At 53.8% G+C, this 69575-nt stretch overlaps 2 protein-coding genes and 1 non-coding gene across 4 annotated transcripts; all 3 read left to right on the top strand.

Moving 5' to 3' along the window:
* The first annotated feature begins 27987 nt into the window (after window positions 1–27987).
* LOC130256107 (cystathionine gamma-lyase-like) lies at window positions 27988–38391 on the top strand. Of its 2 annotated transcripts, XR_008841059.1 has the most exons (13): window positions 27988–28211; window positions 29121–29250; window positions 29557–29652; window positions 30161–30270; window positions 31318–31461; window positions 31976–32033; window positions 32326–32403; window positions 32997–33149; window positions 33356–33477; window positions 34192–34244; window positions 34383–34521; window positions 34916–35084; window positions 38055–38391. XR_008841059.1 is itself a non-coding variant. In XM_056497426.1 (12 exons), the coding sequence occupies exons 1-12, from the start codon at window positions 28014–28016 to the stop codon at window positions 34922–34924; spliced, it is 1290 nt and encodes a 429-aa protein (XP_056353401.1). In that variant the 5' UTR covers window positions 27995–28013; the 3' UTR covers window positions 34925–35949. The 2 variants fall into 2 exon arrangements, 1 of the variants encoding a protein (XP_056353401.1); XM_056497426.1 differs by lacking the exon at window positions 38055–38391 and having other exon boundaries at window positions 27995–28211; window positions 34916–35949.
* Window positions 38392–40897: 2506 nt separating this feature from the next.
* LOC130256108 (cystathionine gamma-lyase-like) lies at window positions 40898–48920 on the top strand. The gene is made up of 12 exons (XM_056497427.1): window positions 40898–41148; window positions 41581–41710; window positions 42017–42112; window positions 43756–43865; window positions 45314–45448; window positions 45964–46021; window positions 46434–46511; window positions 46931–47083; window positions 47256–47377; window positions 47497–47549; window positions 47688–47826; window positions 48505–48920. The coding sequence occupies exons 1-12, from the start codon at window positions 40948–40950 to the stop codon at window positions 48511–48513; spliced, it is 1284 nt and encodes a 427-aa protein (XP_056353402.1). The 5' UTR covers window positions 40898–40947; the 3' UTR covers window positions 48514–48920.
* Window positions 48921–62585: 13665 nt separating this feature from the next.
* TRNAL-AAG (transfer RNA leucine (anticodon AAG)) lies at window positions 62586–62667 on the top strand. The gene has a single exon. It is a non-coding gene; the product is annotated as a tRNA-Leu (tRNA).
* Window positions 62668–69575: the final 6908 nt, after the last annotated feature.

Below are 69575 nucleotides of genomic sequence, written 5' to 3'. Positions count from 1 at the left end.
AAACAGGAGATGTGCCACATGGTTATTCCCTTTAACAGTAATTTTCCAGCCAAAATATAAAAATTAGGTTTAAAAGGTATTTCTCTTGTTGAAAGGCAAGAAGGACAAACCTGAGCCAGCCTGGTACAGAGAGAAAAAGACATTTCCATGTTCCTAATGCAAGTTTTCTGTTCTTTTCAATTTTTTTTCTATTAAAACAGGTCAGAATTTCAATGGAGATTTTTTTAAAAAGAAAAAGCACATCGTTCACATTAGAGCTGTTGTTTCAGGTTGATCCCAAACCTGATCCAGGGAGCTCAGTGGCTGTTCCTGGTGTGCCTGGACACTCCCACATGTGGGAATGCCACAAACTCAGGGAATGACAGAGCACAGCACCCGTGGCAGTGTGGAACAGGCAGCAGCTCCCTCCTGCCCACATCACTTTTATTTCATTCAGATGGGCAGGAGCAATGCCCCAGGCCTGTGCTGGGACCTCATTTCCCTCCTTCCCTGATTACAAATAAATCCCTTTTTGAAAAGACTGGTGGGTCTGGTTTTGCTCTTGGTTTTTAATCATCCTTTTAATCCCCTGAGTGCCTTGCTTGGGGCTGGGGATGGACAGGGAGGACACAAAGCCAAGGCACGGAGGAGACAAATCCAGGTCCTACATCTGGATAAAGGACAGAGCCCCTGGATACAAACAACCCCAATTTTCCATTGGATTTCCACTGTGGAACACCAAGGACTCAGCTCCACCCTCTCTGTGCCAGCCCTGGGTGAGGGGCAGGAAATCCAGGGCTGGGGAGCTCCTGCCCTCAGCTCTGTGAGAAACCAGCTTCAGTTCCCTGGTGGGTTTTACAAGGTTTGATGGCTCTGAGCAAAGGATAAATGCACCTCAAACAAAAGGTGTTTTTACCAAGAAGAAAGATTTTCACAAACAAAAATGCCAATGTTGCAAGTAGACAAAAGATCTCCGAATTTTCCACTGCAGGAAAAGTGAAAAACAGTTTCTAGCTTGAGCTGTAACCCACTCACCTTTTGGTGATTGTAACAGTGCCAGGCCCAGGCACCCCTTCCCTGCTCGTGGGGCTGAGGATGAGGCTCACAGCTCTGCCAAACCCCATTCCCTGTGAGCCCCAGTGAAATTATCCAGGAGGATAAAAAAGGTAAAATCCTGAGTTTCTCTACAGGGGAATTTTCAAAGTGAAGCTGCTTCCCTTCAGATTCCTTTTGTGTGGAAAATTTTGCAGAGATTTTTTTTTAATTTTTTTTTTTTAAATTTTTTTTTTGCCATCCAAACAAAATGTTGTCCCAGATTTCAGACCAGTTTCCTTGTGGGAAGTCCCAGAGAGAGTGGCCATGCTCAAACAGAGCCTGGCTGCAGCAGGTGGGGTCTCCTCTGGCCAGGATGCTCCAGGAGAACCCCAGGAGAGCAGATATGGATCCCCCAGTGCTGGATCCAGGGAAGGAACCACGTTTTCCCTGAGGAACTCTCATTGTCCCACCTTGGGAAGCAAATTCAGGCCCCTCTGTGATAATTCCCCACATTTGGGTACAGCTGGGGCTTGGTGCCCCTTCCCCACTGCCAAGTGTCCCAGCAGAACCCTGGGGGTGCCACTTCCACTTTTCTCATGGACAACCTGAGCAAAGCAGCCCAGCTGACCCTGGCCTGAGGCACTGGCTGATTTTATTCCCAGCCCAGCAGATGGAAATTGGGAAAAATCCTAAAGTCTGAAATAAGGGCAGTGGCTCCTGCAAACCCCACATCTCCCCAGGGCTGGTCCCAGATTTGGGAATGCAGAGGACACAGCAGCAGCCTGGCACTGATTATCACCCTCCATGCTTAAATCATCAGCTCTGCCCATTTGGCTTCCAGAGAAGTTGTTGATTTCGTGGGAACTGGGGGTGCTCAGCACATTCCAAACATAAATCCCAGATTGTTTTGCACCAAAGAGGGATGAGTGAGGTCTGTGGGGGCCTGAGCAGCTCCTCCTGTTCTGCAGCAGGTGATAAACATTGCTAATTAAAATAGTTTATAATTGTCTCTGAAAGGTTAGAAATGCTGGAGCACAAAATTTGGACTTTTCCTGACTAAATTGTACTTTTCTCCCCCGGCTCCCCGGGCCGTCTCCATGGCTACCAGGAGATTGCTGGGCTGCCTGTGCCAGCTAATTGATTTCCAGGAAGGAATGATTAATAAAAAACAACAGAGTCTCCCTCTTTGGCAGGGCACTTCTCCCAGCAGCCCCTTCCTTTTCCTCTGGGAGAGCCATAAATCCCACCCCCATAAACACCTGGGGTCCTGCAGGGTAAAAGGGGTGGGAATCCTCCACTGGGGATGGCCCTGCACTGGAGAAGGGAATTGTGGCTGATATAAAGAGATTGGATCCCAGCCTGTGCTCTTCCCATTAATCTGTCACACTTGCCTTGCCATGGATTAAATTGCATTCCTGGAAAGCAGAGCCCTGGTGTCAGAGCAGCCCAGGGAGAAAATGAATCTCTGCTTCCTCCCAGAGCCTGGAGCCAGCCAGGCCAGGAGGGAGAGCTGCACCCTCCCCCTGGCAGCCCTGAACCCTGAAATTCCTGAATCCTGATATCCCTGAATCCTGAAATTCCTGAATCCTGATATCCCTGAATCCTGAAATTCCTGCATCCTGCCATCCCTGATTCCTGCAATTCCTGCATCCTGCCATCCCTGAAACCTGCAGTTCCTCAATCCTGCCATCCCTGAAACCTGCAATTCCTGAATCCTGACATCCTTGAAACCTGAAATTCCTGCATCCTGCCATCCCTGAAACCTGCAATTCCTGAATCCTGCAGTTCCTGCATCCTGCCGTCCCTGAAACCTGCAGTTCCTGAATCCTGATATCCCTGAATCCTGCAATTCCTGCATCCTGCCATCCCTGATTCCTGCAGTTCCTCAATCCTGGCATCCCTGAGCCCTGCAATTCCTGCATGCTGACATCCCTGAATCCTGCAGTTCCTGCATCCTTACACCCCTGAATCCTGAAATTCCTGAATCCTGATATCCCTGAATCCTGAAATTCCTGCATCCTGCCATCCCTGAAACCTGCAATTCCTGAATCCTGCAGTTCCTGCATCCTGCCATCCCTGATTCCTGCAATTCCTGCATCCTGACATCCCTGAACCCTGAAATTCCTGAATCCTGCAGTTCCTGCATCCTGGCATCCCTGAAACCTGAAATTCCTGCATGCTGACATCCCTGATTCCTGCAATTCCTGAATCCTGACATCCCTGAATCCTGCAATTCTTGAATCCTGCCATCCCTGATTCCTGCAGTTCCTGCATCCTGCCATCCCTGAAACCTGAAATTCCTGAATCCTGACATCCCTGAATCCTGAAATTCCTGCATGCTGACATCCCTGAATCCTGCAGTTCCTGAATCCTGACATCCCTGAAACCTGCAGTTCCTGCATGCTGACATCCCTGAGCTCTGCAATTCCTCAATCCTGCCATCCCTGAATCCTGCAGTTCCTGCACACTGCAATCCCTGAGCCCTGCAATCCCTGAGCCCTGCAATCCCTGAGCCCTGCCATCCCTGAGCCCGGCCATTCCAGGAGGGGTTTGGAATCTCCAGGAGGGGTTTGGAATCTCCAGGGAATGCCCTGCAGCGATCCCAGAGGGAACTGGGCTCCCCCTCCAGCCCTGGCATTGCCACCGTTCCCTGTCCTGGCTCTGGCACCCCCAGGGCTCATCCCTGCCCGAGGGCTCCGGGCAGAGCCAGGCCAGCCCCGAAGGGCGGTGAGGGAGCAGCTCATCCCCTCCTCAGACCGTACACCCTGCTCAGCCCTGCCTCCTTTTCTGTGATTCCAGCACCCAGTCCCGGATTTCCCCGGGAATGCTGCGGGAGCAGCCCCTGCCGGGCTCCTGCAGGGCCCCGTGCAGTGACTCCCTCCAAAGCTCTGGGTGAAACAAGTTAAACATCAAAAAGTGCTTTTGGGCTCCTCGCCAGGCTCCTCTGGGGTTCCTGCCGCGGGATGGAGATCAATCCGGGTAAAAGATGAAGGAGCTGAGCCTCACCAAACCTCAGCAGGATTGGGGCCACACCCCAGCTCTCCTGCAGTTATTGAACAGTCGGGGGAGAGATTAAAAATTATTCCAAACCAGCAGAATTTTTAAGTTCTCCCTCCTCCCCTACCTGTACTGGCTGGGAGGATTTTTTTCTTTAATCATGGATTTTTGAAGAAGTTGGCAAGCAGGATAAATAATGTGTAGGAACAGAACCAAAGCACATTTGGGCTGGTTTGGGTGAGGAGCAAAGGCTGCAGCTCCTGGAGACCTCAGCCAGAGCAGTGCAGTCATGGAATCTCCTGATTCTGTCATTCCTTAAACCTTGTGGGACATTAATATTTCCCATGTCTTTAAAAATACAGCTTAGAAATAGCAGCAATGCAAAAAATCTGGAGGATCTCACAGCAAGAGATGAATTTCCTGACAAAATTGAGTATTCCTGGATGAAATGGGTGATTTCCAGCAGCCCCTGGGCAGAAAGGGCCTGTGGGGAGGGATCTGGACTTCCAGGAGGTTTGAAAATTATTAATAAAGAACTAATTAATAAAGAGCTTCTGGAGTGCTGGATTGTGGCAGAGCATTCCCAGAGCAATCCCTGCTGCTCATGTATTAAATGGATAAATCACTTTTTCCTAAAAAAGTCTTTTTAGATCTGCTCCAAAAAATAAAATTTTACCCTGAATTAATAAAGATTTACAGCAACTTCTTTTCCACAGCATTTTTATGCACAACTCCACCTGTGAGCTGCAAAAGCAATTCCAAAAACAATTCCATGTTTATACAGGGGGAGAACAGCAAATTCCTGGTAAACCCACGGAGCAGCCAGGCTGGGATAAGTGCAGCACTCAGGTACTGAAACAAACCTAAATATTTGGGGAATTTAGGAACTGGAACTTGGCTTTTATTTCCTTTCCACCCACCACAAAAGGGAAATAAAGAGGAAAAATTGGAATGTGTTTGCTATTACACTTCAGCCTCTCATGGATCATTTTGCTGTCGAATTCCCTGGAAAAAGAATTCCCTGGAAAAAGAATTCCCCAAAAAGGAGATTCCAAAAGGTGACTCCAAAAGTTGAGTGTGTTGTGCCTGCCAGAGAATTTGGGCGTTTACTCCTTTAAAACCTGGAGGTGTCCCACTGCCTTTTCACCTCCAAAATACCACCCCAGGTCGGAATAATTCCCATTTTTCCCGGCAGGCTGGAGCTCTCCCAGCAGCCGGTCCCGCTCTCAGCTCTGCGTCCCAAAGACATCCCTGGCTCGGGGAAAACACCAAAAATTCGGAATTGGTGTGTCCCGGAGTGAGGCAGAGATGGGCAGACCCCTCCCAAAATCCCGTCCCCACCGCGGGATGGGCGCAGCTCGTCACATCCCCGCGTTCCGACAGTTCCCACACGGAGCGAACCCGGCATCATCCCTGCTCCGAGGTGGCGATGGGATGGCAGCAGCTCTGGAAAGCGGGGCTGAGAACCCGCGGTTGGCATGGCAACCGCTGCTCCCACCCTGGGGCACTGGGATAAAATCCCGGGGATAAAATCCTGTGGATAAAATCCTTGGATAAAATCCTGGGATACCGGCTTGGCTGAGCCGCCAAACCCGCAGCTGCTCCAGGTGTGCTCTGGGTGCCTCTTGCCGGAATTTTGAAGCACTTTTCCCCAGTTCCGGCTGGTTTTGGTGCCCTGAGCCCCGCGAGGACTCGGCCCAGGGGATGCCCCATCCCGGCGGTCCCAGGATTCGCCCTGGAAGGGAGAGCGGGATGTTCCAGGCACGACCCGCAGCTCAGGGCAGCGATGTGCGTTCAAACTGTGCAGCCAGGCACTGATTAGATCTGAACGACATCCTCAGGGTGGATTTAATCCCCAAATCTGCTCGTCTGGCAGCCGGGAAGGTGCTGCCTCGGCGGGGGGGTCAGGGCAGAGGCAGCTCTGCTGTCTCCAGTTCACTTCTTTATCTGCTCATCACCCCAACCTTCCCCTGCTCCGCTCTCAGCCCCTCCTCTGGGCTTCCCATGGATTTCCCCAGAGCTTGGAGGGTTCAGGGGCTGCCCCCAGAGCTCTGATAACCCCCGATCACCGCTGGGATTCATCCGCAGCACGGAAGGATTTTCTTTACATCTTCCTGATGGCAGCACAGGGGAGCCAGAGCCGCTCCAGGAGGAGGAGGAGGAGGAGGAGGAGGAGGAGGAGCAGCAGCTCCGCCCTGCAGCCACCCTGCCCTCGGGATGGGGGCAGAGGAGCTCCCAAAGCCCTGCCAGACCCCAGCACCGCACAAACCGGGATTTGTACCGGCACAGCCAAGCGGGTTTGCGTTAATTGGATTTTCTGCCGCTCCGGGGATGCCGGGGGGCCCTCCCAGTCTCTGTGTGACACGGGGAAACAAAGCAGCTCCACGCTTCCATCTCAGTAACGAGAACAGAGCTCCGAGCAGCGATTCCCCTCCCCGGAACACGGGATAATGGGATGTTAAACACGAGGGATAAATGGGATGTTAAACACGAGGGATAAATGGGATGTTAAACACGAGGGATAAATGGGATGTTAAACACGAGGGGTCTCTGCACGGCCCCAGGTGCGGACAGCGCAGCTCCAGCCCGGCCCTGCCCCTCATCCCGCAGATAACCAGAGGATGCTCCAGACGGCGCTGCTGGTGGCTGGCGCTAACTCGGTGAACAGAACCGGCCACCATCAGTGAATAAAACATCAGCGAGGGTGAGGAGAGCTCCGGGATCCCGGCTCCATCCTGTGTCCCATCCCCAGCCCGGAGCACTGGGTGTCACCTCCAGGAATTCCTCGGGCACTGGGATGGGATCCAAACCTCCCTGGGCAGCTCCTGACCACCTTTTCCATGGAGAAATTCCTCCACTGCTGCCTCTCAGCTGTGCTGGCATTATTTTCCTTTAAAACTACAAAAAAACCTCCCTAATTTTAATATATTCGAGGAGAGCTGTGACTGAGCTCCCAGAGCTCCCACGTGCGAGGGTGTCTGTTCAAGTGAGACAAAGTTTTGCAGTTCCAAACCCAAAATTCCTTCCCACAGCCCTCGAGCAGTGGCCACATCCCTGCAGCACTGCAGAGTTCCATTGTCCATCTGGCATTAAATCACTTCCAGGCATTACATCTTCCCGTTTTATCCTCACACCCCTTGAAAGGCAGCATCAAAAGGAGCCAAATTTGTTTCAGGCTCGTTATGGACAAGCTCCAAGTGTGCTGAGGTTGGTGTTGCCGTGCTGGAGGTGGCAGTTTCTCAGCCCTGGAACGGCAAATGAGGAGCATAACCTTGCTGAGGAGGTTTTTTGGGCAGGTTTTAAATAGCCTGGCAGCAGAGCAGCTCCTGAATACCAATGCACAGCCCTGCACCTCCTCAGGGCTCAGCACAGCCTCAGGGCCCAGCTAAAATCACATCCCAGCCCAATGCCACAGCCCACTTAAATTCACCCAGATTAATCAAATTCTTTGCCTGTTTTCTATTTCAAAAATTAAAAAAGCTGTGGTTGCCTAAAATAACCCCAGAAAAGGCAGCTGTGCAGCAGCCTCTCATTTTCCCATTTTCCTTGGTATCATCATGGAATCCCAGAGTGGTTTGGGTTAGAAAGGAGCTTAAAATTCATTTATTCCAGCCCTGCCACGGGCAGGGACACCTGGCACTGTCCCAGGCTGCTCCAAACATTTCCTTGGGATCCAGGATAAATCTGGGAGCACATCCACCCCAGGGAGCAATTCCTGCCCAGGATGGAGATGAATGCTCAGGTTTGGTGGGTGTGGGACAGAGGGACAGCCCTACCCTGGGCAATGACAGTTCAGTCCTTTGGTCTGGGGATTTATTTGAAAGATTTCTCTTTATTTCCTGATTTTGGTGTGAGCATGAGGAGATGGAGCCCCCCTGGGGCCAGGGCCCTGAGCCTGCAGGGAAAGGCACCAAATCCCAAAATCCAGCTGGGGAGCTGAGCCTGCACTGCCAGGGTGCAAATCCCTCAGGCTCAGGTGGGGTGCAGAGGGATCCCCTCCTCTCGTGGTAATTAATGACATTAATGGCTCTGTTTGGCTACACCCCATGGCTGCTCCTGAAAGAAATGGAAATTTCCATTCTAAGGAAATTATTATTATTATATTTTAATATATTTTATATATATTTTTATTTATATATATATTTATATATGTTAATATATTATATTATATATTATATATATATTATATTAATATATTATATATATATTATATTGTTCCAGGTGCCACATGGGTTTAAAAACCACAATTTCTCCTCTCCCTGCAAAGCCCAGCAGCCTCACACCCAACACCCCCACTCTGCTCTCTGCTAATCAAATAAAAACACTCAGCTTGAACAGGGAAAAATAAAATGACATTTTTTTCACCTGCTGCCTGTCCCCCAGCCAGATAAACCCTCCAGATCTCCTCCTTGGGAGACAAGCAAAATAATAACAATAATCCAAAGCAACAATTCCATTCTTGCCATTTAATCAGCTCAGGTTTGCCCTCAGAGCCTCCCCAGACAAGCTCTGGGGGTTTTTAATGGATGATTAGGATGTCAAAGCCGTGTATTTTTAATTAAAGCAGCGAGTTTGACATCCTGGGTGATCCACTACCCACACATCTGACTAATACACTGCCTCAGACCAGCTGAGGAGATAAAACTGGCAAAAATCATGAAAGCAGCTTTTTTTTTTTTTTTTTTTTTTTTTTAATTTTTTTTGTTTAAATCCAAGCTTTATCCAGAGCTGGGCAGTAAAACCCACGGCTGGTGGGTCACACAAACTGTACAATAAAGGTTTTTTACCAGGAAAATCCGGTGTTTGCTCTCCCAGTGCTGCCCAGTGTGAAGCACAGCTGGGAACTGGGAACTGATGGAGTGGAACAGAAACTTCTCAGAACAGAGACCCCAGAGTGCAGAACAGCTCTGGAGAATTAAAGTGCATGAAACCACCCAGACACAGGGAGGGCACAATGTTGTGAGTCAGGGATAGGAAGGACAGGTCTAAGTTTAAGTAAAAATAAGTTTTAAGTGCCTTAAAAAAGTAAAAAGCCTGAGAAAGTAAAGACAAGTCTCAGTGAGAGTGAAGAAACTGAGCTCTAGGTATAACAAAAGCAATTAACAATAAATTAATAATAACAAATAAATAATAAGAAATAATAGTAGTAATTAATAAATAGATAATATTAGTAATAAAATAATAATAAAAATTAATTAAAATTAAGTAAATAAAAATTAATTAATTAAAATTAATAAATAAATAATAGAAATTAAATAAATAGTAAAAATCAAGAAATAGATTAAAAATTAATAAATAATTAATAAAAATTAAATAAGTAATAGAAATAAACAATAAAAATTAAATAAGTAATAGAAATAAACAATAAAAATAAATAAATAACAAAAATGAATAGAAATATATAATAATAAATAAATAATAACAATAAATAAATACATAAATAATGAAAATAAATAGAAATAACTCATAATAAGAAATAATAATAAATAAATAATAATAAATAATAAATAATAAATAATAAATAATACATATATATAAATAATTGAAATAAATGAATAATAGCAAATAAATAATAAAATAAGATATAAATAATAAAAATAAAGAAATAAACAAATAATAGAAATGAAATAAATAATAAAAATAAATAAGTAATGAAAAATAGAAATAAATAATAATTATAAACAATAATTAATAAATAATAGTAAATAATAAATAATATAAATAATTAATAATAATGAGATAATAATAATAAATAAATCAATAATAATAACTCAATAATAAGAAATAAATAAATGTAAGAGCATTTCCTACACTCTTCAGACAGACCAGCAGGAAGTGTTTGTGTGGATGGGCAGAGCCTCGTGTGTGTAAGAATTAACAGGACTCTGAACCAGAGCCAGAATTCAAACAGGGTCAGGAGAAACGCCTCAGGTTGTTTTTTAGCTCCCTGGGTGATTTGGAAGTAAAAATCCCTGTGCTGGAGTGAGAGGTTTCTCTCTGCACACCAGGCTGCAGCTTCTGATTTAATTCAGGACTTTATCCCAGAAAGTTTTAACACAAACTTCACAGCTTGGGTTTTGTCCCAAAAAATAAACAACTTTCCAGCAGCAGCAACTGCTCTGGCCTCTGTGAAACCCCAAACCCTTGAGAAGCTCAACAGCAGCACCTGCCTCAGGAAGGAAAACCAAAATTCCAAAATTCCAAAATTCCAAAATTCCATGGCTGAGGCAGCACACCCAGCTGCATCCCAAAATTCCTCTGTGGGTCAGGGATTCCCTCTGAGCATCCCAAACTTTGCAAAAATCCCCATCCCAAATTCTGGCAGGGGCAGAATCCTGAGCCTGGATTCCCCCTGAGCATCCCCAAAATCTGGCAAGGGCAGAATCCTGAGCCTGGCAAGGGCAGAATCCTGAGCCTGGCAAGGGCAGAATCCTGAGCCTGGATTCCCCCTGAGCATCCCCAAAATCTGGCAAGGGCAGAATCCTGAGCCTGGCAAGGGCAGAATCCTGAGCCTGGATTCCCCCTGAGCATCCCCAAAATCTGGCAAGGGCAGAATCCTGAGCCTGGATTCCCCCTGAGCATCCCCAAATTCTGCAAAAATCCCCATCCAAAAATCTGACAAAGGCAGAATCCTGAGCCTGGATTCCCCCTGAGCATCCCCAAAAACTGGCAAGGGCAGAATCCTGAGCCTGGATTCCCCCTGAGCATCCCAAACTCTGCAAAAATCCCAATCCCAAAATCTGGCAGGGGCAGAATCCTGAGCCTGGATTCACTCTGAGCATCCCCAAAACTGGCAAGGGCAGAATCCTGAGCCTGGATTCACTCTGAGCATCCCCAAATCCTGGCAAGGGCAGAATCCTGAGCCTGGATTCCCTCTGAGCATCCCCAAATTCTGGCAAGGGCAGAATCCTGAGCCTGGATTCACTCTGAGCATCCCCAAAACTGGCCAAGCGCCCAAGGAAAGCTCTGCCCTGAGCAGGGAGGAATTCCAGGGATGCAAGGAAAGGGAGCCACAATCAGGAGACGAAAAATCATGGATAAGTTAATGGAAATTTCCTCCATTAGGTAGAAAAATCCACTTTGTTTCATCAGCAGAATATTTTCAATCTGGGAAAAATAAATAAAAATCAGAGGCCAGGATGACAATGAAGTTTTGAGAAGAAGGTGGAACACCAGGACATCATTTATGGATCCCTGGGCTGTCCCAGTTTGAATTAATTAATTAATTAATTCCCACTCAGCTGCCACAGGGTTGAAGGTCTGAAAAGTCTGAGGGGTGAAATATTTATTGGTCACCCCAGGAAAAACCATCCCACAGATAAGGGGAGACAAAGGGTTCTGCAATTTCCACAGAATTGCCCAAGGGTCACATTTCCAGCAGTGCTGTCAGTGCCACATGGGGGATGCCCATGGGGATGGGATTTATCTTCTGGAGGGGTTTTAGTTGAGATTTGGGGTGGAAAATTCCCTCCTGGGAGGATTGCAGTGCCCATCCCAGCAGAGTTCTCACTGCAGCAAGAACAGGAACTCTGGATTAGCTCATCCTGCTGAAGACAATTCCTTTGTTATTAATGTCCACAATTACTTCTGGTTCTTTCTCATGACTGATAAATTGTCTAATGAGATTTTTACTTGTGATTAAATCAAGGAAAAAGGAGATTTGGGCAAGAGAGGAGCTGATTTTTCTGCTGAAAAGCATTTTAGGTCCCTGAGCTGCTGGAACCCCTCTGGAGCCAGGAGAGCTGGGGGTGCTCACCTGGAGAGCAGAAGGATCCAGGGAGATCCAGGAAGGACCCAGCAATTTGTCTGACCAGGAATGGGGAATTCCCAAATATCCAAAGGCAACAACCACCTGGGATTTGTCTGACCAGGAATGGGGAATTCCCAAATATCTGAAGACAACAACTTCCTGGGATTTGTCTGACCAGGAATGGGGAATTCCCAATATCCAAAAGCAACAAGTGCCTGGGATTTGTCTGACCAGGAATGGGGAATTCCCAAATATCCAAAGACAACAACTACCTGGGATTTGTCTGACCAGGAATGGGGAATTCCCAATATCCAAAAGCAACAAGTGCCTGGGATTTGTCTGACCAGGAATGGGGAATTCCCAAATATCCAAAGGCAACAACTACCTGGGATTTGTCTGACCAGGAATGGAGAATTCCCAAATATCTGAAGAAAACAACTACCTGGGATTTGTCTGACCAGGAATGGGAAATTCCCAAATATCTGAAGAAAACAAGTGCCTGGGATTTGTCTGACCAGGAATGAGGAATTCCCAAATATCTGAAGACAACAACTACCTGGGATGCATCACTCAGGAAAACAAGGGGAAAGAACTGGAATGAATTAAGTTCAAGAGGAGTTGCCAAGAATTTCAAACCCCCTTTTGCCTGAATTTTGTTTCTTTATGTGGGCTTGAGAGACTGTCTGGGATGGCTTTGCTTGATTTGTTCCTTCTTTTATCCTTAAAATATCAGGAACGCCAATATTAGCCTGGTGTTCAACACAAGGCTTGGATTCTTTTTGAGCCAAGCCTTAAGGAGAGATGTTGGATTTTTAGCAAAGCCTCCCTTCCTCTGAAATGTTAATCAGCATCTGGAGTGGAGAAATTAGGGAAAAAAAGGCAAAAAGCAGCAAACCTTGGTAGTTCCCTCTCAACTTCCCTTTCAAGTGCAGAGTTTCTCTGCCTTTCTTCTTGAAACTTTATCTGCACACACTTTCTCAGGTTTTTGTGGATCAGACACCTCAGGAGTTCCCAATAAATACAGTTCAGCCCCTGAAAGTCTCTTTTCAGGTATCAGTACCTCCCCCATGATCTGCTCTCATTTAAGGAGATATTTCTGAGATATTTAGAAGTTAAATAAGCCAGAGAACACAATTCTCGATTTTCCCCTCCCCTCTGGAGTTTTGCAGGGAAAGTTTTCTTCTGGAAAGCTCAAAATGGAGCCCTGTCCCTCTATTCAAGGTCTTTTAAGGATAAACTGTCCAATTAAGAAATGCCACCTAAATTATTTTTACTTTTAGCCCAATAACCAACCACCCGTGGCCTGCAATGCAAACTTCTCTATTTAATTACAAAATATCACCCAAACCCATGAAGAAGAAGGTGAAGGACAAACCTCCACCCTAAAACCTCCATCTTGCTATATATATATATATATATATCTGTGTGTGTGTGTGTATATTACTATATATATTAGAATGTAGAATAGATATTTTAATATTATATTCTAATATAATATTATATAGAATATTAGAATATATTTAAAATATATTACTATATTTTAAAACCTTGAACTCTGCATTTTCCACCCTGTGATATTACACACTTCTGTTCAAACTACACACCCACAATCCCAGGTTTATCACTCGATTTTGGGAACCTTCTCTACTGCCCCAGTTAAATGTAGAGTTCTCTGGGGGTCAGTTCCTGTCAGCACAGAAAGTCTAAAATTCTCTGTGAGCAGGGTTCCAACACATCAGGACAGGATTTTTTTTCCAGAGGTGAGGCAGCTCTGGCATAACTAATCCCAGTTTTTCCAGCTGGTCCCAGCTGACAGGGGAGATGGCAAAGGGAGTGGGATGGAGCAGCAGAGCCGGTCCAGCCCTTCCCAGGGACCCAGACCATTCCCAGAGGGAGCACAGCTCACCCCACTGGGATCTGGGTCTGATTTTGTGTCACAGCACCCCCGGGCTGTGGGATGGGATAGCAGGATGGGATTGGAATGGGACAAGCCCTGAGGTCCCTTCCCACCCAAAGCATTCCAGGATTCCACGATCTCAGGGCCCTGCCATAAATTCACCATTCCCTGCTGGATGCACATCCCCAAATCCCTTTCCCTGGGGTTTCTCTGGATGCACAGCCTGGATCCCAAGCTCCCAGCACTGCCGAGGCCACCCCAAACCCAAACCCAAACCCCCCCTTGCAGAGAGGCAGAGCCTGCTGAGCTCTGGGTCACTCCTCCCTGGCAGGACTGGTGGCCAGGCCTGGGTTCAGTGTGAGATCATTGGCCATGTGCTGGTGCTCAGTGAATATTCCATTGCTGCTGCCTCCTGTGTGGGCTGCCTGTTCTCCTGGAGTGCTCCAGCACCATGGAAACCTTGGGAGAGATTTTCCTTTAATTGCTTGAATGGTTGACAGACAACAGCCCAGCACCATGGAATTAAACCCCCATGGCTGAGGAATTCTCAAGAGCTGCTGCTGGTGGTTTAATTTTATTTTTAAACCTGGCAACATCTGCTCACGTCCAGGAGAATTTGGAAAGGCTTTAAAGTGGTCAGGCAACAAATCTGTGTGACCAGAGCTACAACTCACACAGGTCAACCCTTGGAACTCAGGGACAATTTCAGCCAGGAAAGAAAATAAAAATAAATAAATTTTTGAAAAGTGATCAAAAACTAATGGAATGCTCCTTTTCATTTTAATTTGTACTTTCATGGCAAGTTTAATTCCACAAATAACCATCCCTTGGCTTTAGGACGAAAAGAGGCTGAGCCCCATTATCCAAAGCCAGGCAGCTCTCCCTAAATCAAATTTTGTGTGTCTCAGGTTAGAATTGTGCTGTGTCTGTAGGACAGAGCCCTGGCACCCCCTGAGCACCATTACAGGATGAAGGAGGTTTTTGTGAGCAGGGTTTGTGCTGCATGAGTCACCACCCAGGCTCCTTGGGATGCAGATTATCCCCGTTCCCAAGACAGCAGGAGCACATCAGGAATTTCACTCAACTGCACCAAGTTTTTGCCATTTGATAAAAGCAGAATTTTCAGTCTTACATCCCCAAAGCTGTGGCTGAGGCTTAGCCCCAAATTAAACATCAGTTTAAATTTATTTCAGACCCATTTGCTGTTAAGGGCCCTGTGCTCCTCTAAAGGTTTTTTTTTTTTTTGGCAATTTAAACATCACAAGCTCCAAATGTTTGTCAAAATAACTCCCTGATCATTTTAAAGAGCACAGATGACAAAGGTGGGAGAGCTGGGAGATCACTTGGTCATGGGCCTGTTTTTGTCTCAGTCTCTGCCAGAACTCTCAAGGAGCCCTTGTTTAAGAAAGCAAATTATATTAATTGCATTTATCATTATTATCATTAATGTGCCATTGGAAACTGCCAGTGACATTTGTTTTGGTTTGTTTTTAATATGTTCAAACGAGCTGGATTTGAGCCCAATGCCAAGTTTGAACTGAGGTATTGCTGAAAATCCTGAAAAATTCCAGTTCTGGGCAGAGACTAAATTCTCTGTGCCCATTGTAAAATCCACAGCAGTAAAACCTGGATTTTCTAAACCCAGGTCTGAGCTCCAAGCTGCCCTTGAGCACCCCCAGGGGCACAGGGAGTCCATCCCTGGGGCTCCATTTCCCCTCCAGGAGCACAGAGAATCCTGATCCCAAAGCTCCAGGAACTGAGCTGCCCAAATTTCTTCCATGAAGGAAAGTTCAGAGCATTGCCCAGCGTTTCACTGGTGCTGAGATCAAGACTGAGAGATGATAAACTGAGCCCTGGAGTGTTGAACAGCCCAGGCAGCCTCATCCAGCTGGGATTCACAGCTGGGATTTCAGGAGAACTTCCTCAGCTCCTTTGCACAGCCCCATTCTGCAAACACCACAGAACCCTGGGATCCCTGAGGCTGGAAAAGCTCCCCCAGCCCATGGAGTCCCTGCTGTGCCCAGCCCAGAGCACTGAGTGTCACCTCCAGGAGTTCCTGGGACACCCCCAGGGATGGGGATCCAACCCTCCCTGAGCTCCCTTTCCATGGGGAAATTCCACCCTGAGCCTCCCCTGTCCCTGTTCCCAGATCCCAAATCCCCCCAGTGTCCCCTCCTGGCAGGGATTGTGCAGAGCCAGAAATTCCCCCTGAGCCTCCTTTTCTCCAGCCTGAGCCCCTTCCCATCTCCTCAGGGATTCTCCAGCCCCTTCCCATCCCCTCAGGGATTCTCCAGCCCCTTCCCATCCCCTCAGGGATTCTCCAGCCCCATTCTCCATCTCCTCAGGGATTCTCCAGCCCCTTCCCATCCCCTCAGGGATTCTCCATCCCTTCCCAGCTCCATTCCCTGCCCTTTCCCAGCTCCAGCCCCTCTCTCCCATCATGGTCTGGCCCCATCCAGGTGCCCTCAGCCTCCTGCCCACCTGGGCACCCCCGGGCTGGTGTCCAGCTGCTGCCACCAGCATCCCCAGGGATTTCCCAGCTTCCCAGCCCCTCTGTCCCAGCCTGGAGCATTCCAGGGGTTGTTGTCACCCAAGTGCAGGACCCAGCCCTTGGCCCTGCTGATCCCACCTGTGCAGGTGCCCTGCAGAGCTTCCTGCACCCCCAGCAGATGCACAGTCCCACCCAAAGCAGGGCCAGCCCCTGCTGGGGGGTGAGCAGCCCGTGGACACCCTGACAGGGTTCACTCCCCAGACCCTCAGCCCTTGCCCTGGGCTCTGCTGAGCTGGGCACTTTCCCTGAGCCCAGCCCCGTTCCCAGCACAGCATTACCGCACCCTCCTGGCACTGCTCGCCCTGAGAACGGAGCCAGGCTAAAATTAGAGGTGTTGTGAGTGTGGTATCGGGGAAAAACCACAAAATTGGCTGAAAAGAATGGATCTGAGCTAATTCTGGCTGGGCTGCTCGTGTTTCCTGTCAGGGAGGTTGCTCAGCACCGAGCACTGCTCTGCTGCAGGAGACATTTGGTGTGTCAGTGCTCTCCCCATCAGTGCAGCAGGGCTGGGCTCACCCCGAGGCTGCAGCCCGAGGAAAGGCTGTGCTGAGCAGGGTTAACCCCAGCTCGGGCTGCGGTGAGAGCTGGAGCTCCCGGGCAGCGGGGACACCACCTCCATCCTCACAGCCCGGGCAGCGGGGACACCACACCACCTCCATCCTCACAGCCTGTGCTCCCACCAGCGTGGGCAGGAGGTGTCACTGCTCATGAATATTCACCAAAACAGGAGCTGAGGCACAGCCCGGCCACGGATCTGTCACCGGGCTGCAGCTGTGCAGGTATGGGGAGAGAGGAACTGCAGGCACAGAGCTGAGGGAGAGCGGCCAGGGATGGGCACACAGGAGCTGCGACAGCAAAGAGGGACACACAGAGTTATTGGGGACAGCAAAGAGGGGCCAAACAGGGACACACAGTTATTGGGGACAGCAAACATGGACACACAGTTATTGGGGACATTAAAAATGGACACACAGGTATTTGGGACAGCAAACATGGACACACAGTTATTGGGGACAGCAAACATGGACACAGTTATTGGGGACAGGAAGCACACACACAGTTATTGGGGACAGCAAACATGGACACACAGTTATTGGGGACAGCAAACATGGACACACAGTTATTGGGGACATTAAAAATGGACACACAGTTATTTGGGAAAGCAAACATGGACACACAGTTATTGGGGACAGCAAACATGGACACACAGTTATTGGGAACAGGAAACAGGGACACACAGTTATTTGGGACATTAAAAATGGACACAGGTATTTGGGACAGCAAACATGGACACACAGTTATTTGGGACAGCAAACATGGACACACAGTTATTTGGGACATTAAAAATGAACACACAGTTATTGGGAACCCCAAACACACACACAGTTATTGGGGACCCCAAACACAGTTATTGGGAACCCCAAACACAGTTATTGGGGACACCAAACACAGTTATTGGGAACCCCAAACACAGTTATTGGGAACCCCAAACCTGGACACACAGTTATTGGGAACCCCAAACACAGACACACAGTTATTGGGGACCCCAAACACAGTTATTGGGAACCCCAAACACACACACAGTTATTGGGAACCCCAAACACACACACAGTTATTGGGAACCCCAAACACACACACAGTTATTGGGAACCCCAAACACAGTTATTGGGAACCCCAAACACACACACAGTTATTGGGAACCCCAAACCTGGACACACAGTTATTGGGAACCCCAAACACACACACAGTTATTGGGAACCCCAAACACAAACACACAGTTATTTGGAACCCCAAACCTGGACACACAGTTATTTGGAACCCCAAACCTGGACACACAGTTATTTGGAACCCCAAACACACACACAGTTATTGGGGACACCAACCAGAGCCCGTCCTGTGCTGTCCCCTGGGCCAGCTCCCAGCCCCACCACAGCACCTGGCTGATTTCTCCTCCTCCCAAGGCTCTCCCATTATTCCAACATTCTGTCCCAATTTCCCACACAGAGCCAAGCCCTTCTCCTCCTTAGCAGCTGCCACTGCAATTCCCTCCTGTTCTCAGTTAATGGTCAGCCAAGTCTCTCAGTTTATCAGAAATCTCTTCTGCTGAAATGAAGAACTTTTTAAAAGTCTATTTAAATCAAATAACCTCCTCTTGCATGAAGGTCATTTTTAACAACAAGCTCTAACAATTTTAGAACAGCATCTCCTCCTTTCCAGACAGGGAATATTTATTTTAAAAATCTGTTGGCTAAAAACTGAATAGTTGAAATTGATAGGAAGGAGACCAGCTGATAATAGTGTACAGTGACCTAGAAAAAATTCAAATTACTGCCATTTCTGTCCAGAGCTTACAAGCAAATGAAGTACAACAACTTGACAAAGCTGGAGTGCACACATGAATTCAAACCCACTCAATGGCCCTGGAGGTGGCTGGGGCTGCAGAGCTGCCCTGCCAGGTGGCTGATGGAGAAGAGCTGGCACAGCCTGCTCTGCCCCCAAACACTCAACTTCCCCTGAACTGCCCTTTCCAAAATGCATTTGGAAATTAAATTCCACAGATTTCACAGCTCCAAGTGCACGAGGCTCCACTGCAGCTACACAAGAACCAGGAAGGTTGTGGAATCTTGGAATGTGTCCAGAGGGGCCTTAAACCCCCCCCAGTGCCACCCCTGCCATGGCAGGGACACCTCCCCTGCCCAGGGTGTCCCAGCCCCATGTCCAGCCTGGATTTGGGCACTGCAGGGATCAGGGGCAGCCACAGCTGCTCTGGAATTCCAGCCCAGCCAGGAATTCCCAATTCCAATATCCCACCCATCCCTGCCCTCTGGGAATCCATTCCCTGTGTCCTGTCCCCCATCCCTTGTCCCCTCTCCAGCTCTCCTGGATCCCTCCAGGCCCTGCCAGGGGCTCTGAGCTCTCCCTGGACCCTTCTCCTCTCCAGTGTCCCCCCAGCTCTCCCAGTTTGGCTCCATCCCTCTGATCCTGGTGTCTCCTCTGGAGCTGCTCCAACAGCTCCACGTCCTTCCTGAGCTGGGGGCAGAATCATCAGGCAATGTAATTAAATGTAATTAAAATGTGCCTGATTTCCTCCCCTGGGACCACGGGGTGAGGAAGAGGAGGCAGCAAACCCCTCTTCATCTCCTGCTGGGGCACCAGGAGGGCACAGGGGCGGCTCTGCCTGCTCTGCTGAGCTCCCTTCCCAAGCAGGACAGAGCACAGACCTTTCCAAGGTCAGGTTTAACCAACAAAAGTGGCACCTGCCCTAAAACTAACCCAGGGCAGACTGAGAGGGCTGGAGGAGCCCACCCACACCCCCCATCCTGTTTGCTCCCCTCTGAGCCAAGCTGGGTTCTCTTCTGGTTTGAGGTCTTTAGGTTCAGTTCTGGTTTGGTTTTTGTTTAGTTCCTACTCAAGCTCCTGCTCTAACCCCAGCCTGTTTCAAGGATGCTTCAATTACCTTTTCCCACAGCCTTTGGCTACTTCCCAGACTTCCAGGAAGGATTTCTCAGCGTTCCAGAGGCTGCAGGGAACTTGGCCAAGGAGATCTGGCCTGGATCAGTAGCTCAGGGATCACACACAGCAGCTCCAACCTCTGTCTGCTCCTGGGCATCCCTGAGCCCCTCCCTGAGCAGGCAGGCTCCCAGACAAGATATTTTTGGGATTTAAACCTCTGCCAACAGGAATCTGGAATGATCCACGCCTTATGTCAGAGCCTAAAGCACCTTTTCACAAACAGCAGCTGCAATTTTATAAAATGATACCTAAGGACTCAGAGTTCTGAATTCTCCTGGATAAAAGGCTCACCTCGTTTTACCCCAGCACTAAACCACCAAACCCAGGGAAATTTTAGGTTCCAAAGGTTGGGAAGCTGGAAAAGCAGCAGTGCCACTCCACACAAATATTGATGTCCCGGTAGTGATGCCCTGACATGAAAACTGCCTGAGCGCTTCTCCCATCAGCCCGTTGCCATCAGCTCCATCCCGCAAAGCCAGCGCTTCCCGGGAAACTTTCCGGGATCAGGAGAACAACACCACCACCGTGCGGCCGGACAGAAGGCAGGGAGGAGGGCTGGCTGTGCCCTCACTCACACCTGCAGCAGATTCCCAGAGCCGCCTGCGGAAAGCAGGGACAGATCCGGGACAGATCCGGGATAAATCCGGGACAAATCCGGGACAAATCCGGGATAAATCACGCTGCAGGTTGCTCCTGTGCAGAGCAGATGTCCCACTCCCAGCTCAGGGCCGTGGATTCTGTGCCTGCTCTCACTGTCTGGGCTGTCCTGGAGCTGTTCCCAATCCTCCTTCTCCAGGTGTTCCTGGGTTCAGACCCCTGGACATCCTGCAGAGGTGTGGTGGCTCTGGGGAGAGGGGGAACCTCCACTGCCAAACAAAGCCCAGGGGATTTGTAAGGCTGGAGCAGGGATGGGCTGTGTCCCTGGGGACGCAGAATTCCAGACTGGGTTGAGTTGGACCTTAAATCCCTTAAATCCCATCCCATTCCGAGGACAGGGACACCTTCCACCATCCAGCCTGGCCTTGGACACTCAGGGATCCAGGGCAGCCACAGCTGCTCTGGGAATTCCATTCAAGTCCCAGCCAGGAATTCCTTCCCAAATCCCATCTGTCCCTGCCCTCTGGCACCGGGAATCCATTCCCTGTCTCCTGGTTCTCTCTGCCCTCTCCCTCCTTTTTAGAGCCCCAGTTGTTTGGATTTTGGTCCCCTTTTCCCAGGCAGCCAGGTAAAACCAGAATATTTCCAGAGCTTCCCCTCAAACTGCATTCCATGGGCAGGATGGGATGCACAGCTCACAGCCAGGGAATAAGGGAAGCAATTAGAAAATCAAAGCTCCCAGACACCTGCAGGAACCTGCAGCATCTGAAAAGACCATGGACTACTCCCAAAACCAAAGTGCTTCGTGTTTCCATTCTCCTCCTGCTTTTTCAAGCTTTTTAAGTAGCTCGAGAGAAAACTGAATTTCCCTATTTTTTTCCCAACAACGCAGCCTTAGCCATGGAACCACAAGCAGGAACATCCTAAAGGTTGTGTGAATGCAAAAGCTGCTCACTCCAGCTGGAGTCCTTTGGGCACTGGAGGAAATCTAGGAAAATCCTGGGAAAAAAAAAAAAAATCCCAGTAACTATTTATTTGCATTTCCTAGTGAAGAAGCCAGCTTCTCCCTGCCAGCATTGCTGGTGTTTCACACTCCTGGCAGCTGCCACTTTCCACTCCGGGAACATCTGCATCCCGCAGGCTTGCAGTGAGTTCCCAGAGCCGCGGGGATGGAGCTGGGAAGAGGGACAGCGTTCCCGTTTGTCCCGAGCATTCCCGTGCCGAGCTATTCCTGAGAGCAGAGCCGAGCCCACACTCCCGTTCCAGCCCAGCCCAGCCCTGAGCCATCGCTGCCCCCGGAGCACCCAGCGCATCCTGCCCGTGCGCTCGCCACACGAACCATCCAGCCACAAAATGTTCGGAGAGAACCAGCTGAGAGGAGGAAACGGGGCTGGAGAGGAGCAGCAGCTGCTCCACTTTTGGGGAATAATGGAGCTGATGAGCTCGCCTGGGAGGGAGCTGGGCACAGCTGCAGCTGCTGGGGAAACAACAAAGGGCTCGTTCTGCAGCCACTGAACCGCTCCGAGCTGGGCTTGGCTTCTCTGGGGTCTCATTTTTATTTAACTGCTCCTGGGTGCAGGGAGAAAATGTCTCCACGTGAAGCAGCTGCCAGTTAGAGTCCCGGGGCAGAGGCAGAAAAGAAGTTTTTTCCACAAGTACAGGAGTAATCCCATTGAATCCTATAAAACCATGTCAGACACCTTCAAGGCAAATTTTCTAAAGAAATAAAACCACAGATCAAAACTCTGCATCCTAAGTACAGCTATTAAATAATCAGAGCAAACTTTCATTTGTTGGTATCACAGTTTGCACCTTCCCTTCTAAAAATTATCTCAGGAGTGGATGTCACACCATCCCAGAGTCACATCCTATTTATCCAACTCCCAGGAAAAAATCTGGTTAATCCCTATGGAGCTGGCTGGTTTCCCTCTATTTTTTTTTTCTCCTTGGAAAGTCAAAAGGTGCCTCAGACTTCCTGGATGGATAATTGAGGCATTTCCAGCTTTTCAGTCCATCCTGAACTTTCTAAGCCAAAAAACCTCAGCACAGGCAAGGACAGCAAGAGGCACTGAGAATTCCATAAAATATCCAAATAGCAGCTTTTTAAATATAAAAATTGTAACTAAAACAATTAATAAATGTGGATAAATATCCAGGGAATTTCCCCCTGTTTGATCCAGGCAGGTGTGAGGGGCAGGATCCCACACCACAGAAGGAAGTTCTCCCAATACACTGAATATTCAGCTTTATTATCCCTCCAAACCAGCAAAAAGCCACCTCAGCTGAATCTCTCCACTACACCACACTTAACATCCACTATTTAATTAAATCTGAAGCCAAATGACTCGAGGGGGAGAAGCACAAGTTAATTAACATATCATGACACAGCACATGAAAAACCCTGGGACATAAATAATAAACCACAGCAAAGCAAAAGGGCTCAATTTAGGACTGGCTGAAGGACCTGGGTTAATGAGGAGTGTTTGGAGCCAGGACTGCTCATGTCTCTCCCTCCAGCCAGGGATTCAGACTCTCAGCTCAGATCAGTATTAACCTCAGGTAGAGCAGCTCAAATCCATATTTTCTGTCATTTTTTTCTGCTCAGTACCTTTGAATCTCGCAGAAAATAAACCAGGTTTTCATCAAACCTCCATCCCCCAGCATGGTTGCAAGCAGGGGTTGTTAATTATAGATTAAACATTCCTGCAAGACTTTGAAACCAACCCAAGCAAACCCAGCTCAGGATTTCTCAGCACCCAAAGATCACACAGCTTCACACACATTTTAATTGTTGGAATAGATTGAACACCACATGAATTTTCTCTTGCAAAATGCTCTTTGTGCACCTCACCCTATAGTAAATTGATGTTTGTGTCACACCTACTCAGCTCCATGTTTTGTTACACAGGATCCTCTTGTCCCCTTGAGAGGAGTTTTTTTCTTTTATATTCAATAATAATAAATAGCAGGCTGGGAATTGATTATTATTTCTACACTAAATGTCCCAAACATTCCTCCTCAGCATATTTACTCAGCTCAGAATTTTACACTCTAAAAGGTGTCAACATCCTTCAAGTAATAAAAGGCAGATAAATTCAATGCCTACAAGGTTAAGGGATTTACAGACATAAAAATTGTAATATTATTCATGACTTCAAGGTTTTTCTTTGTGATGTTACAAACCTGCTGCACATTCATTTGGTTTTGTAAAACTCTATAGAAGAGCTACTAAGAAATTTGTATCAGGGGAGCAGAACTAAGACCAGTGAGTGAATTAAAGAATATTCTCCCACCTGGCATCACTGTCCATCATTTACCAACAGTCCTGGGGAGGTCCCAGGTGGCTGGAATTTATAAAAAGAGTGGGAAGGAGGATTGTAGACCAGTCAGCCTGAGCTCAGAACAGGTTAAGGTTATGGAACAGTTAATACTGAGTTACAGGATGGCTGTAAAGGGGTTAGTTGTATTATTTAATTAATGGTGGGTTTGGGGTTTGTTTTGTTTTTATTTAGAGTTAGGATTAGAAACATGAAGGAGATGAATTTTTTTGTGTGTGTTTGGATTTGGTTGTTTATTGAATTTTATTTAAAGTGTAGAGAGTTTTGTAACACTTTTAGCTTTGTACTTTTGTAGCACTTTTGAGTGCTGTGTCCAGTTCTGTGCCCTCAGTTTAGGGAGGACATTGAGATGCTTGAGAGCATCCAGAGGAGGCAACAAGTCTCAAGCTGTGCCAAGGGAAATATAGGTTGGATATTAGGGAAAAGATTTTTACAGGAAGGGTGATCAAGTATTGGAATGGTCTGCCCAGGGAGGTGTTGGAGTCACCACCCCTGGATGTGTTTAAAAACAGACTGGATGTGGCACTGGGTCCATGGTCTGGGTGAGGTGTTGGGCTGGGTTGGGCTCGATCATGGAGGTCTCTTCCAACCCAGTGATTGTGGGATTGTGGGATTGTGTGATTGTGGGATTCATTGTGGGATTGTATGATTGATTGTGGGATTCTGGGATTCTGGGATTCTGGGATTCTGTGATTGTGTAATTCTGTGATCCTGTGATCCTGTGATTCTGGAATTCTGGGATTCTGTGATCCTGTGATTGTGTAATTCTGTGATTCTGTGATCCTGTGATTCTGTGATCCTGGGATGGATTTGCACTGTGGGATCACTCCTGGGAGGGCTCTGTCCACCCATGGACGAGGACATGGAAAACCAAACCACTCTTGCTCTGCCTTTGGGGTTTCCAGCCTGGGTTCCTGGGCTCTCCCTGGCTGTGCAGGGTGTGCTGGGCACAGCCTGGGCTCTCCCTGGCAGTGTCTGCAGCCCCGGGAACGTGATCCCAGTTCTCCCAGCAGAGTTTCTCCTGCCTTGGGGCACGGGGGCTGGTTCCTGTTACTGCTCTCAGCTCGTTCTCTTCTCACCATCAGCTGGGCTCAGACATTTGATGGAGCTCAGATGCAGCAGCCACATCTCTGGTGGCTTCACCTGGCTCGGTGGTAAAGCCAGGTTTGGGTACAGGTGGCCCCGATGGGTGTTTCTGGTGTTTGCAGGAGCTGTAATGGAGCAGGGCCAGGCTGGGGCTCCTGCAGTGGCTGGGGTGGCATTGAGAGCCCTGGCAGGATGAGTGGGGGTGTTTGTTTGTGACAAAAGGATGTGAGGGCAGAGGTAAAAAGGAACTCGGCCCAAAGCTTCATAGCACTCAGACTTAATAGCACTTAAGTTACACCCTAAACCTAACAATTTAACACAGGAACAGCACTTGACTTCTAACTCACTTATTATTCACTTAACTTCCAGCTTAACCCTGATAATGGAACGGAGGAATGCCAACAGCTCTTCATGGCTGAGGAAATCAAAGTGAACTGAGCAAAGATCAACCTTGGGCACCATGGCTTCTGTCATGACCTGGCCTCGCTCTCAGGCCTCACTTGGTGAGACACTAGAGCAGCTCAGACACCCCTGGGAGCAGCATTTCTGCCAGTGCCAGGACACAGGAACTGCTGAGTGCACAGGGTGAGCTGCCTGTGAGGAATTCCCCTCCGGGGCAGGGAAATGCTAAATGCTCACTCCGGATGCTTTTGCTTCTCCCCGGCAGGGCAGCCTTCGAGGAATGAGGGGGCAGCCCAGGACTGTCATTTAGGAAGTTTAGGAATGAGATTGAGATGCTTGAGTGCATCCAGGGGAGGCAACAAGGCTGGGGAGGGGTCTGGAACACAAACCCTGGGAGGAACAATGAGGGAGCTGGGACTGTTCAGCCTGGAGAACAGGAGGCTCAGGAGTGACCTGGTCACTCTTACAGCTCCCTGAAAGGTGGCTGTGCTCAGGTGGGCTTGGTCTCCTTCCCCAGGCACCACTGACACTCCAGAGGACACAGTCTCAAGCTGTGCCAAGGGAAATATAGGTTGGATATTAGGGAAAAGATTTTTACAGGAAGGGTGATCAAGTACTGGAATGGTCTGGCTGGGGAGGTGGAGGAGTCACCACCCCTGGATGTGTTTAAACACAGACTGGATGTGGCACTGGGTCCATGGTCTGGGTGAGGTGTTGGGCTGGGTTGGGCTCGATCATGGAGGTCTCTTCCAACCCAGAGATTCTATGTGTGTGATTGTGTGTGTGATTGTGTGTGTGATTGTGTATGTGGTTCAGTGTGTGATTCTGTGTGTGATTCTGTGTGTGGTTCAGTGTGTGATTGTGTGTGTGGTTCAGTGTGATTCAGTGTGTGATTGTGTGTGTGATTGTGTGTGTGGTTCTGTGTGATTCTGGGTGTGATTCTGGGTGTGATTCTGTGTGTGATTGTGTGTGTGGTTCTGTGTGTTTTTCTGTTTGTGATTCTCTGTGTGTGATTCAGTGTGTGATTCAGTGTGTGATTCTGTGTGTGATTGTGTGTGTGGTTCAGTGTGTGATTGTGTGTGATTGTGTGTGTGATTCAGGGTGTGGTTCTGTGTGTGATTCAGTGTGTGATTCAGTGTGTGATTCAGTGTGTGATTGTGTGTGTGATTGTGTGTGTGGTTCAGTGTGTGATTCTGTGTGTGATTGTGTGTGTGGTTCTGTGTGTGATTCTGGGTGTGATTCAGTGTGTGATTGTGTGTGTGGTTCTGTGTGTGTTTCTGTGTGTGTTTCTGTGTGTGATTCTGTGTATGGTTCTGTGTGTGGTTCTCTGTGTGATTCTGTGTATGGTTCTGTGTTGAAATTGCATCCCCCATTTGTTACACACACAGCATTTTGAGTGATTGCTTATTCTGCAGCAGGTATGTGATCACAAAGAGTCCTCACACAAACACAGTCCTTTCCAGCATATGTATAAGCACAGTTTCAGGAATTTCATCAGATGTATTTCAACTATCAACATTCTGCTCAGTGCTCAGGATAATTTTTTTGGCTTTCATAGTGTTTCTTCCAACAAATAAATCCAATAAATCCCAGTAATTCTCACACCATGCATGCAGCAGGATTTTGCCCCTTATTTGGGATTACACTTGGGATTTCAGTGGGCACTGCACCTCCCAGCCTCCCTTGGACTGCTGCAGTGAGGTGTATCCACACTGGGGTCCCTCCCGTGGGTCAGCCTGGTGATGCTCGTGCTGGTGTCCTGTCTGATTTCTTTTGTGAGGAGAACTTCATCTTCAGTGCAGATGTGTTGGCATCGTTCCCAGCATTAGTTTGTGAAAAGAAAAATTTAAACCGATCTCGGGGGAGGATTGCCTGGACAGGTTCCCCCATTAAAAGGAAGGACAAATCCACCAGGCACCGATTCTGTGTTCTGTCCCACCCCTGCCCTAGCAAATGGAGCACAAGGCTGATGAGCTTCTACCTGGATTTTATTCAGTTTTTGGCTCCTGCTTTTGGGAAGGACAAGGTGTCCTTAGTGTTCGTGTTGTTGTTGATGTCTGTGCTCGGAGGATTTCCTCCCTGATTGTTGTTGTCTCGTTAGACACCCGCATCAATTAGGTCCTGAGGAGCACTAATGGGCGGACGCTCATGCCTGGCTTATGTGTTTGGGATCCCAGGCTATTTCTCGGCCATGATTTATGGGACTGTGCATCAGTGCTGCCCAGGAGAGGATTTCCCCAGGGGTTAAGGCTGTGCCCCACCTCTGACTAATTGTGCACGGAAGGCATCTCTCATCTTCATCTCCGGTGGCTTCACCCGGCTCTGGGGCACGCCAGCTTTGGGTACGGCATGTGTCCCCCTAATTGCTGTTTTTGGCGTGTTTGCAGGAGCTGTAATGGGAGCATCACCAGCCTGGCGGCACAGAGAGCCCATTCCCACATTTGGGAATAATTACTGTGGGCAGAGGCTCTGCCCTGTTTCACCAGGCCAGGCCGCCATCCTGCTGCCTACCGAATCACCTGAGCGTAGGGAAGACAAAACAAAACCAGCAGCGCAGAGCACGTGCCTGTTGCCCGATCAGTGCTATCGCCCTGTGGATCAGCAGTGTGCTGCGGGGTTGTTCCCGGTTATTCCCGGTTATTCCCGGTTATTCCCACAAAGCCGCCCCTGGATCCCGGGAAGGCGCCCCGGGAGCGGCCCCTCAGAGCGCGGCGCGCGGGCGCCCCCTAGCGGGCGGGCGCTGGCCGTGAGGGGCGGGCCCCGCCCCACCGGCAGCCAATGGGAGGGCGCGGGAGCCCCGCCCCGCCGGCGCCGCAGCCAATGGGGAGGCGCGAAGGCCCCGCCCCGCCGGGCCCGCGGTGCCGCTAAATGCGGCCCGCGCTGAGGGCTCGGCACGGAGCTGTCACCATGGCTGACAAGAGCTGCTGTGGCTTCCTGCCGTCCTTCGAGCACTTCGCCACCAACGCCATCCACGTCGCCCAGGACCCCGATCAGTGGAACTCCAGGGCTGTGATACCGCCCGTCACGCTCTCCATCAGCTTCAAGAAGGACCCCGAGAAGGACCAGGTGAGTGCGGCCACCCCGGGGACACCGAGTGACCCCCGGGGTCTCCTCAGTGCGGACATTGCGGAGCCGCCGTCCCCTGCCCTGTGCTCCGGGAAGGGCCTGCCGGGCAGCGATGGGCCCGGAGGAGCCGCGGGGCTCCGGCCTGAGCCAGCCGGGGGTTCTGGGGCGGGCAGAGGTTGGGGTGAGGTTGGGATGATTCCCGTGCGGCAGCGGGGAAGGGGAGCAGGGAGCGCCCCGGGCTCGCAGGGATGCTGCTGCAGGGGCTGCCCGGAGCCCCGAATCTGGGAGGCTCTTCCTGCCCTTCTGCCCCCCGGGGGAATGGGACACGTGCCTGAGTTTGTTTTTTCCTCGTTACATTTTTCCAGAATTTGTATTAAAGCTGTGGTACTGAGCCATTGCCAGAGGAATGTTTGGGCTTTCAAGACGTGGTGGTGAGGAGCTGTCCGGTGCTCTGTGGCACCTCTTAAACAGGGTGTGATGGAGATGGACACAGGTTTTCCCTGAGAATCCCCTCCAGAGAGGCTGTGGAGTCTCCCTCACTGCAGATGCCCAGAGCTGTCTGATCCCGTGCCCCGAGCTCTGGGCTGGCCCTGCTGAGCAGGGAGTGGGACCTGGGCACCCTCATGGTCCCTCCAGCCTGACCCAGCCTGGACTGTGCAGCCCAGCACCTTTTCTCCCTCAGTGCCCACAGGTGGATGTCTGGGCAAAAGCAGGAGAATGTGGCTCCTGGCCCAGGGCACCCCAGGCCCCTTTCTGTGGTGGGGATGCCCAGCTGGGTGCTGTGCCAGGACAGCCTCCTGCTGCCCTGGGAGGAGCTGGCTGCCCTCAGCCAGGGCTCTTTAGGAACCTGGAGCTGCTGTTATTGCAGACTTTCCCAGGGCTCTCTTTTGTTTTTTATTCCTACCCCAGCCTTATGTGTACAGCCGGTTTGGGAACCCGAACCGACACATCCTGGAGGAGGTTGTGGGCACCCTCGATGGAGCTGGAGGTCGAGGACAGAATTGGGCAAACCTGGCTGCTGCTGATGGAGCCAAATACTGTGAGCACCTCATGGGCTGGACACTGGGGCTGGAGCAGCCTGGGACAGAGGGAGGTGTCCCTGCCCATGGCACTGGGGGGCTTTGGGGTCCCTCCACCCCAAACCACTGCAGGGTTCTGTGAGCACGGCTCTGGCTGGCTCTGTGCTGGGCACATCAGGCTCCTGCTGTCACTGGCTCCACGTTCCCAGGGAGGCAGTGACAGAACAGGTTCTTTTCAGAGGCAAAGCGAGGAAGGCCAAGGCAAGTCTGACTTGTTGTGTCACATCAAACATGATCCATCTGCCACTGACTCCTTTCTCTTCCAGGCTTGGCTTATTCCTCTGGAGTGGGAGCAATTCTGAACATCTGTCACCTGCTGAAGACAGGAGACAAAATTGTCTGCACACGTGATGTCTATGCAGGTGGGTACAGCACCTGTGGCTTCAGCCTTCATTGTGCAAGGGATCAAACCTGTCTGATCTCAGGAACTCTCCATTTCCCATGTAGGACCTCACTGTTCTTTGTTTTAGTTTTATGAGAACACAGATCCCTCTTGTGTGATCTGGATGTTGAAATATTCTGTTGGCACAACAGGAGGTTTAGAAAGACACAACCAGAGATGCATGTTGGAGTGAGGGGAAATGGCAGCACATTTGTCTTGCCCAGGTTTGTGTGCAGAGCAGGACCCTCTGTACTCTGGACCTCAAGTACTTCACAAACCACTCTGATCACCCATGATTACTATTTCATGATCATTAAATCATCAAAAATCTTTAACTTTGTAAATAAAGAAATGTTAAATGTGCCATTTATGGTGTGCAGCATAAAGCTGTGCCCTCCTGGCTGTGCCTGGATGATGCAAGAGGCTGGAGAGCAGGGAATGGAAGGTAAGGGATTTTGTTTCATTTTGTGGTTTTGGGGTTTTTTTAGGCACAAGAAACTTATTCAATGAAATAGCAGAGAAGTATAAATTGAAAGTGGCTTATGTTGACTTCACAAACCTAGACACAGCGAAGAAGGAAATTACACCAGACACCAAGGTAGGGGAGAGGGAAGGGATTTTCAAGGGATGTTAAATTGTTTCATCCTTGCTCCTGTTGAGTTTGGGAGGTGTGTTGAGCTGAGGGGGGGCAGCTTGGGGCACAGCTGGATCCACCAAATCCCACTGTGCTGCCTCATGGAAAACATCCTAAGAAGGGCAAAAACCCTGGAGAGAGAGAGGAGGGAAAAGGGAAAAGGTGAGGAAGAGCAGAGGGAACACTGAGCTTGGAGCTGGAGGTGCTCCATGGCTCTGGGTGGGTGATCCCTGTTCCAGGGGAGGGACCTCAGCTGGGAAAGGCTCTGGGAACAGGCTCTGTCCTGGCTAAGCCCCTCTCCAGCTGGGAAAGGCTCTGGGAACAGGCTCTGTCCTGGCTGTGCCCTTCTCCAGCTGGGAAAGGCTCTGGGAACAGGCTCTGTCCTGGCTGAGCCCCTCTCCAGCTGGGAAAGGCTCTGGGAACAGGCTCTGTCCTGGCTGAGCCCTTCTCCAGCTGGGAAAGGCTCTGGGAACAGGCTCTGTCCTGGCTGAGCCCCTCTCCAGCTGGGAAAGGCTCTGGGAACAGGCTCTGTCCTGGCTGAGCCCCTCTCCAGCTGGGAAAGGCTCTGGGAACAGGCTCTGTCCTGGCTGTGCCCCTCTCCAGCTGGGAAAGGCTCTGGGAACAGGCTCTGTCCTGGCTGAGCCCTTCTCCAGCTGGGAAAGGCTCTGGGAACAGGCTCTGTCCTGGCTGAGCCCCTCTCCAGCTGGGAAAGGCTCTGGGAACAGGCTCTGTCCTGGCTGAGCCCCTCTCCAGCTGGGAAAGGCTCTGGGAACAGGCTCTGTCCTGGCTGAGCCCCTCTCCAGCTGGGATTTTTCTGGGATGCTCAAGCCCAGCTTTAGGGAAACCTCCCTGAGCTGGGAGGAGCTGCAGCCTCCCCTGGCTCTGGCAGGGCCACTGCCCATCCCCAGTGCACAAAGCCCATGGGGAGCTGACCCCACTGGACACCCAGAGCCCTTGGGACTCAGCCAGCACTGGGAACTCTCTGACCTGGAGTTTTTTGGGTTTGTGCAGCTGGTTTGGCTGGAGACCCCCTCGAACCCCACGCTGAAGGTGCTCGACATCAGAGCCTGTGCAGACCTGGCTCACGGGAACAAAGAACAAAAATGTCGGCCACTGGTGGCAGTGGACAACAGCTTCATGTCTCCATATTTCCAGGTGTGTGGAAAAGGACAGGACTGTCACCTGTACCAGGGGAGCTGGAGATCCCTTTTGGAAGGGAGGCAGCACCAAGGAATTGCAGCTCTGGTCTCTGTGCTGTGCAATCTCCTGCTCTGGTTCCAGCCCCAGCCCAGGGGCTGCTGCTGGTGCTGCAGTGAAGGGAGTGTCTGTCACCCAGAAATCATGGAGCCCTCTTTTTCCTGATGGGAATCAGAACAGTTAAAAAGTCTTCCTCAGCTTTGTCCTTTCTATAGCAATTCTTCTGTAGATGCTGTTCCCACTCCTGTGGAGTTGGGGCAGTGCTTTCAAATCAATTTTCTTGTGCTTACCCTGGATTCAGAGTGCCTCCCTGTACTGCTGCTTTCAGCACATGTTCTGTTCTCATCCTCAGGATTTTGTGTTTGTTTCTGCACTGATTGTTCCTGTGTGAGCTCACAGCCCTTGGAACAGCTGGGAATGAACCTGAGTGCACCCAGAGTTGAATTCTGATGTTATTTTCCTTTTGTTCCAGCGTCCTTTGTCCCTGGGGGCTGATATTTCTATGTCCTCTGGAACCAAATACATCAATGGTGAGTATGAGAGTTCAGCACATCCTTAGGGCAGGGTTAGATGGGAGACTGGGGAGGAATTCCTGGCTGGGAGGGTGGGGAGTGGCAGTGTCCATCCCTGGCAGTGTCCAAGGCCAGGCTGGACAAGGGGGTTTGGAGCAGCCTGGGGTGGTGGGAGGTGTCCCTGGGGGTTTGTGGCAGGACCCTGGAGCAGCTGGAGTGGCTGATCCCATTCTTGTCCCTGTCATTTGTAGGGCACAGTGATGTTCTCTTGGGCCTGCTCTGATCCCATTCTTGTCCCTGTCATTTGTAGGGCACAGTGATGTTCTCATAGGCCTGGTCTCTGTAAACTGCAAAAAACTCTACGAGAGGCTCAAATTCCTGCAGATCCGTAAGTGCAGACAGGGAATTGCTGACAGGGATCCTGTTGACAGCCACAGCTGCTGCTGGGGAGGGTGTGCATGCACACAGGTGGGAAACCTGCCTGGGAATATAAATTAACAGAATGGGAAAGCTCAATTAGAAAAAGTCCCATAAAATGAGAGACCTTGATCTCCACTTCCCAGGCACTTCAGGAGGGCACTGGGGCACATCCTGAAACCATTGAGGTGCCCACCTGCAGTGAGGGGGTTTGGAACTCCCTCACCCATCAGGATGTGCCCAGTGCAGAATTTTCTTACCTCTGATGATTCCAGCAATTTTCCAGCCTCTTCACTGTCAGGAATAAATTCCTGTCCAGGGTTGTGCCTGCAGCAGGAAAGGTGCACTGTGTCCAATAAATGTAATCCTTGAGGCCTGAGCCTGTTAATTGGGCTCATTAATTGGCTCCCCAGTGTGGGAGATGAGGAGCAGAGATTGGCTCAGGTGTCTTCCCACTCGTTCCAGCCCCAGAACTGCTGGAGATGAGGGCATGTTTGGGTTTACTGAATGTAAAACACCAGTGTTGCTGTGGAATTCCATGGGATTCTGTTCCAATTTCCATAGACCTGGGAGCTGTCCCCTCCCCCTTTGACTGTTACATGTGCAACCGTGGGCTCAAGACTCTGCACATCAGGATGAAGCTGCACTACCAAAACGGCCTGGCCGTGGCCAAGTTCCTGAAATCCCATCCCAGGGTGGAGACGGTCCTTTACCCAGGTGGGTGGGCAGGAGTGGGGAACGTCCCAGGGGAGGGATTTGGTCTGGGAACATCCCAGGGGAGGGATTTGGTCTGGGAACATCCCAGGGTGAGATTTGGGAGCTGTGGTGCCCCGTGACTGGGGCTGGGTCACTCAGGTGGGGCTGAGCTGCCCCAGCTCTGCTCTGGAGTTCACTGGGAATTCTCCCAACTCTCCCCATTCCAGGGTTGTGTTGTCACCCCCAGTACGAAGTGACAAAGAGGCAGTGCACAGGTGTTTCTGGGATGGTCAGCTTCTACATCAAAGGGAACATCAAAAATGCCTTTGCCTTCCTCAAGAGCCTGAAGGTAAAGGGAAGGCAATGAAATCCCCCTCAGAGGGAGCTGAAGCTGCCCCGCTGAGGGCAGGGTGGGGGTGGTTTCCTTGCCAGGCCCTTTGGGCGTGCCCCCCGTAAATCGGGATCATTTGTCCCTGGGCTCAACGGGAGGGAACAAAGGGAGGCCTCAGCCCGGGAGGGTTTGTTTGCTCCGGGGTGAGGCGCGTCCAGCTCGGGCCAGCAGCCGCTGCTCCTGAGGCTTTCTGCAGGGTGGGAGCTGGGGCTGCTGCAGCTCTGCTGGGATGGTGCAGGTGCCCTGGGGAGGGAAAGCCTCTGAGGAAGGGCCTGACCGGGGCAGAGAGGGAGCCCCTGGCCCTGGGAGAGCTGGGCTGGCTCCAACCAGGGATCCAGGGGCAGGGTGAGCCTGTTCCAAATCTTGGCTCTCACCTGCCAGATGTGCCCTTTATTCCCTAGTTACACCTAATGCAGTTTATAACATTAAAGTGATTATAGAACACCTTAGGGGAAAGTGTTCCTGAACTTTCCTTTCCCTCAGTGTCCTTGAGGAGCTCCCAGCCCCGAGGCTGCTCCAGGAGGGTTTGGACAGAGCTGCCAGGGGCGCTCAGGGTGGGACTGTTGGGGGGCCAGGAGCTGGATCAGTGATCCCTGAGGGCACTTCCCACTCAGGATATTCCCTGATTCTCTATTTCCATGCATCCATAACCTCCTTCCCTTGCTCCCACAGATCTTCACCGTGGGTTTCAGCCTGGGTGGCTTCGAGAGCCTGGCAGCACATCCGTGAGTTCCTCCTTCCATCCTCAAAAAGCTGCAGAGCACCACAGAATTCCCACCATTTTCCAGCCCCCAAAGCTGTTGTGCTGTTGTGCAGCACAAAGTCCCATAATCTTGGGATAAAGATGTGTTTTATCCCTGCAGGGCCACCATGACCCACGCCTCGATTCCCAAGCAGGAGTTGGAAGCTCAGGGAATCACTGACACCCTGATCCGCCTCTCGGTGGGGCTGGAGGATGAGAAGGATTTGCTCGAAGACCTGGAGCAGGCCCTGGATGCTGCGGTGAGTGGGGAGTTCCCTCCCAAAATAATCCCCACCCACCTTTGCCAGGGGCTGAGCCTGCAGCTCCTCCCACAGGAGCCTGGGCTGGGGATTGAGAGTTTCCCTGTTTGCAGCCCTGCTCAGGGACAGCCCCAGGGATTGAGGGGCACTTGGGATGTGCCAGGCACAGCTCCCATGGATTGAGGGGCAGTTGGGATGTGCCAGGCACAGCCCCATGGATTGAGGGGCAGTTGGGATGTGCCAGGCACAGTTCCCATGGATTGAGGGGCAGTTGGGATGTGCCAGGCACAGTTCCCATGGAGCTAAAATGTGACTTTAATTTGTGAAAAGGAAAATAAAAATGTGTGGTTGATAGAGGGCAGAGCACAATGATCCCTCCCTTTCCTTCCTGCAGTTTAAATAAACCTTGAGGATCTAAAAGGAACTTGGAACTGGACATGGCTGTGGACAAGGACATGGAAACCAAACCTCTCCTGCTCTGCCTCTCTTTGCCAGCAGAGCTCAGTGTTTCTCCTGCTGCTGCAGGCCTTTTGGTGTGAGGGCTTCTTTTTTACTACTCTCAGGTAATCTCAGTCTTCAGTTACTACTCTCATCTCTTCTCACCCATCAGCTCAGCTAAAAATCTTGATTGACCTCAGATTTATTTAAATTTGTTTGGAGATTTGGATAAAAGCTTTTCCTTCTCTCGAAGTTTTATGCAACATTGAAGATGAAGGGAAATCCAACATCTGGAAATGATAACTTTCTAAAGATGGATCATTGTAATTTGAAAAAAATCATGTGCTGTGGGAATTATTGCAATCAATTGAATTAAAACTCTTTTCCTTTCTTTGCTTATATTCCCATTTGCACGTGCTCCTGGTGTTCAGAATCAGGGGATGGAGTGACCCTGGAGCTGTTGGAATGTTCCTGTGGGAAGGCAGGAGGGGCTGGGGCTGAGTCAGGACAATTCTGTATTGGCACACCCAGAGCAGCCTTCACTGCACAGAGGGATTAAATCCTGACACCAGCCAAGTGAAGATGTTCCCACCCAACCCTCCTCATTGCACACAGTCCCAGCCTGGTTTGGCTGGGATGCACCTCGAAGCCACCCAGTGGCACCCTGCCATGGCAGGGACACCTCCCCCTGTCCCCCTGTCCCAGCCCTGCCCAGCACTGGGCACTGCCAGGGCTCCAGGGCAGCCCCAGCTGCTCTGGGCACCCTGTGCCAGGGCTGCCCACCCTGCCAGGGAGCAGCTGCTGCCCCAGCTCCCTGCCCTGTGTCCGTGTGAAGCCATTCCCCTTTCCCTTGTCCCTGCAGGGCTCCTGCTGACCCCAGCTCAGCTCCTGCAGTCCCTGAGCTCCAGGGGTTCTCCAGGCAGCCCAGCCCGTGCTGTGCCCTGCAGCTGCTGCTGCTGCCTGGGAGCAGCAGCTCTGCTCTGTGTCACAGGAGCCTCTGCCATGAATGAAAAGCTGCTGAGCTTCCTCAGCCTCCTGCTGCCCTGGATTTCCCTTATCCCATTTCTCTGGGGGAAGGACAGAGAGCTCTGCCAGCAGGGGAGCTCTCACTGAACTGTTCCATGGTTTTCCTGGCATGTGGAGCATCAGCCTGAGGCTGGCTCTGAGCTTGGACCTGCCAGTCCTGGTTTCTCTTCAGGGAGCTTGTGGGAGAATGCAGTGAGCTCCTCCCAGGCTGTTATCTCAGTTTGTCTCACATTCCCAGCCACTCAGGGGTGCTTGGGCCATGCTCAGCACAGGGTGGCACCACTGGGTGTCTGTGCAGGGCCAGGCCCTACCCTGGATGGTCCCTGTGGGCTCCAGCTCAGGCTATTCCATGAGTGCCTCCCTCTGAGCAGCAGAGAATCCTTGGGGATGTTTCAGTGTCTCCTGGCTCATGACTGCCCTGGGCCCCCCTGGGCCCCTGCTCTGGGATGTATTTCCCATATTGCATCTTTCTGTAGCCACAGGGTGTGGTTTTCCTTGGATCTGATGTCCAGCTTGGACTGGGGCTCTCTGCACTTGCAGGGCAGTGCCCAGGTCCCTGGTGCTGTCCCTGGGGAACAGGAGCAGCACTAAGCCTTGAGCCCAGCCCAGCTGAGCCCGAGGCAGGGCCTGGCTCCCAGCCCAGTGCTGCTGCTGGGCTCAGCTGCTCCCTGCCAGCCTCCCCTTGCCTGCACTGGAGCTTCCTCTGCCATTTCTCACTGGCTTTGATGAGGGGTTGGTGTTCCCCAGCCCAGACTGAGCCCCATTAGCCAGAGGAGTTCTCAGAAACTCTTTCATTGACAGGCAAGTTCTGTCACTGCCCCGTGTGCCCAGGAGAGGAGCTCAGCAGCCAGCAGTGCCAGGCCCCAGTTCCCATCCAGGGCCACTCTGGGAGCTGTGGCACTGCCCCCAGTGTGCCACTGGCCATGGGCATGTGGGGGTGCTGCTGGGCTGGGACCCACAGCTGCCACCCCACAGCTTTATGGGCTGAGTGAGCCCCAAGGCACAAAGTGCAGCTGCCCTTCAGTGCCTGCTCAGCTCCAGCATCCCCCTGGGTCACTGGAATGAGCCTGAGCCCTGTGAGTGCTTGAGTGCTCTGGAATTAGTTTATCTGCTGCTGTGTGCAGTAGCTGACTGAAAGGCAGTTTTTATTCTCCCTTTTAGCATGTCCCTTTTATCATCTAATCACTAGGAAAGTATTGATTCTCTTCTGTCCTGCTAAAGGATGTTTGGGAATTGGAGTTGGGAAATGGTGCTGGAATTGGAGCAGGAGGAGACTTGAAATTTCTCTGTAACAACACAGAGAATTCCACTTCTTGTCCTGTAGGAAAGTCATTAAAACACTTGAGGCTGCAGCAGGATCATGCTGCTTACAGGACAATGAGGACAGGGAATTGTTTTGGTTGGAAAAGTCTCTGGGCCCATGGAGCCCAACCATTCCCAGCACTGCCCCATGTCCCCAAGTGCCACATCCACACAGCTTCTAAATCCTCTGGGGTAGGGACTCCTGTTCCCATGTCTGACCAGCCTTCCCAAGAGGAAACTTTCCCAATATCCCACCTAGACCTCCCTGGGACTGTAACACTGCCCAGAGCAGAGCAGTTCTCCCTGGTGCTGTACTTGCCAGCCCTGCCCCTGCCATCTCCTCTCTTGTTCCAAGAGGAGTTTGACTCCCTGTTACATCCCTGGGGAGCAGGGGCTGGGTGCAAACACAGCCAGCTTTTCTAAATGACCTGAGAGAAGGAGTCTGGGAGCTGCTCCAGAGTGAAACAGTCAGAGTCATCCCTTTCTGCAGGCTTTACCTGAGGAGGTTTCCCTGGGAAAATCAATAAATTGATTGAAACTCTTGCCCAGGTTCACAGCCTGGGTCAGGGGAAAAGTCAATCCCACTTTCTGTCCTGGTAACAAATCAGTGAGGTTAGAAAGGGAAACATGAAGGGAGATGCTGTAATATACCAGTGATGGAAAGGATTTTAATCTAAATCAAAGCATCAAGTTCTTAACCTAATAAGAGAATATGCATTGTTCTTATTCTAATTAGCAATTACAGAATTCTGACTTGCTCCCAGCAGGTGCTGCAGCTGCCATACCTGAGAGGAGTTACCAGGACCAGCAAATACTTTTGCAAAGACACAAAAGCAGCAGAGCCATCCCTCCCATGTCCTGGTTATTTACTGGAGAAGCCATTCTCAAGCCAGGTTTGTGTGTTTTGCTGCTTTGGCTTTTCATTTCTATTTTTTCCTGGCTCCACTCCCCTGTAATGCTGTTGTGTTTTCTCCCTGCAGCAAGGGCTCAGCCATCCTTAGAACAGAATCTGAGGTGTTGGTGACTTTATTGACTATAAAAGAAGTGTGAGTGGTGTGGCTGAAGTGCCTGAGCAATTGGGGTGAGATAAAGCATTTGTGGGGTATTTATGGCTCCCAGCTTACAGCACTAAAAAGGGGAAAGAGGAAACCCCCAGTGAGGGCTGTGCTGATGTACTGTGAGGTTGGTTTAGGGTCTCAGGCTGGAAGGAGGGGATTTCCCTGTTCCAATCTGTGGTGTAACTGTTGGCTTTCACTACTCTGTATTTGCTGGGGCTAATTATTATAAATTGTAACCCCTTCAGTAGATACAGTGTAGATTGTAATTGCTCTTGTGAACAGTATAACTAAAGCTGAGCATGGAGCAAGGCTGTATCAAGATGTATCAGGAGACATGGCCACTCTTGCAAAATGTAAAACCAGGGCAGAGCAGCAGAGGACACGAGTGGCTCAGCAGAGGACACGAGTGGCTCAGCAGAGCCCTGGGCTGCCTCCCAGGAATTCTGAGTGCTGGCAGCCTGGGATGGAGCTGTGGTCAGTGGGCTCCAGAAATGTGCAAACTCGTTTGGGAACCTGCAGCCAGTGCTGTTACTTTTGCTTTATTGATCTGGCCCTTATCATCCCTTATTGAGGAGTGGCCTTTGTTTCTCACACTCCTTCTCTGCTCAGCTCTTGTGAGATCCTGTCCTGCTTTCAACACAGGCTCTGCCAGGGAAGGTGGGAACATTCCTAGAAGGGAAAGGTGATCCCTCCCTCCAAATCACTGTGAGTGTGAAATTACAGGGCTTCCAGGCAAATATATGGGAAAGGGAATGACAGTTCTTTACTAAGAATATATACATACATATATATATATATATACACATATATATATATATATATACACATATATACACACATATATATAAACATATATATATATATATACACGCCAGAACAGACAACAACAACAAAAAACAACAAAAACAAAAAACAACAAAAAACAAACAAACAAACAAAAAAAAAACCCAAAAAAACCCAACCCAAAAAACCAAAAAAAACCCAACAAAACAAAACCCAAAAGCAGCTGAAGTTTTCCAGCCCCTCAAGCAATGTCCCCCCAGTGCAGCTGTGACCACAGCTGGCAGGAGCTGCTGCTGGCCCAGCTTTCCCTGCTGTTTCAGGGGCTCAGCACAGGGAAGAAATTCTGCCTCCTGTACAGGTGGAACTTTCCAGGCATCAGTTCCTGTGAGCTGCTTATTTATTTGTTTAATGTTACTTGTACTGTTACTGTGAAAATGAAAGTTAATGCTTTGGAGTTTTTAAAATTTTAATAAAGGGATAAAACAGGGGACAAATTATCCATCACTGGGGTGCTTTTGGCAATTGGCCAAAGAACACCAGCATTAACCTAATGTTTTCTGTATTGCTGGGGTCCATGCATATTCAGGAGTTTGTACATTATTCAAATATTCTTTTTGGCTTTTGATGTTGTAAAGTCTCTTTTGTTTGGTTTTACATTCTGATTTATCTGCAGGACAGCCTACAGATTAGGTCAATATATTTTATTCCATCTTGGTGTCACAGGTACTTCCTGCTCCTCTCAGGATCTCTGAGGCTGGAAAAACCCTTCCAGACCATTGAGTCCTAAATCCTCTGTGGCCACTGCTGGGCCCCTGGAGCAGAGCCTGGGCCCTGCCCTGACCCAGGGACAAATAGGGACAGACAGGGACACCCAAGGACAGACAGGGACACCCAGGGACAGCCAGGGCTGAGCCCCTCTCTCTGGGCTCCTCTCCAGGCTGAGCAGCCCCAGCTCCCTCAGGCTTTCCTGGCACAGAGATGCTGCAGCCCTTGCTCAGCTCCAGGAGCTCCTGCCCTGCTGTGCTGAGGGTGCAGAGCTGCACAGAGCCCTGCAGAGGAGCCTGCAGGGCTGGCACAGGGTGGGATCCCTGCCTGACCTGCAGGGAATGCTCTGCCTGAGGCACCCCAGGATCCCACTGGGCACTGCTGGGCAGGGACAGCTCGTTGTCCCTCAGGATCCCACTGGGCACTGCTGGGCAGGGACAGCTCATTGTCCCTCAGGATCCCACTGGGCACCATTGGTCAGGGACAGCTCATTGTCCCTCAGGATCCCACTGGGCACTGCTGGGCAGGGACAGCTCATTGTCCCTCAGGATCCCACTGGACACCATTGGGCAGGGACAGCTCATTGTCCCCCAGCACCCCCAGGTCCTTCCCTCAGAGCTGCTCCAGCAGGTCTCCCCCGGTCTGTACCGTGCTGGGGTTATTCCCAGGTGCTGCGGCACTCCAGGCAGCGCTTCCGGGCAGCCAGCGCAGTGTTCCCCTGTAGATCAGCACGTGCTGCGGGGTTATTCCCGGTTATTCCCGGACATCCCCGGATATTCCCGGCCAAGCCGCCCCTGGGTCCCAGGGAGGAGCCCCGGGAGCGGCCCCTCAGAGCGCGGCGCGCGGGCGCCCCCTAGCGGTCGGGCCCCGCCCCACCGGCAGCCAATGGGAGGGCGCGTCGGCCTCGCCCCGCCAGCGCCGCAGCCAATGAGGAGGCGCGAAAGCCCCGCCCCACCGGCAGCCAATGGGAGGGCGCGGGAGCCGCGCCTCGCCGGCGCCGCAGCCAATGGGGAGGCGCGAAGGCCCCGCCCCGCCGGGCCCGCGGTGCCGCTAAATGCGGCCCGCGCTGAGGGCTCGGCACGGAGCTGTCACCATGGCTGACAAGAGCTGCTGTGGCTTCCTGCCGCCCTTCGAGCACTTCGCCACCAACGCCATCCACGTCGCCCAGGACCCCGATCAGTGGAACTCCAGGGCTGTGATACCGCCCATCACACTCTCCACCAGCTTCAAGCGGGAGGACCCCGAGAAGGACCAGGTGAGTGCGGCCACGGGACACCGAGTGACCGCCGGGGTCTCCTCAGTGCGGACATTGCGGCCGCCGTCCCCTGCCCTGTGCTCCGGGAAGGGCCTGCCGGGCAGCGATGGGCCCGGAGGAGCCGCGGGGCTCCGGCCTGAGCCAGCCGGGGGTTCTGAGGGTGGCTGGACTGTGCAGCCCAGCAGCTTTTCTCCCTCAGTGCCCACAGGTGGATGTCTGGGCAAAAGCAGGAGAATGTGGCTCCTGGCCCAGGGCACCCCAGGCCCCTTTCTGTGGTGGGGATGCCCAGCTGGGTGCTGTGCCAGGACAGCCTCCTGCTGCCCTGGGAGGAGCTGGCTGCCCTCAGCCAGGGCTCTTTAGGAACCTGGAGCTGCTGTTATTGCAGACTTTCCCAGGGCTCTCTCTGATGATTGTTTTTTATTCCCACCCCAGCCTTATGTGTACAGCCGGTTTGGGAACACAAGCCGACACATCCTGGAGGAGGTTGTGGGCACCCTCGATGGAGCTGGAGGTCAAGGACAGAATTGGGCAAACCTGGCTGCTGCTGATGGAGCCAAATACTGTGAGCACCTCATGGGCTGGACACTGGGGCTGGAGCAGCCTGGGACAGAGGGAGGTGTCCCTGCCCATGGCACTGGGGGGCTTTGGGGTCCCTCCACCCCAAACCACTGCAGGGTTCTGTGAGCACGGCTCTGGCTGGCTCTGTGCTGGGCACATCAGGCTCCTGCTGTCACTGGCTCCACGTTCCCAGGGAGGCAGTGACAGAACAGGTTCTTTTCAGAGGCAAAGCGAGGAAGGCCAAGGCAAGTCTGACTTGTTGTGTCACATCAAACATGATCCATCTGCCACTGACTCCTTTCTCTTCCAGGCTTGGCTTATTCCTCTGGAGTGGGAGCAATTCTGAACATCTGTCACCTGCTGAAGACAGGAGACAAAATTGTCTGCACACGTGATGTCTATGGAGGTGGGTACAGCACCCTGTGGCTTCAGCCTTCATTGTGCAAGGGATCAAACCTGTCTGATCTCAGGAACTCTCAATTTCCCGTGTAGGACCTCACTGTTCTTTGTTTTAGTTTTGTGAGAACACAGATCCCTCCTGTGTGATCTGGATGTTGAAATATTCTGTTGGCACAACAGGAGGTTTAGAAAAACACAACCAGAGATGCATGTTGGAGTGAGGGGAAATGGCAGCACCTTTGTCTTGTCCAGGTTTGTTTGCAGAGCAGGACCCTCTGCAGCCCAAGGCAGCAGCACTTCCCAGTGTCTGCTGTTTCTCCTGGCCCTTCCCAAGGTCTGGCCCTTTCCCAACCAGCATTTCCCATTCCATCATTTCTTGCAGAAGCACAACTTCCTTCTGTTGTGCCCATGTCTGACCCCCTCTGTGGTATTGATCCTGCACTGTATTTATCTGTATTGATGTGTTTATTGCACTGTATCCATCAGTCCCCTGTTCAGAGTGCAGCTCTGGCAGAGTCCCTCAGCAGGGTGAGCTCACTGCCATCCCAGGACACCTGGCTGTCCCTGCTGTGACCTGTGTCACTGCCCAGCCTGGCTGTCCCTGCTGCAGGCCCTGGCACTCAGCTCCAGCCTGGCTGCTGTCCAGGGGGTTCCAGAGCCCAGCCACTGGTGGCTGTTCCCAAGCACTGGCTGGGAAATGGAAGGAATCCCCTTCTCCCTTTCCCTCCCTGGGAATGGTGGCTGCTGGCCAGTGAGTTCCCTGTGCCTGTGCACATCCAATACAAACACACACATTTGCTTTTCATGTCACAGCTCTGCCCTGCCAGGTGACCTCCAAAGTGCAGCTGGATCCTGCAAACAGCAGGAATCCCTGCTCCTCTCCCTCCCAGGCCTCCCCCACCACTCAATTAATCAGAGTCATTAAGGCAGAGCAGGGGCTCAGTTCCCCATTCAGAGGGGCTCAGGCTGGGTCTGGCAGGCAAAGCCCCTTCCCATTAAAGCCTCAGCCTGGGCTGGTTTCTGCAGGGTGAATTTCATTGTTTCTCCTCTGGTTTGGTTTGTTATAAAGAAAGGGTTTCTCACCAAAGAGCCACCCAAACATCACTCAGATATTTCCTTCAGCTCACAGAATCCTCCTCCATGTTCCATCCCCTCCTGCTCAGATGGAAAACTCAGTCCCTGGGGATAACCTTGGCAAAAGGACCCAATCAATAATTGTTAATCCAGGCAATATTTCCTGGCAGTGAGTGCTGCCCATCCACTGATCACCTGTTGCTGCTGGATTCTTTCAGTCTTCCCAGGGAAAGGCTTCAAAGACAGGGAGGAATCATTTTTAATGGAATGATGAGAAACAGTAGCTGGAGTCTTCCCCTTGGTTCTTCTTGTCTGTTTAATTTTCTGGTCATAAACCCCACACTGATTTCAAGTACTTCATAAACCACTCTGATCACCCATGATTACTATTTCATGATCATTAAACCCACAACAATCTTTACACTTTGTAAATAAAGAAATGATAAATGTGCCATTTATGGTGTGCAGCATAAAGCTGTGCCCTCCTGGCTGTGCCTGGATGATGCAAGAGGCTGGAGAGCAGGGAATGGAAGGTAAGGAAGTTCTTTCATTTTGTGATTTTTGGGGCTTTTTTAGGCACAAGAGAATTACTCAACAAACTAAAAAAGGAGTATAAGTTCAAAGTGGCTTATGTTGACTGCATAGACCCAAACAACCTAAAAGCTGAAATTACACCAGACACCAAGGTAGGGGAGAGGGAAGGGATTTTCAAGGGATGTTAAATTGTTTCATCCTTGCTCCTGTTGAGTTTGGGGGGGTGTGTTGAGCTGAGGGGGGGCAGCTTGGGGCACAGCTGGATCCACCAAATCCCACTGTGCTGCCTCATGGAAAACATCCTAAGAAGGGCAAAAACCCTGGAGAGAGAGAGGAGGGAAAAGGGAAAAGGTGAGGAAGAGCAGAGGGAACACTGAGCTTGGAGCTGGAGGTGCTCCATGGCTCTGGGTGGGTGATCCCTGCTCCAGGGGAGGGAACTCAGCTGGGAAAGGCTCTGGGAACAGGCTCTGTCCTGGCTGAGCCCTTCTCCAGCTGGGAAAGGCTCTGGGAACAGGCTCTGTCCTGGCTGAGCCCTTCTCCAGCTGGGAAAGGCTCTGGGAACAGGCTCTGTCCTGGCTGAGCCCCTCTCCAGCTGGGAAAGGCTCTGGGAACAGGCTCTGTCCTGGCTGAGCCCCTCTCCAGCTGGGAAAGGCTCTGGGAACAGGCTCTGTCCTGGCTGTGCCCCTCTCCAGCTGGGAAAGGCTCTGGGAACAGGCTCTGTCCTGCCTGAGCCCTTCTCCAGCTGGGAAAGGCTCTGGGAACAGGCTCTGTCCTGGCTCAGCCCCTCTCCAGCTGAGAAAGGCTCTGGGAACAGGCTCTGTCCTGGCTCAGCCCCTCTCCAGCTGAGAAAGGCTCTGGGAACAGGCTCTGTCCTGGCTCAGCCCCTCTCCAGCTGGGAAAGGCTCTGGGAACAGGCTCTGTCCTGGCTGTGCCCTTCTCCAGCTGGGAAAGGCTCTGGGAACAGGCTCTGTCCTGGCTCAGCCCCTCTCCAGCTGGGAAAGGCTCTGGGAACAGGCTCTGTCCTGCCTGAGCCCTTCTCCAGCTGGGAAAGGCTCTGGGAACAGGCTCTGTCCTGCCTGAGCCCTTCTCCAGCTGGGAAAGGCTCTGGGAACAGGCTCTGTCCTGGCTGAGCCCTTCTCCAGCTGGGAAAGGCTCTGGGAACAGGCTCTGTCCTGGCTGAGCCCTTCTCCAGCTGGGAAAGGCTCTGGGAACAGGCTCTGTCCTGGCTGAGCCCCTCTCCAGCTGGGAAAGGCTCTGGGAACAGGCTCTGTCCTGGCTGTGCCCCTCTCCAGCTGGGAAAGGCTCTGGGAACAGGCTCTGTCCTGGCTGTGCCCCTCTCCAGCTGGGAAAGGCTCTGGGAACAGGCTCTGTCCTGGCTGAGCCCCTCTCCAGCTGGGATTTTTCTGGGATGCTCAAGCCCAGCTTTAGGAAAACCTCCCTGAGCTGGGAGGAGCTGCAGCCTCCCCTGGCTCTGGCAGGGCCAGTGCCCATCCCCAGTGCACAAAGCCCATGGGGAGCTGACCCCACTGGACACCCAGAGCCCTTGGGACTCAGCCAGCACTGGGAACTCTCTGACCTGGAGTTTTTTGGGTTTGTGCAGCTGGTTTGGCTGGAGACCCCCACGAACCCCACGCTGAAGGTGATTGACATCAGAGCCTGTGCAGACCTGGCACACAGAATCCAAAAAGATGTGCTGGTGGCAGTGGACAACAGCTTCATGTCTCCATATTTCCAGGTGTGTGGAAAAGGACAGGACTGTCACCTGTCCCAAGGGAGCTGGAGATCCCTTTTGGAAGGGAGGCAGCACCAAGGAATTGCAGCTCTGGTCTCTGTGCTGTGCAATCTCCTGCTCTGGTTCCAGCCCCAGCCCAGGGGCTGCTGCTGGTGCTGCAGTGAAGGGAGTGTCTGTCACCCAGAAATCATGGAGCCCTCTTCTTCCTGATGGGAATCAGAACAGTTAAAAAGTCTTCCTCAGCTTTGTCCTTTCTATAGCAATTCTTCTGTAGATGCTGTTCCCACTCCTGTGGAGTTGGGGCAGTGCTTTCAAATCACATTTTCTTGTGCTTACCCTGGATTCAGAGTGCCTCCCTGTACTGCTGCTTTCAGCACATGTTCTGTTCTCATCCTCAGGATTTTGTGTTTGTTTCTGCACTGATTGTTCCTGTGTGAGCTCACAGCCCTTGGAACAGCTGGGAATGAACCTGAGTGCACCCAGAGTTGAATTCTGATGTTATTTTCCTTTTGTTCCAGCGTCCTTTGTCCCTGGGGGCTGATATTTCTATGTCTTCTGGAACCAAATACATCAATGGTGAGTATGAGAGTTCAGCACATCCTTAGGGCAGGGTTGGATGGGAGACTGGGGAGGAATTCCTGGCTGGGAGGGTGGGGAGTGGCAGTGTCCATCCCTGGCAGTGTCCAAGGCCAGGCTGGACAAGGGGGTTTGGAGCAGCCTGGGGTGGTGGGAGGTGTCCCTGGGGGTTTGTGGCAGGACCCTGGAGCAGCTGGAGTGGCTGATCCCATTCTTGTCCCCTGTCATTTGTAGGGCACAGTGATGTTCTCTTGGGCCTGCTCTGATCCCATTCTTGTCCCTGTCATTTGTAGGGCACAGTGATGTTCTCTTGGGCCTGCTCTGATCCCATTCTTGTCCCCTGTCATTTGTAGGGCACAGTGATGTTCTCATGGGCCTGCTCTGATCCCATTCTTGTCCCTGTCATTTGTAGGGCACAGTGATGTTCTCATAGGCCTGGTCTCTGTGAACAGCAAAGAACTTTATGAGGAGCTCAAATCCCTGCAGATTGGTAAGTACTGACAGGGATCCTGTTCACAGCCACAGCTGCTGCTGGGGAGGGTGTGCATGCACACAGGTGGAACTCCCTCACCCATCAGGATGTGCCCAGTGCAGAATTTTTTTATCTCTGACTCCAAGGATGTTTTGGCCTCTTCACTGTCAGGAATAAATTCCTGCCCAGGGTTGTGCCTGCAGCAGGGAAGGTGCACTGTGTCCAATAAATGTAATCCTTGAGGCCTGAGCCTGTTAATTGGGCTCATTAATTGGCTCCCCAGTGTGGGAGATGAGGAGCAGAGATTGGCTCAGGTGTCTTCCCACTCGTTCCAGCCCCAGAACTGCTGGAGATGAGGGCATGTTTGGCTTTGCTGAATGCAAAACACCAGTGTGGAATTCTGTGGGATTTTATGGAATTCCTTCCCATTCCCACAGCCCTGGGAGCTGTCCCCTCCCCCTTTGACTGTTACATGTGCAACCGTGGGCTCAAGACTCTGCACATCAGGATGAAGCTGCACTTCCACAACGGCCTGGCCGTGGCCAAGTTCCTGGAATCCCATCCCAGGGTGGAGAAGGTCATTTACCCAGGTGGGTGGGCAGGAGTGGGGAACATCCCAGGGGAGGGATTTGGGAACATCCCAGGGAGGGGTTTGGGAGCTGTGGTGCCCCGTGACTGGGGCTGGGTCACTCAGGTGGGGCTGAGCTGCCCCAGCTCTGCTCTGGAGTTCACTGGGAATTCTCCCAACTCTCCCCATTCCAGGGTTGCCTTCCCACCCCCAGTACCATGTGATGCAGAAGCAATGCACGGGTGTTTCTGGGATGCTCAGTTTCTACATCAAAGGCAATGTCAAAAATGCCTTTGCCTTCCTCAGGAAATTGAAGGTAAAGGGAAGGCAATGAAATCCCCCTCAGAGGGAGCTGAAGCTGCCCCACTGAGGGCAGGGTGGGGGTGGCTTTCCTTGACACTTTCCCCTAATCCATGACCCACCTTGCTCCCACAGGTGTTCTCTGTGGGTTTCAGCCTGGGTGGCTTCGAGAGCCTGGCAGCACATCCGTGAGTTCCTCCTTCCATCCTCAAAAAGCTGCAGAGCACCACAGAATTCCCACCATTTTCCAGCCCCCAAAGCTGTTGTGCTGTTGTGCAGCACAAAGTCCCATAATCTTGGGATAAAGATGTGTTTTATCCCTGCAGGGCCACCATGAGCCACGCCTCGGTTCCCAAGGACGAGAGGGAAGCTCTGGGAATCAGTGACACCCTGATCCGCCTCTCGGTGGGGCTGGAGGACGAGAAGGATTTGCTCGAAGACCTGGGGCAGGCCCTGAAGGCTGCGGTGAGTGGGGAGTTCCCTCCCAAAATAATCCCCACCCACCTTTCCCAGGGGCTGAGCCTGCAGCTCCTCCCACAGGAGCCTGGGCTGGGGATTGGGAGTTTCCCTGTTTGCAGCCCTGCTCAGGGAGAGCCCCAAGGATTGAGGGGCAGTTGGGATGTGCCAGGCACAGTTCCCATGGATTGAGGGGCAGTTGGGATGTGCCAGGCACAGTTCCCATGGATTGAGGGGAGTTGGGATGTGCCAGGCACAGTTCCCATGGATTGAGGGGCAGTTGGGATGTGCCAGGCACAGCTCCATGGATTGAGGGGCAGTTGGGATGTGCCAGGCACAGCCCCATGGATTGAGGGGCAGTTGGGATGTGCCAGGCACAGCCCCATGGATTGAGGGGCAGTTGGGATGTGCCAGGCACAGTTCCCATGGATTGAGGGGCAGTTGGGATGTGCCAGGCACAGTTCCCATGGATTGAGGGGCAGTTGGGATGTGCCAGGCACAGTTCCCATGGATTGAGGGGCAGTTGGGATGTGCCAGGCACAGTTCCCATGGATTGAGGGGCAGTTGGGATGTGCCAGGCACAGCTCCCATGGAGCTAAAATGTGACTTTAATTTATGCAAAGGAAAATAAAAATGTGTGCTTGATAGAGGGCAGAGCACAATGATCCCTCCCTTTCCTTCCTGCAGTTTGAATAAACCTTGAGGATCTAAAAGGAACTTGGAACTGGACATGGCTGTGGACAAGGACATGGAAACCAAACCTCTCCTGCTCTGCCTCTCTCTGCCAGCAGAGCTCTGTGTTTCTCCTGCTGCTGCAGGCCTTGGGGCACAAGGGCTGGTTCCTGTTACTGCTCTCAGATCACTCTCCTCTCACCCATCAGCTTGGCTCAGAAACTTGATTGAGCTCAGATTTAATTAATTAAGTCAGAAATTTGCTTAAGAGCGTTTTCTGCTCTTGATGTTTTATTGAAAATGAAGTGAAATCCAACACCTGGTAAATAATAACTTTCTAAAGAGGAGACTTTGTCTCTTTTAAGAAAAAAATCATGTGCTGTAGGAATTATTGGTATAATTTTAATTAAAGCACTATTTTCCTTTCCTTATTTATATTCCCATTTGCACATGCTCCTTGTGTTCAGAATCAGGGGATGGGGTGACCCTGGAGCTGTTGGAATGTTCCTGTGGGAAGGCAGGAGGGGCTGGGGCTGAGTCAGGACAATTCTGTATTGGCACACCCAGAGCAGCCTTCACTGCACAGAGGGATTAAATCCTGACACCAGCCAAGTGAAGATGTTCCCACCCAACCCTCCTCATTGCACACAGTCCCAGCCTGGTTTGGCTGGGATGCACCTTGAAGCCACCCAGTGGCACCCTGCCATGTCAGGGACACCTCCCCCTGTCCCCCTGTCCCAGCCCTGCCCAGCACTGGGCACTGCCAGGGCTCCAGGGCAGCCCCAGCTGCTCTGGGCACCCTGTGCCAGGGCTGCCCACCCTGCCAGGGAGCAGCTGCTGCCCCAGCTCCCTGCCCTGTGTCCGTGTGAAGCCATTCCCCTTTCCCTTGTCCCTGCAGGGCTCCTGCTGACCCCAGCTCAGCTCCTGCAGTCCCTGAGCTCCAGGGGTTCTCCAGGCAGCCCAGCCCGTGCTGTGCCCTGCAGCTGCTGCTGCTGCCTGGGAGCAGCAGCTCTGCTCTGTGTCACAGGAGCCTCTGCCATGAATGAAAAGCTGCTGAGCTTCCTCAGCCTCCTGCTGCCCTGGATTTCCCTTATCCCATTTCTCTGGGGGAAGGACAGAGAGCTCTGCCAGCAGGGGAGCTCTCACTGAACTGTTCCATGGTTTTCCTGGCACGTGGAGCATCAGCCTGAGGCTGGCCTGAGCTTGGACCTGCCAGTCCTGGTTTCTCTTCAGGGAGCTTGTGGGAGAATGCAGTGAGCTCCTCCCAGGCTGTTATCTCAGTTTGTCTCACATTCCCAGCCACTCAGGGGTGCTTGGGCCATGCTCAGCACAGGGTGGCACCACTGGGTGTCTGTGCAGGGCCAGGCCCTGCCCTGGATGGTCCCTGTGGGCTCCAGCTCAGGCTATTCCATGAGTGCCTCCCTCTGAGCAGCAGAGAATCCTTGGGGATGTTTCAGTGTCTCCTGGCTCATGACTGCCCTGGGCCCCCCTGGGCCCCTGCTCTGGGATGTATTTCCCATGTTGCATCTTTCTGTAGCCACAGGGTGTGGTTTCCCTTGGATCTGATGTCCAGCTTGGGCTGGGGCTCTCTGCACTTGCAGGGCAGTGCCCAGGTCCCTGGTGCTGTCCCTGGGGAACAGGAGCAGCACTAAGCCTTGAGCCCAGCCCAGCTGAGCCCGAGGCAGGGCCTGGCTCCCAGCCCAGTGCTGCTGCTGGGCTCAGCTGCTCCCTGCCAGCCTCCCCTTGCCTGCACTGGAGCTTCCTCTGCCATTTCTCACTGGCTTTGATGAGGGGTTGGTGTTCCCCAGCCCAGACTGAGCCCCATTAGCCAGAGGAGTTCCCAGAAACTCTTTCATTGACAGGCAAGTTCTGTCACTGCCCCGTGTGCCCAGGAGAGGAGCTCAGCAGCCAGCAGTGCCAGGCCCCAGTTCCCCTCCAGGGCCACTCTGGGAGTGTGGCACTGCCCCCAGTGTGCCACTGGCCATGGGCATGTGGGGGTGCTGCTGGGCTGGGACCCACAGCTGCCACCCCACAGCTTTATGGGCTGAGTGAGCCCCAAGGCACAAAGTGCAGCTGCCCTTCAGTGCCTGCTCAGCTCCAGCATCCCCCTGGGTCACTGGAATGAGCCTGAGCCCTGTGAGTGCTTGAGTGCTCTGGAATTAGTTTATCTGCTGCTGTGTGCAGTAGCTGACTGAAAGGCAGTTTTTATTCTCCCTTTTAGCATGTCCCTTTTATCATCTAATCACTAGGAAAGTATTGATTCTTTCCTTCTTGCTAAAGGATGTTTGGGAATTGGAGTTGGAGCCGTGGCTCCCCCCTGGCAGCCTGGCAGAACCCTGGAATGTCCAGGGACCCCCAGGGATCCCCAGAGCAGCTGCTGGCCCTGCACAGAACCCCAACAATCCCACCCTGTGTCCCACCAGCTGTGTCCTGGCTGTTGGAGCAGGGCAGGAAGGGGAAGGTCCCAAGTTTCCCTCCATCATTTGTAACTCTTTAAACACCCCTGAAAATTCATTTTCCTTCTGTTCCCAAACCCTGTTTTTCACACACATCCCCCCTGAGGGTTCTTTATCCAGGGCAGCAGCAGGGTTTAACCCTCAGGGTGTGTTTTTCCCAGTGTTTCCCTGTCTCCTGCATTTCCAAGCTGCCTGTTGGGCTCTCCCCAGGACATTGCTGACATTGTTGCTGCTGACTTTTAATGTGTGTTTCACAAGAGCAACCGGAGATGTGTGAGGAAGGGAGCAAAATTCCATTTCAGCTGGGAATATTTCCCAAGAGAGCATGTCACAAAGGCTCTGAGAATGAAGGGATTATATTTAGATGATGTTAATCATTTGTGATCATTTATCTCTCCTCCTCTCAGGCTGCCATGAGGACAGATGAACGTAAAAGGAATTCTCCAGCCTGGACCGCCAGGGAAGAGCAGGATCGGAGCCATCCCAGCCATGAGCTGTGTGCTCTGTTCCCAGGCTCCCTGGCAAACCATGGGCTGCTCCTAGGGAGGGATTCCATCCCAGCAGGCAGCTCTCCACTCAATTCTGCATCTTGGGTGAGGAAATGGCAAGTTTGTGTTCAGCATTTCTGTGTGCAGCCACTTGGGGTGGCACAACAAGCGCTTGTCTGGAGAGGGAGGTGCCCCAGGCTGGCACCTGGAGCTGCTCCTGCCCCTCCCCAGCTCTGTCCTCCTGGGCCTGGCCCTTCTGGGGTTGTTTTTGGGATGTGCTGTGCTGTCCTTGTGCTCAGGGTGTGTTCCCCTGCTGGCAGCTCTGTGCTGGGGGAGAGCTCCCCTTGTCCTTCCCCTTCCCTGAGGGGACAGCAGTACAAGGGACCTCAAATCCCACCCAGAGCCACCCCCATGGCAGGGCCACCTCCCCCTGTCCCTGCTGGACACTGGGCTGGGACACCCAACATTCCATGACTCCTCTGAGGTGCCCTGAAGCTCCTCTGAGCTCCCAAGGACCTTCCCTGCCCACAAAGCAGCAGGACAATTCCCTTTCCATCCAACCCCACAGCAGCCAGCAGTTCCCAGTGCCTGCAGCATCCCTCCCAGGGCGTGCACATAAAAATCCCTGGGCTGGGGACCAATGCTCACCATCATTTCTGCTCCCACTTCTCCATGGAGGGAGGCCCAGGCCCCACAAGCCCCATTTATCCCCCTCCCTCCCTCCCTCCCTCCCTGGCACTTTCAGACCTGCAGATGCAATTCCCAGCACTCCCATTCCCTCTGTCTGACTCCCAGTTGATGTTTTCTCTCTGAGGTTGTGCTCACACCACTCCAAACCCTCACAAGTCAGTTTGCAAATATCCCTGCCAGCCCTTAATGACCTGCTAAAAATACCAGGAGTGATTCATCTCCTGATCTATGGAAATGGGAATTATTTGCTCCTGGCAGCTCCTGGCTCTGGGCTGGGCTGGAGAGCACAAGAACCAGCAGATCCGGGAATACTGAAGGGATTTTTCTTCTGTTTCAGGGCAATAAAAACATTTTCCACAAGCCCAGGTGGGCTTTCTGTGGCCATGGGTGGTCCCTGGGGAGGTCTCAGGACTTCTCAAAGCTGCTGTCCCAGACTGGGACAGAGATTTTATTAATTTTATTAATGTAATTTTTAGGCAGAAGTATTTAAACAGCAATAATTTTAACCAGGGATATTCCAGTGTTTTTGAGAGCCCTACAAAGGCTCAATGTATTCTAATCTTTTAATAGGGGCAGCTTAAGTGCCCTAATAAGAAAATAAGGGCTGTTGTAATAATTTCTTTTTAATTGAAATAATCCCATTGGGTTTATTAAAGTGGTTTGAGGTTTAATTCCAAACCTCCCTGGCCCTACAGGATGTTTGCTGGGAAAGCTTCCCAGCCCCTGCCACACAATGAGGTGAAAAATTCCTCAAATCCTGCATTTTCCCAGCTCCCCTGGGGCACATCAGGGTCCCCAAATCCACAGGATCCCAAATGGAGCTGTAAAACTTCCACGGGGCTGGGATTTATTTGGGAATGATTTGGCAGCTTCTGGCTGGAAATAAATGGACTTTCAGAAACCTGCAGCAGTTCATGAGTTTTCCCTTTAATGAAAATCCGATTATTATCCTCAATAACCACTTCACATCTGGAATTCCATCACCTCTGCACGGGATCCCTGACAAATCCCAGGATTTGGGTCTAGGGACTCCAAGGGTTGGAGCGACATGGATTGAAAAACCCAAGGAATCCCAGAGATCTCCTTTTTATCAGTGGATTTTGATAAAAATCGGGGCTTGTCTGGAGTGGGAGGAGCTGGAGAAGGCGCTGGGTTTGCAGAGGGAGCTGGGGGGTCTCTCCAGGCAGGAGCTGCTGCGGTGAATGAGCGGCTGGAAGAGGAGCCAGGATCCCTTTGATCTGTTTACTGAAACGGCTTTTATGGCCCTGCTGAGGAAGGAGAGAGCGCCCGTGTTTAACCGGGGAAGAAAAATATTTATGGAACCGCACAACTTCCCTGGGGCTGGCGCCCAGCTCGGCAGGAGCTTCCTGCGGGTTTGGCACCTGCCCTGATCCCACAGCGCGGCCCGGGAGCTCTGAGGAGCACACAGCCACTGCCTGTCACTGTCATTGTCACTGTCACTGCCACTGCCACTGTAACTGTCACTGGAACTGTCACTGTCACTGCCACTGTCACTGTCACAGCCACTGTCACTGTCACTGTCACTGCCACTGCCACTGTCACTGTCACTGTCACTGCCTCTGTCACTGCCTGCCACTGTCACTGTCACTGTCACTGTCACTGTCACTGCCACTGCCACTGCCACTGCCACTGTCACTGTCACTGCCACTGTCACTGCCTCTGTCACTGCAACTGTCACTGTCACTGCAACTGTCACTGTCACTTCCACTGTCACTGTCACTGCCACTGCCACTGTCACTGTCACTGTCACTGTCACTGCCTCTGTCACTGCCTGCCACTGTCACTGTCACTGTCACTGCCACTGTCACTGTCACTGTCATGTCACTGCCACTGTCACTGACTGCCACTGTCACTGTCACTGTCTGTCACTGTCACTGCCACTGTCACTGCCACTGTCACTGTCACTGTCACTGTCACTGTCACTGCCACTGTCACCTCAGCCCCTCCTCCCGCGGGGTCACCGGGACACGGGGAAAGGCACAAACCCGAAATGCAGATCGGGGTTGGGGTCTGATTCCCAGCAGGATGGAGGGCCTGGGGTCTGATTCCCGGCAGGATTTGGGGTCTGATTCCCAGCAGGATTCAGGGGCTGTCATCGATTTAGGGTCTGATTCCCAGCAGGATGGAGGATTTGGGGTCTGATTCCCAGCAGGATTTAGGGGCTTTCATGGGATTTGAGGTTTCATTCCCAGCAGGATTTAGGGACTGTCATGGGATTTGGGGTTTCATTTCCAGCAGGATTTAGGGGCTGTCATGGGATTTGGGGTCTGATTCCCAGCAGGATTTAGGGGTTGTCATGGATTTGGGGTCTGATTCCCAGCAGGATTTTAGAGGTTTTCATGGGATTTGGGGTCTCATTCCCAGCAGGATTTAGGGGCTGTCCTCAGCTGCAGAGAAAAGAGGAGAAAGGTGAATGCGGAGGTATGGAAGGCTCTGGTGGAGCTGGTGGAGTTAATTAATTTAACTCATTTAATTAAGCCAGGCTGCCAATGGAAGGGAAGGGAAGGGAAGGGAAGGGAAGGGAAGGGAAGGGAAGGGAAGGGAAGGGAAGGGAAGGGAAGGGAAGGGAAGGGAAGGGAAGGGAAGGGAAGGGAAGGGAAGGGAAGGGAAGGGAAGGGAAGGGAAGGGAAGGGAAGGGAAGGGAAGGGAAGGGAAGGGAAGGGAAGGGAAGGGAAGGGGAGGAGGTGGCAGAGCAGAAACCCCGCGCTGGACGGGCGGGTTTGGGTGCACAGCCGGGGCTCCGTCCCGCCGGGAGCTCTGGGGGCCGCAGGAGGATCCGGAGATCGGAGCAGCAGAAGGGGCCGGGTGGGAAAGGGGCCGTGCCCGGTCACAGATCCCGCTCTGATCCCATTCCCGGGGATCCCCGAGCTGTGCCCGGTCACAGATCCCGGTTCTGATCCCATTCCCGGGGATCCCCGAGCCGTGCCCGGTCACAGATCCCGCTGGGATCCCATTCCCGGGGATCCCCGGGCCGTGCCCGGTCACAGATCCCGGTTCTGATCCCATTCCCGGGGATCCCCGAGCCGTGCCCGGTCACAGATCCCGGTTCTGATCCCATTCCCGGGGATCCCCGAGCCGTGCCCGGTCACAGATCCCGGTTCTGATCCCATTCCCGGGATCCCCGAGCCGTGCCCGGTCACAGATCCCGGTTCTGATCCCATTCCCGGGGATCCCCGAGCCGTGCCCGGTCACAGATCCCGCTGGGATCCCATTCCCGGGGATCCCCGAGCCGTGCCCGGTCACAGATCCCGCTCTGATCCCATTCCCGGGGATCCCCGAGCCGTGCCCGGTCACAGATCCCGCTGGGATCCCATTCCCGGGGATCCCCGGGCCGTGCCCGGTCACAGATCCCGCTCTGATCCCATTCCCGGGGATCCCCGAGCCGTGCCCGGTCACAGATCCCGCTGGGATCCCATTCCCGGGGATCCCCGAGCCGTGCCCGGTCACAGATCCCGGTTCTGATCCCATTCCCGGGGATCCCCGGGCCGTGCCCGGTCACAGATCCCGGTTCTGATCCCATTCCCGGGGATCCCCGAGCCGTGCCCGGTCACAGATCCCGCTCTGATCCCATTCCCGGGGATCCCCGGGCTGTGCCCGGTCACAGATCCCGGTTCTGATCCCATTCCCGGGGATCCCCGAGCCGTGCCCGGTCACAGATCCTGGTTCTGATCCCATTCCCGGGGATCCCCGAGCCGTGCCCGGTCACAGATCCCGGTTCTGATCCCATTCCCGGGGATCCCCGGGCTGTGCCTGGTCACAGATCCCGGTTCTGATCCCATTCCCGGGGATCCCCGAGCCGTGCCCGGTCACAGATCCCGGTTCTGATCCCATTCCCGGGGATCCCCGGGCCGTGCCCGGTCACAGATCCCGGTTCTGATCCCATTCCCGGGGATCCCCGAGCCATGCCCGGTCACAGATCCCGGTTCTGATCCCATTCCCGGGGATCCCCGGGCCGTGCCCGGTCACAGATCCCGGTTCTGATCCCATTCCCGGGGATCCCCGAGCCGTGCCCGGTCACAGATCCCGCTCTGATCCCATTCCCGGGGATCCCCGAGCCGTGCCCGGTCACAGATCCCGCTCTGATCCCATTCCCGGGGATCCCCGAGCCGTGCCCGGTCACAGATCCCGCTCTGATCCCATTCCCGGGGATCCCCGAGCTGTGCCCGGTCACAGATCCCGCTCTGATCCCATTCCCGGGGATCCCCGAGCCGTGCCCGGTCACAGATCCCGGTTCTGATCCCATTCCCAGGGATCCCCGAGCCGTGCCCGGTCACAGATCCCGGTTCTGATCCCATTCCCGGGGATCCCCGGGCCGTGCCCGGTCACAGATCCCGGTTCTGATCCCATTCCCGGGGATCCCCGAGCCGTGCCCGGTCACAGATCCCGCTCTGATCCCATTCCCGGGGATCCCCGGGCTGTGCCCGGTCACAGATCCCGCTCTGATCCCATTCCCGGGGATCCCCGAGCTGTGCCCGGTCACAGATCCCGCTCTGATCCCATTCCCGGGGATCCCCGAGCTGTGCCCGGTCACAGATCCCGCTCTGATCCCATTCCCGGGGATCCCCGAGCTGTGCCCGGTCACAGATCCCGCTCTGATCCCATTCCCGGGGATCCCCGGGCTGTGCCCGGTCACAGATCCCGGTTCTGATCCCATTCCCGGGGATCCCCGAGCCGTGCCCGGTCACAGATCCCGCTGGGATCCCATTCCCGGGGATCCCCGAGCCGTGCCCGGTCACAGATCCCGCTCTGATCCCATTCCCGGGGATCCCCGAGCTGTGCCCGGTCACTGATCCCGCTGGGATCCCATTCCCGGGGATCCCCGAGCCGTGCCCGGTCACAGATCCTGGTTCTGATCCCATTCCCGGGGATCCCCGAGCCGTGCCCGGTCACAGATCCCGGTTCTGATCCCATTCCCGGGGATCCCCGAGCCGTGCCCGGTCACAGATCCCGCTCTGATCCCATTCCCGGGGATCCCCGAGCCGTGCCCGGTCACAGATCCCGGTTCTGATCCCATTCCCGGGGATCCCCGGGCCGTGCCCGGTCACAGATCCCGGTTCTGATCCCATTCCCGGGGATCCCCGAGCCGTGCCCGGTCACAGATCCCGGTTCTGATCCCATTCCCGGGGATCCCCGAGCCGTGCCCGGTCACAGATCCCGCTCTGATCCCATTCCCGGGGATCCCCGAGCCGTGCCCGGTCACAGATCCCGCTGGGATCCCATTCCCGGGGATCCCCGGGCCGTGCCCGGTCACAGATCCCGGTTCTGATCCCATTCCCGGGGATCCCCGAGCCGTGCCCGGTCACAGATCCCGGTTCTGATCCCATTCCCGGGGATCCCCGAGCTGTGCCCGGTCACAGATCCCGCTCTGATCCCATTCCCGGGGATCCCCGGGCCGTGCCCGGTCACAGATCCCGGTTCTGATCCCATTCCCGGGGATCCCCGAGCCGTGCCCGGTCACAGATCCCGCTGGGATCCCATTCCCGGGGATCCCCGAGCCGTGCCCGGTCACAGATCCCGGTTCTGATCCCATTCCCGGGGATCCCCGGGCCGTGCCCGGTCACAGATCCCGGTTCTGATCCCATTCCCGGGGATCCCCGAGCCGTGCCCGGTCACAGATCCCGCTCTGATCCCATTCCCGGGGATCCCCGGGCTGTGCCCGGTCACAGATCCCGGTTCTGATCCCATTCCCAGGGATCCCCGAGCCGTGCCCGGTCACAGATCCCGCTGGGATCCCATTCCCGGGGATCCCCGAGCCGTGCCCGGTCACAGATCCCGCTCTGATCCCATTCCCGGGGATCCCCGGGCCGTGCCCGGTCACAGATCCCGGTTCTGATCCCATTCCCGGGGATCCCCGAGCCGTGCCCGGTCACAGATCCCGGTTCTGATCCCATTCCCGGGAATCCCCGGGCCGTGCCCGGTCACAGATCCCGGTTCTGATCCCATTCCCGGGGATCCCCGGGCTGTGCCCGGTCACAGATCCCGGTTCTGATCCCATTCCCGGGGATCCCCGAGCCGTGCCCGGTCACAGATCCCGCTCTGATCCCATTCCCGGGGATCCCCGAGCCGTGCCCGGTCACAGATCCCGGTTCTGATCCCATTCCCGGGGATCCCTGAGCTGTGCCCGGTCACAGATCCCGCTCTGATCCCATTCCCGGGGATCCCCGAGCCGTGCCCGGTCACAGATCCCGCTCTGATCCCATTCCCGGGGATCCCCGAGCTGTGCCCGGTCACAGATCCCGCTCTGATCCCATTCCCGGGGATCCCCGAGCCGTGCCCGGTCACAGATCCCGGTTCTGATCCCATTCCCGGGGATCCCCGGGCTGTGCCCGGTCACAGATCCCGGTTCTGATCCCATTCCCGGGGATCCCCGAGCCGTGCCCGGTCACAGATCCCGCTCTGATCCCATTCCCGGGGATCCCCGAGCCGTGCCCGGTCACAGATCCCGGTTCTGATCCCATTCCCGGGGATCCCTGAGCTGTGCCCGGTCACAGATCCCGCTCTGATCCCATTCCCGGGGATCCCCGAGCCGTGCCCGGTCACAGATCCCGCTCTGATCCCATTCCCGGGGATCCCCGAGCTGTGCCCGGTCACAGATCCCGCTCTGATCCCATTCCCGGGGATCCCCGGGCTGTGCCCGGTCACAGATCCCGGTTCTGATCCCATTCCCGGGGATCCCCGGGCCGTGCCCGGTCACAGATCCCGCTCTGATCCCATTCCCAGGGATCCCCGAGCCGTGCCCGGTCACAGATCCCGGTTCTGATCCCATTCCCGGGGATCCCCGGGCCGTGCCCGGTCACAGATCCCGGTTCTGATCCCATTCCCGGGGATCCCCGAGCCGTGCCCGGTCACAGATCCCGCTCTGATCCCATTCCCGGGGATCCCCGGGCTGTGCCCGGTCACAGATCCCGCTCTGATCCCATTCCCGGGGATCCCCGAGCCGTGCCCGGTCACAGATCCCGCTCTGATCCCATTCCCGGGGATCCCCGAGCTGTGCCCGGTCACAGATCCCGCTCTGATCCCATTCCCGGGGATCCCCGAGCCGTGCCCGGTCACAGATCCCGCTCTGATCCCATTCCCGGGGATCCCCGAGCTGTGCCCGGTCACAGATCCCGCTCTGATCCCATTCCCGGGGATCCCCGGGCTGTGCCCGGTCACAGATCCCGGTTCTGATCCCATTCCCGGGGATCCCCGAGCCGTGCCCGGTCACAGATCCCGCTGGGATCCCATTCCCGGGGATCCCCGAGCCGTGCCCGGTCACAGATCCCGGTTCTGATCCCATTCCCGGGGATCCCCGAGCCGTGCCCGGTCACAGATCCCGCTCTGATCCCATTCCCGGGGATCCCCGGGCTGTGCCCGGTCACAGATCCCGCTCTGATCCCATTCCCGGGGATCCCCGAGCCGTGCCCGGTCACAGATCCCGGTTCTGATCCCATTCCCGGGGATCCCCGAGCCGTGCCCGGTCACAGATCCCGGTTCTGATCCCATTCCCGGGGATCCCCGAGCCGTGCCCGGTCACAGATCCCGCTCTGATCCCATTCCCGGGGATCCCCGAGCCGTGCCCGGTCACAGATCCCGCTGGGATCCCATTCCCGGGGATCCCCGGGCCGTGCCCGGTCACAGATCCCGGTTCTGATCCCATTCCCGGGGATCCCCGAGCCGTGCCCGGTCACAGATCCCGGTTCTGATCCCATTCCCGGGGATCCCCGAGCTGTGCCCGGTCACAGATCCCGCTCTGATCCCATTCCCGGGGATCCCCGGGCCGTGCCCGGTCACAGATCCCGGTTCTGATCCCATTCCCGGGGATCCCCGAGCCGTGCCCGGTCACAGATCCCGCTGGGATCCCATTCCCGGGGATCCCCGGGCCGTGCCCGGTCACAGATCCCGGTTCTGATCCCATTCCCGGGGATCCCCGAGCCGTGCCCGGTCACAGATCCCGCTCTGATCCCATTCCCGGGGATCCCCGGGCTGTGCCCGGTCACAGATCCCGGTTCTGATCCCATTCCCGGGGATCCCCGAGCCGTGCCCGGTCACAGATCCCGCTCTGATCCCATTCCCGGGGATCCCCGAGCCGTGCCCGGTCACAGATCCCGCTGGGATCCCATTCCCGGGGATCCCCGAGCCGTGCCCGGTCACAGATCCCGCTCTGATCCCATTCCCGGGGATCCCCGGGCCGTGCCCGGTCACAGATCCCGGTTCTGATCCCATTCCCGGGGATCCCCGAGCCGTGCCCGGTCACAGATCCCGGTTCTGATCCCATTCCTGGGGATCCCCGGGCCGTGCCCGGTCACAGATCCCGGTTCTGATCCCATTCCCGGGGATCCCCGGGCTGTGCCCGGTCACAGATCCCGGTTCTGATCCCATTCCCGGGGATCCCCGAGCCGTGCCCGGTCACAGATCCCGCTGGGATCCCATTCCCGGGGATCCCCGAGCCGTGCCCGGTCACAGATCCCGGTTCTGATCCCATTCCCGGGGATCCCTGAGCTGTGCCCGGTCACAGATCCCGCTCTGATCCCATTCCCGGGGATCCCCGAGCCGTGCCCGGTCACAGATCCCGCTCTGATCCCATTCCCGGGGATCCCCGAGCCGTGCCCGGTCACAGATCCCGCTCTGATCCCATTCCCGGGGATCCCCGAGCCGTGCCCGGTCACAGATCCCGGTTCTGATCCCATTCCCGGGGATCCCCGGGCTGTGCCCGGTCACAGATCCCGGTTCTGATCCCATTCCCGGGGATCCCCGAGCCGTGCCCGGTCACAGATCCCGCTCTGATCCCATTCCCGGGGATCCCCGAGCCGTGCCCGGTCACAGATCCCGCTCTGATCCCATTCCCGGGGATCCCCGAGCCGTGCCCGGTCACAGATCCCGGTTCTGATCCCATTCCCGGGGATCCCTGAGCTGTGCCCGGTCACAGATCCCGGTTCTGATCCCATTCCCGGGGATCCCCGGGCCGTGCCCGGTCACAGATCCCGGTTCTGATCCCATTCCCGGGGATCCCCGAGCCGTGCCCGGTCACAGATCCCGGTTCTGATCCCATTCCCGGGGATCCCCGGGCCGTGCCCGGTCACAGATCCCGGTTCTGATCCCATTCCCGGGGATCCCCGAGCCGTGCCCGGTCACAGATCCCGCTCTGATCCCATTCCCGGGGATCCCCGGGCTGTGCCCGGTCACAGATCCCGCTCTGATCCCATTCCCGGGGATCCCCGAGCCGTGCCCGGTCACAGATCCCGCTCTGATCCCATTCCCGGGGATCCCCGAGCTGTGCCCGGTCACAGATCCCGCTCTGATCCCATTCCCGGGGATCCCCGAGCCGTGCCCGGTCACAGATCCCGCTCTGATCCCATTCCCGGGGATCCCCGAGCCGTGCCCGGTCACAGATCCCGCTCTGATCCCATTCCCGGGGATCCCCGGGCTGTGCCCGGTCACAGATCCCGGTTCTGATCCCATTCCCGGGGATCCCCGAGCCGTGCCCGGTCACAGATCCCGCTGGGATCCCATTCCCGGGGATCCCCGAGCCGTGCCCGGTCACAGATCCCGGTTCTGATCCCATTCCCGGGGATCCCCGAGCCGTGCCCGGTCACAGATCCCGGTTCTGATCCCATTCCCGGGGATCCCCGAGCCGTGCCCGGTCACAGATCCCGCTCTGATCCCATTCCCGGGGATCCCCGAGCTGTGCCCGGTCACAGATCCCGCTCTGATCCCATTCCCGGGGATCCCCGGGCCGTGCCCGGTCACAGATCCCGCTCTGATCCCATTCCCGGGGATCCCCGAGCCGTGCCCGGTCACAGATCCCGCTCTGATCCCATTCCCGGGGATCCCCGGGCTGTGCCCGGTCACAGATCCCGGTTCTGATCCCATTCCCGGGGATCCCCGAGCCGTGCCCGGTCACAGATCCCGGTTCTGATCCCATTCCCGGGGATCCCCGAGCCGTGCCCGGTCACAGATCCCGCTCTGATCCCATTCCCGGGGATCCCCGAGCCGTGCCCGGTCACAGATCCCGGTTCTGATCCCATTCCCGGGGATCCCCGAGCCGTGCCCGGTCACAGATCCCGGTTCTGATCCCATTCCCGGGGATCCCCGAGCCGTGCCCGGTCACAGATCCCGGTTCTGATCCCATTCCCGGGGATCCCCGAGCCGTGCCCGGTCACAGATCCCGCTCTGATCCCATTCCCAGGGATCCCCGAGCCGTGCCCGGTCACAGATCCCGCTCTGATCCCATTCCCGGGGATCCCCGAGCCGTGCCCGGTCACAGATCCCGGTTCTGATCCCATTCCCAGGGATCCCCGAGCCGTGCCCGGTCACAGATCCCGGTTCTGATCCCATTCCCGGGGATCCCCGGGCCGTGCCCGGTCACAGATCCCGGTTCTGATCCCATTCCCGGGGATCCCCGAGCCGTGCCCGGTCACAGATCCCGCTCTGATCCCATTCCCAGGGTTTCCCACTCCAGGGTAGTGTGGCCGAGCGGTCTAAGGCGCTGGATTAAGGCTCCAGTCCCTTCGGGGGCGTGGGTTCGAATCCCACCGCTGCCAGCTCTGTTTTAGCTCCGCAGGGAGCTGGAAAAGCTCCACAAGATCCTGGGGGGATCTCAGGATTGGGGCAGGGATCCATTCGGGATGGACAGATGGGATTTGGGCAGGAATTGTTCCCTGGGAGGGTGGGCAGGGCTGTGGCTGCCCCTGGATCCGGGCAGTGCCCAAGGCCGGGCTGGGACACCCTGGGACAGGGGAGGTGTCCCTGCCATGGCAGGGGTGGCCCTGGGTGGGTTTGAGGTCACTCCCAATCCAACCCAGACCGTTTTATGAAAAGCCACAAACCCTGATTATTGCCCCGCCGGTGGCTGCTCTGGGGGTGAGGCACAGCAATAATTAATTACCTAAAAATGGCTTTGCAGAGATGGGGCAGGGCTGGAGCTGTTCTGTTACAGCAGAGCCGTTCTGGGCACCAGCCAGGATGCGGTGGGAGGGCAGGGAGGTGAACAAAAACAGCCTGGCCCAAAACCAGGAGGTCACGGCAAGGAAAGATTCATTTTGTGGTTTGGGAGGAGGAGGAGGAGGAGGAGGATGAACACGTCTCACACTGAGCCCTGGGCAGTTTTCATTGCATCATCTCCACGGGCTCTGCACAGGAAAGGAGATTATTTGTAAATTATGGAATGGTTTGGATAGGAAAGGACCTTAGAGATAATTTTGTTCTTCCCAACCCATTCTATGGTTTTGTGCCGTTCTGTGGGTCCCGGTTATTTGCTGCTGCATCCAAAACAAAAAGGGAGTTTTGCTCGGAATAACAGGGATCTTGTTTCTCTTGCTGCTATTGCAACAACCAGAATCTGGGCTGGTTCTGCTCCAAAACCTGCCCTGACCTCGGCAGCTGCTCCTTGTCTCGTCCCGGGAGTGATTCCTCCTGCTGGGCTGGGCTGGGCTCGGGGAGCTCGCTGGGATTCATCCCCTGGGAGGGGAGAGGAGAGGGAGAGGGAGAGGGAGAGGGAGAGGGAGAGGGAGAGGGAGAGGGAGAGGGAGAGGGAGAGGAGAGGAGATGGCATCAACCAGGAATGAAACTCATTTTACAGCCCCAGCCTCGTGCTCTGGCACAGCAGCCTGCAGGAATGCTGGATTTAGGAATGTTGGATTTTGGAATCATGGATTTAGGAATCCTGGATTTAGGAATGGTGGATTTAGGAATGCTGGATTTAGGAATCCTGGATTTAGGAATGCTGGATTTAGGAATGGTGGATTTTGGAATCCTGGATTTAGGAATGCTGGATTTAGGAATCCTGGATTTAGGAATCTTGGATTTTCTGGGTTGAATTCTCGCTGAGCACAGAGCTCGGGTCCCTGCAGCTTCGAGACCACTGAGCAAAACTGAATTCCTGACTTTTGGCGTGTTAATGAGCCATACCCCGTTAATGAACGATCCCCCCGTTAATGAACGATCCCCCATTAATGAACCATCCCCCGTTAATGAACCATCCCCCCGTTAATGAACCATCCCCCCGTTAATGAACCATCCCCCCGTTAATGAACGATCCCCCCGTTAATGAACCATCCCCCCATTAATGAACGATCCCGCCATTAATGAACGATCCCCCATTAATGAACGATCCCCCATTAATGAACCATCCCCCGTTAATGAACGATCCCCCATTAATGAACGATCCCCCGTTAATGAACGATCCCCCGTTAATGAACCATCCCCCCGTTAATGAACCATCCCCCCATTAATGAACGATCCCGCCATTAATGAACGATCCCCTCATTAATGAACGAACCCCCATTAATGAACGATCCCCCATTAATGAACGATCCCCCATTAATGAACCATCCCCCGTTAATGAACGATCCCCCGTTAATGAACCATCCTCCCCGCACCGGTGTCCCCTCCCGCCGGGGGATGGGGTTCTGGCACTGCCCCATGAGCTTCATCCTCCTAATTCCCTCCCTGGCTGACCCCAGGCTGCTTCCCAAGAGCTTTCCCAGAATTTTCCAGCCGGTCCCCGCTGGATCCAGCCCTTCCTGCCCCATCCCGTCCCGAACTGGGAGCAAACTCTGCTCCTTCTTTCCAGAAGAAAAGCAAGAAGCTCATTTTCAGCACAAGTCACAGAAATATATTAAATATCGACACTAATGAGATCAGCCTGGCTCAGGGCAATATTAATATTAATTGGATTAAATCGAGTTTAAGAGGAAACCATGTTTAACTTAATGCCTGTAATAAATGAGGAGGAAGGGAGGGAAGTTTTCCTCTCTATTAAAAACAGCCAGAGCAGGACATAAATAAGATCTGAGAGATGCCAGTGCAGGGGGTGACTGCAGGGACGTGCACGGGGACCTTTGAGGGGTCCCTTCCACCAAACCACCCCTGGCTCTGTGTCACCTGGAGGAAAGTGTCACCCTGTCCCAGCCGTGCCCAGTGCCACAGCCCTGCACTGAGACCCGGCAGGAATTGTGTTTGTTTGGTTACCAGCGGATTTTATCAACTCTTAAACATTACTTGAATGGAAAACTTTTTAAATTTCAGTGGGATTCTCAGGCCAGGTCGAGTCTGTGGTCTGAAGAGAGACATTTAATCCCCCAAATGAATGTGTACATAACTAACAAGGCCATAATTATGTCCTGTTTAATGCCATTATTATCTCATAATCGTGCAGACAGGATGTTCCTGCTCCCCTGGGCACATTTGTGACAGGAGAATGATTTAACTTGGCTTTTCTGCATCTTCTCTCTGTCAAAAACCTCCAGGGTGATTCATACAAATGTAATTGGGGCACCCCGGGTTGTGGAAGGTGGCCCCAAACCTGGGTCCCAAACCTGCCCCATGTGTCCCAAACCTGCCCCATGTGTCCAAACCTGTCCCACGTGTCCCCAAACCTGTCCCATGTGTCCCCAAACCTGTCCCATGTGTCCCAAACCTGTCCCATGTGTCCAAACCTGTCCTATGTGTCCCCAAACCTGCCCCATGTGTCCCCAAACCTGTCCCATGTGTCACAAACCTGCCCCATGTGTCCAAACCTGTCCCATGTGTCCAAACCTGTCCCATGTGTCACAAACCTGCCCCATGTGTCCCCAAACCTGTCCCATGTGTCCCCAAACCTGTCCCATGTGTCCCAAACCTGTCCCATGTGTCTCCAAACCTGCCCCATGTGTCCCCAAACCTGTCCCACATGTCCCAAATCTGTCCCATTTGTCCCCAAACCTGTCCTGTGTGTCCCCAAACCTGCCCCATTTGTCCCCAAACCTGTCCCATTGTGTCCCTGCTCTCCTGAGGGTCCCCAGAGGGACTCAGGGGCTTTAGGGTCTTGGTGCTGCTCTGCAGCTGGAACCCCTGGAGTGTGGGACCAGGGACCAGGGATCAGGGATCAGAGATCAGGGACCAGGGATCAGAGATCAGAGATCTGGGATCAGGGATCAGGGATCAGGGATCAGAGATCAGGGATCAGAGACCAGGGATCAGAGATCAGGGATCAGGGATCAGAGATCTGGGATCAGGGATCAGGGATCAGAGATCTGGGATCAGGGATCAGAGATCAGGGATCAGAGATCAGAGATCAGAGATCAGGGATCAGAGATCAGGGACCAGGGATCAGGGATCAGAGATCTGGGATCAGAGATCAGGGATCAGGGATCAGGGATCAGAGATCAGGGATCAGGGATCAGAGATCTGGGACCAGGGACCAGGGATCAGGGATCAGGGATCAGGGATCAGAGATCAGAGGTCAGGGATCAGGGATCAGGGATCAGGGATCAGGGATCTGGGATCAGGGACCAGGGATCAAGGATCAGGGATCAGAGATCAGGGATCAGAGATCAGGGACCAGGGATCAAGGATCAGAGATCAGAGATCAGGGATCAGAGATCAGAGATCAGGGATCAGAAATCAGAGATCTGGGATCAAGGATCAGAGATCAGAGATCAGAGATCAGGGATCAGAGATCAGAGATCAGGGACCAGGGACCAGGGATCAGAGATCAGGGATCAGGGATCAGAGATCAGAGATCAGGGATCTGGGATCAGGAATCAGAGATCAGGGATCAGAGATCAGGGATCAGGGATCAGGGATCAGAGATCAGGGACCAGGGACCAGGGATCAGAGATCAGGGATCAGGGATCAGGGATCAGGGATCAGGGATCAGGGATCTGGGATCAGGGATCAGGGACAGGGATCAAGTCTCAGCTCTCCTGCCCCCAGCCCTGGCCATCCCAGATGTCCCCAGGGTGTCACTGTCCCTCAGCCCTGGGCAGGAATCCCTGGGCTGCAAAGCCCAGATGAGCTGGGACCGTGGATCTGCTTTCCCCAGGGCACAGAGGAGCTCTGGGCATGGCATTCCCAATACCCCAAATCCCTGGAATCCCTGTGCTGGAACTCCTTTCACCACAAGCTGTTTGTGAAGGACCCTAAAGGCGAGGAGAGGGATGAGAGGGGTGGAATGGGGGACAGACATTCCTGCCGTGCCCCGGATGATTCCCGTGCTGCTCAGAGGGGCGGATTCCCGCAGGCATTCCTGTCTCCCTGGGTATTTAACGGGTATTTACGGGCTGCCCACGTCCTCAAGGGACAGCGTGTGCCCCAAAACTGGGGGGGAGGGCTCAGGAATTCCCGGGGCTGATGGAGCAAAGCCATTAATTAAACCCCCCTTGGATAGGCCTGGCTCAGCGGGAGGGACTAGAGGAGGCTGTGAGGATTCCTCACTGATGGAGGAATGTCCTGACGGGAGGGACCCACAGGGATCGCTGCTGCAGCTCCTGACACCCCAAATCCCCCCGTGCCTGGGAGTGTTCCAGGCTGTGTTTTCCCTGGTTTTCATCCCCCACTGCTCCTCCCCTCCGCAGGAAAGAATTTCCTCTCCCCTGAATTCCTGCTGTTCCACCGCTCCAAGGAGCTGTTATTCATCAAATTCCCTGCTTAAAGAGCTGCTTCACCTCTCTAATTTATATCATTTCCATTCCCCTGAAAAACACTCCTTAAATCCCATCCCAGTCCCTCCCCTGCCCAGGGTGTCCCAGCCCCATGTCCAGCCTGGATTTGGGCACTGCAGGGATCAGGGGCAGCCACAGCTGCTCTGGCAATTCCAGCCCAGCCAGGAATTCCCAATTCCAATATCCCATCCATCCCTGCCCTCTGGGAATCCATTCCTGTGTCCTGTCCCCCCATCCCTTGTCCCCTCTCCAGCTCTCCTGGATCCCTCCAGGCCCTGCCAGGGGCTCTGAGCTCTCACTGGACCCTTCTCCTCTCCAGTGTCACCCCAGCTCTCCCAGCCTGGCTCCAGACCCTCCTCTGGACTGATTTTGCTTTGTAAAAAAAAAAAGAAAAGTCCATAAAGCGCTTGCATTAATGTACTTTCCACTCCAGGGTGTTTATTTATTTTATCAATATTGAGCAAATATTGGGTTTGTTTAACACAGGGAAAGAGCCTGGGTGGGCGTGGCCCAGGAGCCTCATTAAGGGATCCTCATCAGGTGATCCTAATTAAGGGATCCTCATCAGGTGATTCTCATTAAGAGCTCCTCAGGTGATTCTCATTGGGGAGATCCTCATTAAGGATGGTTCTCACAAAGGTGATACTCATCACAGGTGAGCCTCGTTTGTGTTAATGAGGAGCAGATCCCGTTAATGAGGAGCAGATCCCGTTAATGAGGAGCAGATCCCGTTAATGAGGAGCAGATCCTGTTTGTGTTAATGAGGAGCAGATCCCGTTGCTGTTAATGAGGAGCAGATCCCGTTGATGAGGAGCAGATCCTGTTTGTGTTAATGAGGAGCAGATCCCGTTGCTGTTAATGAGGAGCAGACCCCGTTAATGAGGATCAGATCCTGTTTGTGTTAATGAGGAGCAGATCCCGTTAATCAGGAGCAGATCCTGTTTGTGTTAATGAGGATCAGATCCTGTTTGTGTTAATGAGGAGCAGATCCCGTTAATGAGGAGCAGATCCCGTTAATCAGGAGCAGATCCGTTAATGAGGATCAGATCCTGTTTATGTTAATGAGGAGCAGATCCCGTTGATGAGGAGCAGATCCCATTGATGAGGAGCAGTCCACCAGGGGTTTGGGTGGGCTCTGAGCCCCCAGGGCGGGGCTGGGGGCTCTGGGGTGATGTCCGGAGGGTCTCGGGGCTCAGGACCCCCCGGTGCCCTCTGTCCCTGCCCCCCCCGGTGCCAGGAGCCTCCTGGATCCCTCCTGGGTCCCTCCTGGGTCCCCCCTGGATTCCCCCTGGATCCCCCCTGGGTCCCCCCTGGGTCCCTCCTGGATCCCCCCTGGATCCCTCCTGGATCCCTCCTGGATTCCCCCTGGATCCCTCCTGGATCCCTCCTGGATTCCCCCTGGATCCCCCCTGGATCCCTCCTGGATCCCTCCTGGGTCCCCTCCATCCCAAATCCCGACCCTGGCCTTTGTCTTCTCCTCCGGGTTAAACTGCTCTTCAGAACAACCCCCGCAGCCCGGCTCGTTAAGGATGCAGTTCAATCAGCCGCTCTCGCAGCTCCGCCCGTGCTCTGGGATGTTTTTCCCGGCTGTGGAGGAGCCTCGGCTGCCCTGGAGCCGGGGCTGGGCCGGGCTGGCTGCGCTGTCACCCTGCCGGGCAGGACAGACCCTCCTGCTCCGGTCCGCAGGGAAATGCAGAGAGTGGATCAGAGCACCGGGGTGTTTTGGGGTGGTTTTCACTAAATCCCTGGGGTGGGGGGTCCCTTTGTGCTCCTGACATCCCCAGATGTGCCTGGGAGAGCCCCAGATGTTCCACCTGAGCCCCAGATGTTCCACCTGAGCCCCAGATGTGCCACCTGAGCCCTAAATGTGCCACCTGAGCCCCAAATTTGCCACCTGAGCCCCAGATGTGCCACGTGAACCCCAGATGTTCCACCTGTGCCCCAGATGTGCCACCTGAGCTCCAAATGTTCCACCTGTGCCCCAGATGTGCCACCTGAGCCCCAAAGGTTCCACCTGAGCCCCAGAT

The sequence above is a fragment of the Oenanthe melanoleuca genome, chromosome 8 (assembly GCF_029582105.1).
Source record: "Oenanthe melanoleuca isolate GR-GAL-2019-014 chromosome 8, OMel1.0, whole genome shotgun sequence".
Taxonomy (NCBI): Eukaryota; Metazoa; Chordata; class Aves; order Passeriformes; family Muscicapidae; genus Oenanthe; species Oenanthe melanoleuca.
Note: the sequence above shows the minus strand (reverse complement) of the source record. Positions and strands in the feature narration are given on the sequence as shown.

Bases quoted from the DNA above. Each gene is read 5' to 3' on its own strand.
- LOC130256107 (XM_056497426.1), top strand. From the start codon at position 28,014: ATGCGGCCCGCGCTGAGGGCTCGGCACGGAGCTGTCACCATGGCTGAC. The intron at 30,271-31,317 runs GTAGGGGAGAGG...GGGTTTGTGCAG, and splicing joins AAATTACACCAGACACCAAG to CTGGTTTGGCTGGAGACCCC. The intron at 32,034-32,325 runs GTGAGTATGAGA...TGTCATTTGTAG, and splicing joins TGGAACCAAATACATCAATG to GGCACAGTGATGTTCTCATA.
- LOC130256108 (XM_056497427.1), top strand. From the start codon at position 40,948: ATGCGGCCCGCGCTGAGGGCTCGGCACGGAGCTGTCACCATGGCTGAC. The intron at 45,449-45,963 runs GTGTGTGGAAAA...CTTTTGTTCCAG, and splicing joins TCATGTCTCCATATTTCCAG to CGTCCTTTGTCCCTGGGGGC. The intron at 47,084-47,255 runs GTGGGTGGGCAG...TCCCCATTCCAG, and splicing joins GGAGAAGGTCATTTACCCAG to GGTTGCCTTCCCACCCCCAG.